Raw genomic sequence first — 72,089 nt, 5'->3', positions numbered from 1 at the left:
TTGTCATAGTTCCTTCACTGATGATTTTAAGCCTTCAGTGAAATAAAATGTAGCTTATGTCTAAGGCCACCCAGAGTGTTAGGGTATGTGCTAATGAGAATGAAGCCACAGATTTGATCTATTTTCAGCTCAGAGCCATAGCCTGCCATTCTAATCTCTGACTGGTCATCTCACAAATGTAAACTCTGGGTCCCAGTTAAGACTTGAAGAGAAATTGTGGAACGTGATCATCAACTAGTGATGAGATGACTTCCCTTTTTGAATGGAGCTTGTGGCTTCTGTGACCCTCAGCAACTGATGTGCCTTTTGCATCCTCGTTAATGGGACTAGCTATTTTGTCTTACTAAAATTCTTCCTTAAAAATTTTTAATAAAACCAAAATATCTGCACAATGCAGTGTTATTAATAATTTTGTAACTGGTCCCATGCCTGACATATGGTAATGTGTATTAAGTGCTTGTTCTATGTGGGGAGACATCTTGGTGTAATGTAAATTGCTAAGGCTTCAGAACCAGAAACATTGGTTACCATCTCTCATCTGTTTTTTATTTACTATGAGGTCTTAAGTTACTTTTCTGGAATTCATGTTTTTTATTTGAAAAGTAGAGATGATAACGCCAAATTTCTAGAGTTATTTTGAAGATTAAATAAAACGATATAGAAATATTATGTTCTTTCTCAAGCAACATAAAGAAGGAGTGTGCTGTGACTTAGCCATGAGGTAATTAATGAAGTATTGCAATGGGTATACAGAATTTCTCTGTAGCTTCCCAGATGCTTTATATATTTCAGAGATTTCTTACATTTTCCTGGTCCATTGTAAGTTTCCTTTCTTGTTGTCAAGCATCTTTTATACACTCATACTATGTTTATTTTAAAAGCATTTATTCTCTTGATTCGTAAGAGGAAATGTGTTCCAGCCCAGTGCTTGGAAATGTTTTTAACATTTTGGTTTTCTTCCTTTCACCTGAGTTGCCTCTCAAGGCTACTTGTAGCAGTGGTGGTAGGGCCGCGTGGTGCTGAGGAGTCATGGATACAGTCAAGTTTTATGTATACCTCGGGTAGAAGGAAAAACAGAACAATTATACATCAAAGTGGAATGAAAAGAGATTAGAAATAATAAAATAGTCTCCTCCAGATATTCAAGATTTGAAAGAAGCTTCAGGGGCTTCCAAAAAAGTAACACTAGAAAAATGAAGAGAAAGACATTGGCTTAAGATTCAAGGAATCTAAACTTTCCAGTTCTGCCATCCTTACTTTATAAATTGAGCCTTAGTTCCATCTTCTATAAAAATGGTGAAGAAGGAAGGCCATCACACTGTCTCATTCAAGCATTGAAACAATTAAGGTCAACACCTAATTCATTAAGTGTCTGGGTGAATTCATTGCCAGAGGTTTAAAAATAGTTCTGTGGAAAAAAACAAGTGATAAATCCATAATAGGAGGATTCCATTTTAGAAAGAGAGACTAAGATTGAAACTCTAGAAAATAAAGATGCCATAACATTTTTGTAAGAATATTAATATAGAAATATTAAACTGTGAAACTGTATGACCTAACCAAAGGAAAAGAGACCAGTCACACCAAGAAATTAAAAAAATACTCATATGGAAAGAGTGTCCATTTGTAACAGTGTCTGCCTACCTTATAACCTTGGTGGTAATAAAGTAGATATAAATAAATAAATTGCGTTTTTTTAAAAAATGAGTATAATTCACCAAATATTTTATATGTGCACACTCATGCACACAGCTACAGAAGCTCTAATTAGATATCAATAACCTAATATGGCTTGTTCATGCAGAGACTACGCTTAAGTGACTTATCAAACAATAGATCATACAAAAAAAATTGAAAGTAGAGTGTTTTTCGAGTGAAAGATTAGACATAAGCATACTGCCTTAGATCTTTGAATATCTTATATCTCTTTGTGTCTTTGAAGTTTTGTTTTTGTATTATAATATTAATGGAGAGAGTAGAACAGAAAGGGGAATATGACCCAACTTTATTCTTCCTTGTTCAGAGTGAGGAAATAGCAGCTTTCAAAAGGTAAAAGCCAAGGCATTTGGAAAGGGTGGAACATAAAAGACTGATGATTGAAATAAATGGAGATTTCATTAATGTTTTCACTCAGTGGATATTTATCAGGAGCCTATTATGAATCATATTCTAAAAGCTTCACAAAGAAAAAGTGAATGGGCAAAGAGAAATTTCATGTTTATAAAAGATGTATATAGTCTGATGTGCAATTATTTTACCAATATGTGAAATTTCCAAGGAGCAAGGGTAAGAATGTGGGGAGTAAGGGGTGAAGGTGAGGCTGTGTGGGAGGGTGAGACAGAGGGAAAAGGACAGCTCCAGAAACCACATAGGGAGAGAGTAAGAGTTACGGGAATGTCTTGAAGAAAAATGTCACGAGCATTAGCAAAATAACTAGAAGTAAAGATAAGATGCCTGAAAAGAATACAGTTAACATAAAAACATATTGACAGATGGAAGGAATTACTGTGATGACTGCACCTGGAATTAAGGCATCATGGAGGAGCTAACAGGGCTGATTTTAGAACTACAATTGGCATAATTTACATTGTCAAGAAGGATAAAGGATGAATTTATTCTCAGTAAGGAGAGAGCATAAAACTCTGCTATAAATGAGAGAACTCAAACCTAAAGAAGGTGAAGGGGAAAGGAATTCATTAAGGGCTTTTTTAGCCCTTATCATGTATAAGTTACTCGACATAGATTTTCTCATTAATCCTGACATTAATCCTAGGATATTGTACCCATTTTGTATAAAGAGAAAGGAAAGCTCAACAATTTTAAGAGATTTGCCAAAGTTACATAGCTGGTAAGCGATAGGGTTGGGATTTCAACCCAGGTCTAGCTGATTTGAAAACAAATAAGGTTTATCAGCCATGGTCCAGTCAGGAAGCTGAAATGACACCAATTAATTCGCAGAATTCAATATGAAAAGCTATATGAACTGAAAATGCAAAGAGTGAACATTAAGGTATTACAGAGGTAGCAACTGCAGGACGCAGTTACCCACCATTGGGTTAAGGGAACAAAAGAAAAAGAATGGAATTATCAAATTTAGAGACTTTGAAGGGCCCCCTTGGGCTGGAATCTGATTTTTGGGGGAGATGTGCTGCTGGCTGGTGCTGGTATCTCTGAGCGCGAGACGAAGTTGTTTGTGCCAGTGTTGGAGAAAATGCAGACTGCAATCAACTGCTTCTGCTGGGTGAAGAAGCACTACTGGGGTGAGGCTCACAGGAACTGCAAGCAAGACCTTTTCTCCTCCAGACCTCCAGTTTTATAGTGCCCCCTGCTGGCGGAGTCTAACAGCAGCTGGCAAAGGAGAAAGGTGGTCAAAGTTCCAGCTCCAGTGTCACAAGGTCCCTTGTCCAAGTTTGAGTCTGAAGCAGGATAACTAGCTTGATAGTTGGAACAGAGAAGAGAAGCTCAGAAACATAGTTCATCATTCTCGCCGCACACACCGGACCAGATCTTACGAATTTTATAACACGTTTTAATATTGGTTTTGTTACAAGGAGCTTGAACAGCCTCATTTCACTAATTTCTGCAAATTAATGTAAAATCTATAAACTACAGAATACTTATGGAAGAAAAATAGCTTTAGCATTTTCAAGTATATACAGAACTTCTTTAATTGGGCCTTATTAAATAAAAGTGCATATTAATTACCTTAGATGGTGAGGTAGGAAAAAGCTATTGTTTATCTACTGAAGATTCCCTGTTACTGGACAATTAGCTTTAAAAGCATTACTCAGAACATGCACTTTTTTCTTTTTTGCCCAATGTTTCTTGTTTCCAAAAGAGAAGAGAACAAACCAACCTTTTTCCACAAGAACTGCACTTGTGAAAAAGCAATGCTAAATAGGAATTAGGAAAGAGAAAACATCCCCCAAAGCCCATGGGGATGACAATTCCTGGTTAAGTGTAAAAAATGGAGAATGTAATTGAGACAGATGACCAGATTTAGGAAAAATAAACCTCACCATTAAAATCTAATTAAATATTTGCATTTCAGCAGTAAGTTTCTTCTCAAAAGTTTTGTGAGCAGCAGGGTGACAGTGAAGATTATTGACTATAATTTGTTGAAGTTTTTTAAACTAAATTAGTTTTGTGCAATGTATGGAAGGTTTACTCAGCTGCGCTTATCCAGTGGCTGCTTTATTATTCTTTTAAAGTGAATCATTTATAACTGTTCTCAGACATCTTTTATCAGCCACTTATCTCTTTCAACTGGACTTGTGACGCCAAGGGATAAAATGAATTGCTAGCTAATATTGTGAGAATTAATCAGACCACAACAGCGGGAGAGTAATGACTTACTTACACTTAGATATTTGCATTTGGCAGTAAAATCACAACAAAAATATAAGGATGTTTAATCTTTGGCTTCGACGTGAAACATCTCGGCAATACAAAAAAATGGAATATAAGAACCATGCATTTTCATTTTGGGCGATTAACTAATCTGAAGAATTTATTCTGGGAAGAAAGCTCTTATTTGATGCAAAGATTTTTTTTTTCATTTTGCAGTGTCTTTGAATCAAAATGGTCTGGTTTCCTAGTTCCCTTCCCACCCTGCATCAGACCTTTGGACTGAAAAAGGGAGTCCTTTGTCTCTCTTTTCACCTTACTCCAAAGTCTGGCAGTTCTGGTTTTTTTCTCGGTTTTATTTTTTTTCTGTCTTTTCTACTTTGACTTCCAGTTCCTCGACCCCACAATAACTCAGAAAAAATTGGTGGCAAAACCAAGGCAGAGGTGGTAAAAATATTTCTGCTGCCATTCTGCTGGAATGATTTTATATACCACCTACTTTCTTTCCTTAGAAACTGGCATCTTCAAATAGTAGGAGTGGGTTCGTGGTTGCTGTATAAGCACTGGCAAAGGTATACAATGAGAAATTTTATGTTTTGAGTCCATTGACTCAAATGCTTTGGAGAGTATTGCCTATGATCGGAAGTCACTTTCTTCAATTTATATGTCTGCAGTCAGTGTGTTAATGGCATGTTACTGTTTAATTCTGGTCATTCATAGAGATGCAGCTATCATCCCAGTAATTGTATGGTTTTTGGCCTTTGTGAAGTATATATATGCCCATGCATACACACACACACACACACACACGTGTACCTGTTCACATAAACTCATATACATATTTTTTTCTTTTTCAGAGGGGTTGTGGCATAGTGTAAAGCACATAGATTCAGAGATATCTAAGTTTATATCTCTTTTTCACCCCTGAAAGGCTATTTCCTGGTTACGTTATTTTAGCTCTCAGAACTTTAATTTCTTCTTGAGTAAAATAAGGATAATAATATTTACCTTGCAGAGTGGTCATGAGGATTACAGACTAAATAAAAAGTACTTGATATTTGCTCAATAAATGATAGCACTGAATATTTCTATAATCAGTAAAGAGTCAGCAGTTTTGAATTTCCTGCATTTCTGTAATTTTTTTTTATTTTCAAAGGAAAGTACTTTTTAATTTAAATATATTCAAAAGAAAGAACTTTTTAATTTAAATATAATTGACATATAACATTATATTAGTTTTAGGTATGTGACATAATAATTCTATATTTATATACATTGCAAAATAATTGCCACAATAAGTCTAGTTAATATCTATCACCATACATAGTCACAACATTTTTTCCTTGTGATAAAGGATTCCTTGCATTTCTTGCATTTCCTGGGTACAGCAAAGAACTCACTTGTTTATTTGGTGCAGCCCCTGCTTTGTAGCTCTGGGATATCTAAACTCTGAATCTACCTTTGGCTGGGTATAGCAGTACTAAGGAGAAGGAGCCCTCAGCAGAATCTTGTCCATCTTGTTTTTGGTCTTTCTGAAATCTGCTTTGCTAATTTCTACAGCAATTTGCTGTCTCTTCTTATAAACTCCTCAAGGGCAGAGGCCATGTCTTAGTTTTCTTTATAATGCCAGAGCTGGCACATAGTAGATGCTTAGTAGATGCTAAATAAAATATATGACTATTATCATTCTTTTTCTAAGATTCCCTTCACTTCTACTTTGCTATTTTTCCAACAAACTGCTCCTTCTGGCTTTGGTCAGAATAGGACTTTTGTTCTTGAATAGGACTTAGGGACAGCAAACAATTTTCATTTTGTGAACCAACTCTATAGAGTACAGATCCCTATTGTATTGTCATCCAGTCTCCAGTCTGAAAGAATGCCATGGTCAATTAGGGATGGCTGTCACAGACCTGGGAGAGGGGAGCAAATATGTTGTGCATTTGCTCCCTATGTTAGAGTTATCTCTTTTACCCATTAGAATATAAACACTTTTTGGTTATTCCTTTGCATTCCAAAAGCTGGCTGAAGTAGAGGGAGGTTAGAAGGTAATAACCAACTCCTGAATTTTATTCCTTCCTCTAGCATAACTTGAATGTCACTGTATTAGAGGATGACCCTCTTGATGCACAGAGGCCGGGCAAATGTCCTACCCATCAAATCAGTTTCTGGTGATGTTAGAATGGGGATCAAACTTCCTAAAGTTTCTTGCTAATAATGAGAAGGAAATGTCTAAGGTGATTGCTGACAATGATATCACGTTTACTTTTGGCAAACCTTGGGCTTAATTTGGAATTCTGATCCAAAATCCTGGGAATGGGAATGTTGGACTCATCACAAGCACATTGGGGGTAAAGAAGGAAATTTTGTTATGGTGTAATTTGAAGGAGATATTATTATTCATTATTATTACTATTGTTGAAAATAGCTTAATTTTTAAAATGAAAATCGATCATATTTCTCATAAAAAATTCCAACAATATAAAACACATGGAGACAAAATAAACTCAAATTACACTATCCAGAAATGACTAGGCATTGCATTCTAATGAACATCCTTTAGGAATCTCTCTTTAGGATAAATCATAAGATAACAACAAGTTTGGTGGCCTGTTTTATTCTCTTCAATAAGATGCTCACAGATAGTTTTCCATCTCAATAAATTTAAATCTACAAAGTATTTCTTTTTCACTTTTCATTAAGGAAAATTTTGAATATATAGAAAAGCATTCGGAATGTTGTATAACCTCCATGTACCACTATTATCTAATTTTGTCTTAGCTATACCTCCTCTGACTGTTCCCTATTCCCTCTTAACACTGGTTGATGTTAAAACAAATCCTAGACATATCTGTATTAGTTTCCTATGGCTGTCATAACAAATTATCACAAATGAAGTGACTTAAAATAATATAAATTTTTTTGTGTGTGTTCAAGAGACCAGAAGTCTCAAATCTAGGTGTGAACAAAGCTAGTTCCTCCTGGAGGTTTTGAGGGAGAGTCTATTCCAGGCCTCCTTTTTAGCATCTCATGATTGCTGGCAATCCTTGGAGTTCTTTGGCTTGGAACTGCATCACTCAAATTTCTACCTCTGCGGCCATGTGGTCTTCTTCTCTGTGTGTGTCTGTGAGTCTCTCACTGTCCTCTCCTTTTCTAAAAGAACATCAATCATTGGATCAAGAGACTACCCTAAACTCAGGAAGATTTCATCTTGAGACTTTTAATTACATCTGCATATACCTTATTTACAAATAAGGTCACATTGTGAGGTTTCAGTTAGACATGGATTTGTGGGGGACACCATTTCACCCAATGTAGTATCCTTTTATCTGTTCAATATCTCAGAACTAATATTCTATTGTCTAAATATTGCTGTTTTTACAACTGTTCTTTAATAATGACAGGACAAGTTGTATCTAGTTTTTCACTAAGCATACATCTTTTCAATTCTGTGTGAGATGGCTGGGTCAAAGGGATGCACACTTTCCACTTTGATACACAAGGTCAAACTATCTCCTGGAAGAAGTGTACTAATTTACATCCCCCAAACAGTGCCTGAGCATGCCCTCACTAATCCTGGATTTTGTCCTTTTCTACAATCTTTGTCAATTTGGTAGGTGGAAAATATTTTTTATTTACATTTTTTTTTTATTATAAGTAAGGATGACTTTTTTTTTTTTTTTAAAAAAAAGAACATTCAACAGTGGTGGAAATAAGGGAAGAATAGCTAGGAATGCTTAAATGCTGAGGTTCAAAAATGATTCTGATCAAACCGTTTCCACAAATACCACTTATATAGAAAAGTTCAGGGGAAAACGCTGGAGAAATGCTATAAATCTTCTATATGTAGGGTATATACATTACACTGTGGGATGCTTACAGTAGAAAATGAATGCCCTGAAGATCAAGGAAATAACCTCTTTAAGTTTCTTTGGACAATTTTAACAAAACGTTCAATCTAGAGGAATTATTGCCCATTGGAGGTCACTTCTTTAACCAAGAGGCAATACTTTTTCCAGTTACATATTTCACAGCCAGGTTGTATATTAAGCTTCTGTTCATTTTGGAAAAAAAAGAAAGACCATGTCAGGTATTTCCCTATTCCATTTACCACTGGTCAGATTTCTCTGGTGAGTTTACAGAGTTATAGGGCGCAGCCAATTCTTTGGCTAAAGGTCAAAAGAGGCCTTGGGGACTAGAATCATCGAAAAAGATACTTTAAGACTTTAACAAAGTCATGCATTATCCCATATTTTACTTTCCTTTCTGTTAATAATGTAGATTTAAAAATATAACAGTTTTTGTTTTTCATTACCAAAATAACATTTGTTCATTTATAATATGTAAATGATAAGGTACTGAATATAGTAGAAAGTGAAAGTCTCTATGTCACGCTAAAATAAGATAATTTTGAATACATTTTCCCAGGTTTTTAATCTATGGATATACAAACATTACTATCAATATTTTTTATAGATTTGGACTCATATCGTCCTACAATTTTCTTTTTTTCACTTATTCATACGTCTGACATATTTTTATCATGAAAGTATACATAGATCAATTTCATTTTAACAGCTGCAGTATATACCACTGGAGGGATGTATCCTAATTTACTTGGCCATTTCCCTATTGATTTGGGTTGTTGCTGATTTTTCACTTCTGCAAACAGTGTTTCATACTGTTCACAACGAGTTGCACATTTTTGCAGGTATTTTTATAGAATAAATTTTTGCATGACCAACTGCTGAATCAAAGGGTAATGCACACTTTACACATTGATAGATATTGTCAATTTACCCCATTCCCTCCCCTAGGAAAGCCTGTTCAGGGTTCTACTCCCACGAACCATAGATCTGAGCCCCTAACGTCTTCATTTGTTGCTTTTTTTGTGTGTAAATTATCCATTTGTTTTAATACATGAAACCAAGAGGTCACCAAAAACTTCAACTTTCGGTTTGGAAGATATTTTACAACCATGCCATTCTTCCTTGCCCAAGAGTCAAAGTAGTCTAGTAGATACCGCACAGGATAGATCCATGTGACCATCTGGAGGATTTGGGGACATTAATGTTACAGAAACTGCTCAGCATTAGATCAGAAGTGAACATCAGTAGGTTAAGCACAATCCTTAACTTTATACCCTTATGCTTCTATGAGCCACTCTTAGCACAAATATTCTTCACTTAACATGTTGTGTAATAATAATGACAGCAAATATTTATTGAATGTCTACAATATGTTGGCATTATTCATATTTTATCTAATTTTGTCCTTACAGCAATCCTAAAATATCAATATTATCCTAGCAATTTTGTAGATGGTGAATCTAAGTCTCAGAGGTAAAAAGACTTTCTCACAAAACTTCAAAATGAAAAATCCAGGATCTCCATCTAATTTTTGACCCCAAAGCCCATGTTCTTTTCATGATCCACAATACCTTTAGGTCTGGCTTTGATTAATTGATTCATAATGGGCTACTATGATTCAGTGGTATGGGCTTTGAATATATCACCAGCTTTTTGAAGTTAAGCATCATCTACTAGCCATTTCTCCCTCCCTCCCTTCCTTCTTTCCATTCATTCACTCATTGATTTATTCATCAAATGTATATTAAATAAATGCCATGTACCGAATAAAAGCAGTATGGTTCCTGCTCTTGAAGATCTCAGAGTTAAGTGAGGATGACAGATGTGTAACCCAAATGTTTACAGTAGTGAGATAACTAATTACTATAATGAAGAATGTACTCAAGATGTCCTGGTTGCCCAGAAAGGGATCATCTATTTCTGCCTCTAGTGGTCAGGGGAAATTTTGCAAATTAGGTGACATCTGAATAAAGAGAAACTCGTCCTGTCCCACAAAATATCCTTGATATCATTGTAAAAAGTTGGGCAGGATTGCATCAGGACTTTAATTTTTTAGGGGAAAAGAGTAGGGACTTAGCATTTCAAATGAAAAAATTGTATCCTTTTTATCTGATACTATAATTGTTTAACAATTGCAGTAATTCGAAGAGACTGGAACTATTAGTTTGTTTGCTGTGTATCTTCCATTATCTTTCAATACCTGTATACATGCAAACACACACACACACACACACACACACACCCCACACATGTACACATACACATGCATAATTCTAATTCTTCTATAATGTGCTTTTTACCTCAAAATGAATAGAGATTATGTATTATTATGTACCTTACCTTGAATTTTTAAAAGAGCAATATGCTATTTAAATATATAGATTTATCAAAATTAATTTTTCAGACTTAGTGGATACTTTGGTGGTTGCTAGCTTTTCATCTTGTAAATGACACTGCAATGATTCCTTTCGCGCATACTGCTTTGAAAACTTGTTCAATTGTTCTCACAGCTTAAATTTCTAAAACAGGGATTCCTGAATTGAGCCAGGGGATATATATTGCTAGATTGTCCTAAAAAGGGTTACATCAATGACACTGACTCCCATTTTTTTATGAGAGTTCCAGAAAAGACTTTGGAATCAGAAAGAACCAAGTGCAGTTCCTGGATTGGCCACTTTCTATCTTCAGTTGCTTACACCTGAATCTCAGCTTCCTCATTGCTAAAATACTTATCTCAAAAGGTTGTATAAATTAAGTAAAATTATATTGATATGTAAAGGATCTAGTAGAGTGCTTGGCACAAACCAAACACTTAATATGGGCTAGTGACTAGGTCTATAGAAAGCTACAGCTCTGGGAAAGCAAAAAGAATACTCTTTCATCCTCATGATAACGAAGCTGTTTCAGGCTTCTGGCATGATGAACTACCTAATGTTCTTTTCCACAAGATCTTAGAAATTGCCTTCCTATAAAGGGCTAAGGCCTGTCCACATATGCCTTTGTATTATATTTTCTTGCATAGAGGTTCCCTCAAACATTTTCCTCCTTCCATCTTATATATCAGATTTAATGTGTCCAGGACACCACCTTGTGTGCCTTAATGGTCAGGTTAAGAATGCTTTTTCTTTATATAACATAAGGCCTTTAAATGGTGTCGGCAATCTATAATCTGGAGCTGTTTCATGAAGTCCTAGATCACTTGCAGTGAGATAAATTGGACCCGTATAGTAACACATTAAAAACAAGGACATCTGCACAGCTTCCCCTAGTGCTTTATAACTGGTCTCTTCCTTTTAAATCCACATCTGTTATATAGCTCCCAAGTAAATGGCACACATTTTGCTTAAAGACAGGACAGACTGTAAGGACTAAATTTTATTTTTTCTGACCATTAGTGTCTGCCATCAAACAGATTGTGAAAATGCACACATTTTTAAGCCATAAGCAGGCATTTTGTATGCATCACCACCAGGGAAACAATTCATTCCTTTTAAAAATGTGTATGTAAGTGTGTGTATAAATTTATTTGTTAATATACATATTCATTTCTTGATTTGGGAAATATTATCAGATTTGCACTGGGGAATTCTGAATTTATACATTGTTATACGATGTATAAGAGTAGTTTTGTTAAAACTTTTTTTTCAAGAATGACAGAATCTTGTTAATTTGAAGCTGGTGATAGATACATGTGGGATCATTATACTACTCTCTCTGTGAATGCTGAAAATTTTGCTTAATAAAAATTAGATTGGAAAGATTACTTTTTTAGAGCCAAAATATATCTTGTTTCATTGTGTTCTGCCCACTGCAGAACATATAAAATTCCACATTAGACTGAAAACAGATCCTTAGAGCTTAGTGTAAAATCAAATGACTGAGAGCAGCCAGTGTTCTGTTGGCCTTTGATTAAAGTCAAGTGTTTTTGTAGTATTACAATCTGACTCTGCTATGGAGAATGAGGACACTTTACTTTGAATTGTTAGTGTCCAACATAAGAATTTTTCTATCCTATTCTGTGCTCTCATCTTTTGATTATTTGAGATTTCAGTTTAAGTCCCATTACTCACTTTTTTTCTCTTCCTGTTGTAAGGACTATTTAACTTTTCCAGACTCACCATGAGAATTAGCATTAGAAGAAGTGGCTCTAAATCTCAGTTCTGTGTAACTCTGAGAAAGATATTTAATTTCTCTGAAAATCCATTTTTTTCTCATGTAGAAAATGGTACAAAAATAATCTTAATGGGAGTGCTGTGCAGATTTAAAAAGGGAGTGAATAAAAACATGTTTTACAAACTGTGAGGCTCCTATAGCTGGAGGATATTGTGATTGTATCCTTTAGGGCTCTAGCATCTGGGAAGTAAAGAACTCTTGTGTACCCAGAGCACAAAATATACACAGGATAGGGTAATATCCTTCCACTTTCTGGAACAGTGCTGAGGGAAAGGATTTGATAATCTCATTCACACCAAGCAGTGTTTTTTAAATGTTAATGTGCCTCTGGGAACTTGTTAAGATTTAGATCCCAGACAAATTTCTAGGATACTGATTCAGAAGGTTTAGGGTGGAGGTAAGAATGCACAATTTTTTTTTAAGGTTCCCCAGTGATTCTAATGTAGATGGCCCAAAGATTATAATTTGGAGAACATAGTTCCTAAAGTAAAACAAATTATCCTTTTGAAAGATATTTCTAGTTTAAAAGAGGACTCTCAGAGAAGGAGGAATTTAACTCAGAGGAAATCAGTCACCAGAACTGAAATGCTGACAGCAGTGTAGGCGAGTTTAGAGTGGCGCCTTTCCAGGGTCCTTCAAACCATACCTCGCATGGGGAGGAGGGTGTGATGGATGGGGGAGAACGTGAGGAGTGGGGCTGAATTTCTAACTTTTAAATCACGTGTTCGGTTCCTCTGGCAGCCAGCCCCCAATGCTTAGGCAGCTTTCCCAAAGTCGCTTCAAACTTTGTGATAGGAAGGGCTCGTTCTGAATAACCACAAATACTCCCTTTCATCTTTATTGCTTATAACCTTTAGGGAATTGTTGCAAACCGGCCTCCATATACAAGGAGAGACTGAAGAAAGCAAAGTGATGGACCACTTCAGATTAGTAGGCAGCAGGTTTAAAAAGCAAGGGAAGTAACCTACCTTTGAGGCTTGTTTTGGGTGTGGCAATGTGGGTAGATCTCAGCATCTGCCCGCCAAACCTTAAAGTTTATGTAGAGGCCTTTAACAGGTTTTGGTCACCTACATAGTCCAGACTATCTCAACAACACATTGCTCCCAAAACCTTGTCCTTGAAAATGGTCCCCATTGTGTAAACAGTGGGCTGAACTTACATTCCAAGAATGGGGAGGGGGTGAGGAGCCTCCGGTTGTCTGGGTCCAGCTCTCGACTGTATGAAGAATGGGAGAAGCCCAAATATATATTTCTTCCCACAAATTGCAAGATCACAGGATGCCTTATATTGAAGTCCCTCTAGGTAATTTTGCTTTAATGTGTATCTATACTTAGGGGAGTGCTGTTCTGGAGACTTTATATTCTTTGAATTATTTGGAGTGTGATTATTGTTTTGTCAGAAAACTAAAATTTTACTTTAGATAATCGACTTTAGAGGATTTTGTTGCATTGTTAAATGTGAGTTTTATTTAGACTCAGGGCTAAAATATTTCCTGTGGGGAACATATCTTTGGTTTTGTAATATAAGTCAATGAAAAACTAGGTTTTGGTTAAAAGAAAATTGCTTTATAGTAATTTTTTAGACAAAATTTGGAATAATGGCATTAGAACAAGATTGCTCTCTATACCTACTCTTCAAATGTTATTTACTTTTTATGATACAGCTATTTTTTCCAGTGTTTCTTTATCCTCCTAGGTTTGCCTTCTCCATTTATACGACTAGGATTTGATTTCCTAATTATGCAATATTTACATTAAATACTATGAATGATGTAAAAGAATTTTGGAAGCTATAGTACTAAACTATGAACTATAGTACTCCTTCCTCTTCTGTATCTTCTGTGCCATGTCTAGATTCTCAAGAGGTTTGGCATGAAGGATATTCCAATTTTACACTATCCTCTGCCTAGATGGAATGGTACTTCTGACCCTGTAGCTTTAGGTGAGCAAATTAGAATGTAATGTTAAGTTTCCCTTTATCTGTCTTCTATAAATTCGGGACCAGGGGGTGAGCTGAATGTGGAGAGATAGATACATCTGGGGAAAAACATCTTGCCTGACTCTTTTCTTTAATGCTAGTTTGAAACAGACTACTGAACTGTTTTTTCTATATATAGACATATGTCAGAGATATTGCAGGTTCGGTTCCAGACCACCACAGTAAAGCGGAGAATCCTCATCTTTTTGTTGGTGTTGGGTCTTGTTTTCAATTTGGGAAAAGAGTAACATCTGTGTAGCACAATAAAGGGAAGCACGATAAAACAAGGTACACCTGCACTAGATTTTGGTGATAACCTCTTCTCAAGGTATTTAAAAGAGCAGCAGGAGATAGAATTCATCACTGATGGCTCAAATTAAGGAACCCAAATGGAGGGATTACTTTCAGGTGTTTAGGCAGGTTTAGAAAAGTGGGGGCACCTAGACACTAGCAACAATAGGGAATTGTTCCCACCCAAAGAACCAAAAGAACAAGGGAAGGAAATGGTGCCTCAGTAGTCTAGTCACAATGAGAGCCATGTAGTGAGGCTGACTGGATGGACAAAGCTGTGGTAGTGCAAGAACACAGAAGGAGACTGACGCTGTCAAGGCACAGGAAAAGAGACTTCAGCTTCCCTTTCCATTGTCTCCTATTGGCTGTATCCAAATAGAAGCCAGCTGGCAAGGAAGTCCAGATGATGCAGTCAGCAAGGTTCAACCTCCTGGGACACAGACAAAAAAAGATAGAGAATAGACTGAGGATAGTGAAAGACAAAGGACATTTAGTGTAATTGTTCTTTTGTATCAACCAAAGATTTTTATGCCCATTTTTAAAAATTTTTCATCTGCTTCTCACCAGATAATATCTTTTTTTTAGAATGCAACATTTTGACTTATTATCGATTCCTTAAGTCAAAATATTTTTTGGCTGTAAGGCATGAATATGGTGATTGAGAAATATTAGTTGGTCAAATCTTTTCTTCACATGACCAAACTCGAGTTAGGAAAATTCTAAATGACATGAGAATATTTTGTATGTGAGTTTGTATTCTCTGTCATCAGAAAAAGTAATTTGGATGCCATATTTTGCAGGAAAATGCATTATTGTTATCATAGTATTTAACATATTTTTATTGTCAATTGTCTACATGTGAATGAAAGTTTTTCAAACTGAGCATTTCAATGTAAGACTTCTGATTCCACAGATTTCTTGACATTGTGATTTTGATGTGGCTCCTTTGATTGAAGTATATTAAACTTTACACTTTTATTACAATATTATTAAATGTATAAACTCTCAGAAATGTATTGTAAAGTGAGGGTGAGGGATGGAATGAGCAATAGATGAGTTTCAAAAAACCAGTGGCTGTATAAAAAAATTATGACATTGAAATGGCAGTGGTGACCTGATAAAAAAAAATAAAAATATCCTGCTTCTTTGCACATTATTCTCTGTCCTAAATCATGAGCAGTTAAGCAGAAATTGACTTTGGGATTTCCATGTGAATATAAATTGATTAACTGCTAAATGACTAAGCTGTAACATTGCCACTTGTGCCAGTTAGACAACCTAGTTTAAAGGAAGGGGAAACTACAGGAGTCTAGCATTTTATATAACTAGAGGTCTGCGAAGAACTATGGTTGTGACTATGATAGTGCTGGGGGTGATGACAAGCCTGGAATGATGGAGTGCTAGAGCAGAGAATGATGAGGGGATGGTGGACATAGATGTGATGATTGGTGAATAATGTTGACAATGATGGCGAAGAAAACGTGAAGATGGATATGGGGATGATGGTGTTGGTGTTGGTGAACTTGGGCAACATAAATGGTTGAACTGGTATCATTGGTGGTAGAGTTGATGATGTTTGTAGTTATGAAAGTAGCAGTAGCGGTTGTAGCAATAGAAATGAAGATAATGAGTTGGGAGCAGAGCTAGTTTTGGAAGTGAGAATGGTAATGGGGATTGGGAAAGTGATAGTAACAATAGTCAACGATTCCAAAGTGATGGTAGGACTTAGAAGTTATGAATCTCAGTGAGGTGATGCCACATGACCATTAAATTTTTTTTTTTTATGTGTCTTTGGTTGGAAACAAATAACAAAACCCAGTAAATTTACTTACAGAAAAATTTGTCAAACTAAACGCTCACTTTGCAGATGCTCTTTAAGCTTTTTCTTAATTACAGATATTAGCATCATGCTGTGCCAAAAAGCACCACTCCTGTCAATTTCAACACAGTGCACAAGTTCTAATAAATATTATTCAACCCAAACTATTGGAAACTTTTAGAGTAAACTTGGCTTCTCCTATTCAATACAGTGCTCTTGAAAGTTGACTTTTATCTTGAAAGTGATGTTACTTAGTCAGGGATTATGTTTTATCTCTGTTTGCAAAACAGCTGGAAGTGTAGCTACTGAGATTTGATATTTGTCTTTCTGCACTTTACTGACAAGGAAAATCATTTAATTTGTAGATCAACAGAATGTACCTTCATAAATTAGCATAAATATATACCATTGTAATACTGAATCAACAAGCTTGACCTTCTAGTAAATATATAATTTTTTGATAGAATTTTCTTTGCCTTTCTGACTACATATTTGAAATTAAACAAAAATGCTCGGAGGGATTTTTTTCTTTTCATTGCTTAAGGTAAGCCTCCTTCCCTCTCTCTGGCAACAGGTGACTCATTCTTTCAGTAACGAGGCCACATGTGATTCTGCAGACCAGCACAAACTTTGCTCAACAAGTTTGTGCTGCTCGAACAATTGAAATATCTTTCTTTCTGAAATATTTAAGAATATCAGGTACAGAGAAAAATGCATTCGATTACCATAGTTTAGATTTATTGAATATTTGCTATGCAGTTGGCACTTTTCATGGATCATCTCATGGTATGTTCTAATTATCTCTGCCTTGCAGATAAGAAGAATGAGATTTAGAGTCACACCAGTACATGGCTTAGCCAGGATTTGGACTCAGCTGCCTGCTGGAACTCATACTCTTAACCATTATGATATGCTCCCTATCAGATTTCTGATAAGGTAAAATTTATCTCTGTAGTCAAGTCTCAATTGGTCCCTCTTCCTCTGATCTCCACCTTGAAAAGCCATTCTCCATACTTTTGCATTAATTTTTTTTCTAAAGTACAGCATTAACCATGTCTCTTGGCCTCAAAACATTCTCTATCTAACCATAATCTATAGAGTTAAGTAAAAGTTCTCATGCTGTTTTCAGGGTCCTTCTCCATCTGGTCTTAGCCTAGCCTTCTAGTTATATCCTTTACCATTCCCCTTTAAGTAACCTATATGCAGGTTAAACAGAAGTATTTGTTGTTCCTTTATTCCTTGCCTTCACGCCAAGCCTTGAATTGCTTCTTCATTACTTAAGTATCCTGTGTTTTGCTACAGAATGAATTATGTACCCCGTCTCCCTTGCCAACCTCTGGATTCATGTTGTAGCCCTAACCCCTAATATAACTGCATTTGGAGATAGGGCCTTTAAAAAGTAATTAAGGTTAAATGAGGTTCTAAAGGTGGGGCAATTATCTAAAAGGGCTGATGCCTTTGTGAGAAAAGGAAGAGAGCTCTCCTTCTCTCTCCCTGCCATGAGAGGCACAGCAAGAAGAAGGCTGTCTGCAAGCCAGAAAAAGAGCTCTTACCAGAACCTGACCCTGCTGGCACCCTGATCTTGGAGTTCCAGCCTCCAGTACTCTGAGAAAATCAATTCTTGTTTCATTCAGAGTCACCCAGTTAGTCTGTGGTATTTCGTTATGATAGCCTGTGTGGACTAAGGCAAGTGCCTACTATTAGGGTTGTTGGTTTGAAGAGAGCAAAAACCCCTCTATTTTTGATTCTGCGACTTGTGTTCCTGGAGAGCTTTTCTTCAGTCTCAGTGTCACCTGATCTTGGCTAATCTCTTTTTCACAGGGAAATTTCCAGTATGTTTCAGAGCAGGGCTCATTCAGAGTTTAGAGATTTATGGGAAATTTCTCTGAAAGTAAGATGTGAAGATTAGATGCCCTCTCCTTGTTGAAGGTATCTTTTTGGGTGGATAAGTTCAACTGGAAAAGGCCATTTTTTTTTTTTTAATGCTTGTTAATGAAATAATAATATGTGAAGTGATCATCAAAATAATTGGCATAGTTTCAACAAGAATATGAGTGAGGGGAACTGTTGAAAGAGAATAAAAGAAGGAATAACACATTATCTAATTATTTTGGGAAAAAATGGGGAAAATGAAGTAACTATAGTTGAACAGCTACTATTTTAAACAATTTTTTTATTTCAAAAAAATGATGTAGTTTTCACTTCACCCTAGCCTTATATTGCCATTTTATTCAACAGATCATTGATCCTCCTTCTCTGGAATCATGGTGGGAAATTAATCTAAATTCTTAATTGCAGTGTGTTAGTGTTAAGATGGGCAAATTGCCTTTGATGTGGTTGTTATTAAGACTGCCATTGTAGCTTTATACAATAAAGCCTCATTAATGACATCTTCATCCTTGGGAGATCAGCTGAATTGTTTCTCACGTCTCGGTGAATACATTCTATCCAGCTCATAGAAAATTATGAGACTGATTTGCACTTCCAGTTCATTTCCCCTCTGCTTCCTAGTCCTTTACAAACAAATGTATGGTAATATGAGAATGGAAACTTAGGAGATATCTGGAAAGGTCTGACAGAGAAGGTGGCACTGATGTAAAGTTTTAAATGTTCATCTGAAATTCTCTAGACATGTTAATAGTGTCCCATTGGAGTCCAGGGAACAGGTGTCCTCACTTTCTGGCCTAGCTATTAGATTTTGGTTTTATGTGAAATATACATGTTTAATAATAACTTACAATAGTCTTAAGCACTTTGTCATTATTTTTATATTACCATAAATAGTATACTACTATGTTCTAGGACCTTTTCTAATTCTTATAGCAATTCTTCCAGGTAAATATAAAGATGCTCATTTTACAGATGAGAAAATTGAGGGTTGGAGAAAGAGAATTTATCTTTAAAGAGAGAGGTTGCCAAAGGTCCCAGAGCTAGTAGTCTGCAAGGTCAGGATTTAGATTCAGGCTTTCATTCTGCCACATGGCTCCCATGACTAAAGTCTTATTTTTACTAAGTGATTTTTTTAATACAAGTTGGATCTTCATGTTGCTTTATAGCAGGAACTCAAGCAGCCAAACCCTCTAATGGACTATTTATCTTTGCAAATTAGGGCAATCTCTTACACAAGAGCCACTCATGGGTTTGATTAGCATGGTCCAGTCTCCAGGACACTAATCATCTCTTGGCATATTGACAATTGAGTTTGGTGGCTTAAAAAACAGATGACCAGACTCAGGAAAATGGAGACTGCTCTTCCTTACTGCCAACATTGGTGGAGCTGTCTGTATAACTAACTCCCTCCCTTTCCCTCAGTAATAGTGTATCTTGTGGTTTTGCCTGTCTAAGTGCACCAGAGCTGTATTCAGCAATGACAAGGCAGCTTTGGAATGATCTGTTCAACTGCTTCCTGATATACTCATCTGTACTGGACCCTGGATCCCATTCTGTTCTTATGTAGATGCATTCTGAGGAGCTTTTGTCCAAGATTCCATAGATTTTGAATCAGTACCACCCATTTGTTTTTTCCCACTTATTTTGTGTGAAAGAGTGTTTCACGGCCCAAATCCCACCCATCTTGGTATACATTCCACTTTGCAATTTGGATCAGCTGCTCTCCTCATTCAAAGTCTATTTCTTCACACCCTTAAACCTGGCTGGCTTTGTTATTTGCTTTCACCAGTAGAATGCAGTGAGAGTGATAGTGTGTAAGTTACAGAGTTTAGGCCACAGAGGCCTTGTAGCTTCCACCTTTCATCTTTGTGGGCCACTGCTCCCGGACCACCATATAAAGCTGCTGGAAGATGATCCACTGTAGGAGACCCAGACACCTGTGCCCACAACAACAATACTGGCTTATACATGTGTGTGAGGTCTTCTTAGACCTTTTAGTCCAGCTGACTCTATAGCTGCATGAGAGACCTAAGCAAAAATCATCGGTTAAACTGCACCGCCAACCCACACAAAAATAAAATATATTGTTGTTTTTAAGTCACATCATTTTGGGGTGGTTTGTTATAGAGTGAAGGCTCACTAATACACTATGTTCTTTAATTCTAATAATTCTGGAACTACATTTCCTCAGATGAAAATAATTTGGATTGGATCATCTGCAAGGATGTTTTCATTGCTACTAAGCTAGGCATTATTATGAATAGAGTGAGCAAAAGCATAGAGATGAGAACACAGAAGCTGTTTATGGAATATAATAAGGTATTTTAAGAAAAATTATCTGGATGGAGTAGAGACCTTAGTAATAAGATCTAGTTCTAGAAAGGTACATTAGAACAAGATTGAGAAAAAACTTGCATGTCAAGGTGGTGAATATTAATTTTAGCTGTTTACCTATGAAGGGACTGCAATGAAAAGAATACAAAAAATGAGAGAATGAGCTTTCATGGACATTGGTAAAAACCGGACATGGTTGCTGAGATCTGAGGGTAGGAGCTTGGATGTCTGTTGGAGCATATAGTGTTCTTGGTTTTGTGGTTTAGAATAGAGCTCAAATTACATCCTGGTAAACTCTAGGGTACACGAATTTGTGAAGCACAAAAACGTTCTCACCAAATCCCTCAAAGTGACGTTATGCCGAAAAATCATTAAGACCGACTGCTGCATCCCATGAGTATGCTAACTACCATGTAGACAACATGTTTATAAATAAGGTAGCACGCTAGTAAGGTTATTAAACTACATTATTGTTTTATATGTTGTCTGGATTTGGTTGTGATTATGATTTTTAACTTCTTCTTAGAACTATGAGAAATAAGTGCATGTAAATATAATAATCTGTAAGAGAAGACCCAAGCCATAGGTAAAAGTAATAAATATCAGTAATGAATAAAGCTTACATTTTTAAGTTTTAAGAATAGTGCAATATTGCCAGTCTTATAAAAAGAAAGTCTTAGATGGTCAAAGATTAGATACAGAGGGCTTCTGAGAAGGAAATTTTTTTATACTCCTCTCCCAGTGCCTACTCTGCATTTGCTTGTCTCTTCTTTTGGAAGAAGAGTTGCTGATTATATTGTTTCATTTCATAACATTGATTAGGCTAGTGGGTCTCTCTACATTAAAAAACCACATGCATAGGCGTAACTCTCTTCTGTTTTCATCTCCTAAGTGGCTGCAGGGTAAGATGCTTAGGCCATCTCCTGCTGGCCACCTCTTCTCTTCCACTGTGTGTACCTGGGAGCACTGAGCTGTTTTCTTCCAAAATGGAGGGCAGAGATGAAATTCAACTTTGGAGATTCCTCTTAGGCCCTTGTACCACAGCCAAAAGGTTTCCGTTGAGTTTCCCAAGGAATTTTATATTGAGAGTTAGGGCTCAAGCTTAATGAACAAAGGAATATAATTTTGTATTCTTTTGTCATTAATGCTTGAGCATACATAACCTCAGAACCTATTAAATAGGGGGCAAAGGGTTGGATATTCTTGTTTCTTGATTAAATGATATTTAATGGCAGCCAAATTTCATTCTTACCTCTAATAGGCATCAATTGCAGTGAAGTTTTGCTTCCATAATTACTGAATGAATTCAAACCCATGAGGGTGAGAAATCTTAGGGAGGAAGTTTTATCTTAAGAATTAAATAGTTCTAACACCACTGATGCATCACCTTTTTTTTCCTTTTTTTAAAGAGCAAAGGAGGAAAATGTATTACAGTTTTCTTATCCAATATATATTTTTTATGACCTAACATTCTTTTAATTTTTATTTTTTAAATTTATTAATTTTAATTAGTTTCAAGTATACAGTACTAAGTATACAGTACTATAGTTTGTAAAACGATCCCCTCAATTGCTCCCTCTCTCCCCTGAACCTCCACCTAGCAAACGTATTAATGCTAACTGCATTCCCTACGCCGTGCTTCCTATCTCTGGGACCATCCATCAGCTACTAATTTGTACTTCTTTAAACCTTTAAAGAAATTCTCTCACCCTCCCAAACCCCACTCTCCTTTGTCCATCATCAAATTGTCCACTATATTTGTGAATCTGTTTCTGATTAGTTTGTTCTTTTTATTCCTTAGATTCTGTATATATGTGAAATCATATAGTATTTATTTCTCTGTCTGACTTAAATAACTTCTAGGTCCATCAAAGCAATATATTTTTCCATCCCCTTCTTTTTAGTGTGTGTGTGTCTTTTAATCTGAAATGAGTCTCTTATAGGCAACATATAAGGGTCTTGTTTTCCTTTCCCTTCATCCATTCGATCTTTTAGTTGGAGCACTTAATTCTTTTCCATTTGAGGCACTTATTGATAAGAATGTAGTTGTTACCATTCTTTACTCCTGTTTTTGATACATGTTTTTTCTTCTTAAAGAAGTTCCTCGAACATTTCCTGTACTACTGGCTTGGTGGTGATAAATTCATTTAGCTTATTTTGGAAGCTCTTTATCTGTCCTTCAACTCTAAATGAAAGCTTTGCTGGATAAAGTATTCTTGGTTGTAGATCCTGGGTCTTCATCGCATTGAATATTTTTTGCTAAGCCCTTCTATCCTGCATAGTTTCTTTTGAGAAGTCAGCTGCCAGTCTTATGTGTTTTCCTTTAAAGTAACTATATGTTTTTCTCTCGATGATTTTAATATTCTTTTTTTTCTATTTAAACTTTGGCATTTTAATTATGATGTGTCTTGGTATGGGCCTCTTTGGATCCCCGATTTTTGTAATTTTCTGAGCTTCCTGGGGTTTTATGTCTATTTCTTTCACCAGGTGAGGAAAATTTTCCACCATTATTTCTTCAAACAGCTGTTCAACATCTTGATTTTCTTCAGTTACGTCGATCAGACAGATAGTTGGACCCTTAATAGTTTCCCATATGCTCCTTAAATTTTTATAGACTTAGTATCTCATCTCTTGCTATTCTGATTGTGTGTCCTTGGCTTTCCAGTTCTATAGATAGGGCATTTGATCCTTTTCTTTATTCATTTTGTTTATTCCTTTGTTTATGCCATTTAATATACATCTCATCTCAGATAATGTGTTCTTCATTTCAGACTGGTTCTCTTTTATAATTTCCATTTCCATTTTCATATTTTTATCTCTTTATTGAAGTTCTCACTGAATTTATCTACATTTCTCAAGAGTTCATTGAGCATCTTTATAATCAGTGTTTTGAACTCTGCATCTGTTAGATTATTTGACTCCATTATATCTAGATCTCTGTTGGTTCTCTCATATGGTTTCTGCTTCTTTGTCTTCCCATTTTGGCTGCCTTTCCATATCTTTTTCTATGTACTAAGCAAAGCTCCTAAGTCTCCCAGTCTTTAAATTAGTGTGGATTTATTTAGTAGGTATCCAGTGGCATAGTCCTGAGAGGGGTTCAGCTGTAGGCCAAATTTAGCCCAAGCCTCTGCCCTTCTGGAGCCACCTATTAAGATTCAGCAAGCAATCCACAGATGCTGTGCTTATCGTTGCCTCAAAAGGCTACACCAGAAACTGAGGCCAGCTGCCTTCAGTGTGAGTCTAGGCGCTGCTCAGCAAGGAGCACCTGACTCACTGAAGATATTACTGGATGTGGCCATGAGTTGGGGGAGGTGGGGTTTCGGAGAATCCTCTGGGTGGAGCAACCTCTGTTATCCAGTTTGATGACTTCATGGCTATGGCAGCGCTGTGTCTGCTCACTGGTAGCAGAGAAGGCTCAACAGGGAACGATGGATACCTCCAGCACTTCTGTACATGTGAGTCTCACCTAGACCCGCACTCCAATAATGTCTCCCTGTAAGTCCTTGGTGCCCCCTGCATGCAGCCCAATCAGCCCTGGTGCTTAGAGCGAGCAGGTATGTTACCAGAAAATCCACTTGTGGACCCAGCCCCTTAAAGTGGTTTCTGCAGCTGCTGCTGTTGCTGCAGCCTCCATCCCACTCAGCCACTCCAGACCCAGCAGCCCCACATCCTTGCCCCGTCCTACCTTCTGCCATTGCAGGGTGCTTTCTTGAATTTCTCTCTAGTTGTATGGCTTGTTTCTCTAGACCCCAGGCCATTTTTCCTTGCTGTTGCTGCTTGTTTCCATCACAACTTTGATTTGGTTGCCCGAGGGATGAACAGAGATTTTATCATCTAAATCCCTTTTTTTTCCTCTGATGTATCATCTTTTAAGGAGGTCAGCTGTAAGGATAGTACCTGTCTCCTGGGAATAGCTTGGAGTCATAGTTGGCCAGGACAGAAAAGGGGACTAAACCACGTATATTAAATGTTGCACAAAGATGACCAATTTACTCCCCATTCTATCATTTAGGATGCTTCTGCAAATAGTAGAGAATCCCAGCTCAGCTGAGCCATTTACAATCTCATAAAAAAAGAGTTTAGAATTAGGCAAGTTCCAGGGTTGGCTAATTCAGTGGTTCAATTATATCATCAAAGACCCAGATTCTTTCTATTTTTCTACTGCCATTCTTAGTGTATTGACTTTTGTTTTTAAGCTTGTCTTATAATGTGTGCCAGCTTTCTACAGCTTCAAGCACAGACTATTATTGAAAGACAGAAAAGAAAAGAGTCCTTCTTCATGGACCTTTTGAGGAATAAGAAATTTTTTCCAAAAAGATACCCTTTAGACTTTCTCTTCTGCCTCATGTCCAATATTGTGTTGTTTTTCCTCTTCTTAGTCACTTTCTGATAAGAGGAACAGAACTAACACAATCACCTAAGATTAATAGAGACATCCACTAAACCTTGGGAGTGGCCACCTCTCTGAAGCACCTGGCTGCCTGAGAGCCAACCTGGATCAAGTTTCTGTAAAGTGAGGGAGAAGGGAAGGAATAGCTGTTCAGTAAGTAATCAAGGTTGTCTGCCACAAATGATGATCCTGATATATGTATTAGTCACTCAGTTAAATTTGGCAGAGCTACCCCTAACACAGTTGTTAAGCAAGTCTCTAGTCTCTCTAAGTTGGAGGGATTCTGTATTGGTTTCCTATTCCTGCTATAACAAATTAACACATTTAGTGATTTAAAACAATACAAATTTATTATCTTATAGTTCTGGAAGTCAGAAAACTAAAATAAATTCACTGCCAAATCAAGGTGTCAGTAGGACTACATTCCTTCTGGAGGCTCTAGAGGAGAATTTCTTGCCTTTTCCAACTGCCATCTCTCTTGTTCTCTCTCTTCTGTCTTCCTTTTCTGCTAAGGACCCTTGCGATTACATTGGCCCTGATGGATGACCTAAGATAATCTCCCATCTCAAGGTCAACTGATTAGCAACCTTAATTCTACCTGTCACCTTAATTCTCCTTTGCTATGAATCCTAACATATTTACGGGTTCTGAAGATTAGGTATGTAGATATTTTTGAAAGGTCATTTTTCTGCCTCCCACAGATATCATTTTCATCCTGAAGATGCTGAAGGCTCTCATGGCTGTGTCTGTGGACTTGAATTTCAGCTCCTTTACTTTTATAGTATAGCTATGTGTACTTTGACAAGTTACATAACTTCTCTAAGATTTATTTTCTTCATGTATAAATGAAATTAATATTTATCTTAAAGGGTAGTTGTAAGAACTTAGTAAGGCCCTATATGAACAATGCCTAACAAATTGTCTAGGTCAGAATATATATTCAATAAGATGGAATCATCACCATTTCTTTCATCTCTGAAAGCCTATGAATATTGTATAATGATTGCTTCTATTACTAGAGGTATGGATTCCAATGCTAGACTTCCTAACCTTATAATCACTGGCTGGTTATTCAGTTTTTCTGAAGTTAAGATTTCTCATCTGTAAAATGGGAATAATAAAGCCCTCTTCATAGGAGAGATGAAGATGAAATGAAATAGCATATATTTATTGCCTATCACAATTCCTAATATGTCATCAATTTAATTTAGTTCCCTTCTTTCCTCAAAGTTTGTTCTCATGAGAGCTTCACGACTCATTCACACCACGGAAGTGGCTCTCAAAATTTACTGTACATCAGAATCACCTAGAAAGTTTGTTTAAAATACAATTTTTGGGGTCCTACTCCAGGCCTACTAAGTCAAGATTTTGGGATGGGGAGAAGGGCTGGGTAGTTTCCATGAAGACATAAATAACTGATCAAACTTTATCCTAGTATCTTTCACAGGAATACTTGAATTTTAACATTGAACAAACATCATGTTAAAGGTTTAACTAGGAAACTTCAGGTATTATTTAGAATGTAAAGGAGGTATTTTCAAGGGCTACTAGCCCTTGCCAATATTTTTGAATTGAAACATTTATAAGGCCAGAAAGAGTTTAGGTAAGGGAGAGAAAGAAAACTAATGATTAAAATGAGTTACTTAGATTTCTTGTATATTTTTCCATATTAACATTGTCCTCACTAATGTGGAAAGTGGAAAGTTGGTGGTAAAATATCTAGTGTTAAATTACAGAGATGACTTCTGTTGATGCTCCTTTGTTATGTGGTAAGTGTGTACATTCATATTATTTTCACTCCGACCAAATTAGTTATACTTTGGTGATACTTTATGTGACATCCCATCAGTAATGTTCCTGCACTAATGAACAGAATGAAAGAATGTAGAAAGATGCTGATTTCTATTATCCATTCTGCTCTGCTTGTCTCTTGCTGATAGGTAGCCTCTACTCAAATAGTAACTCTACTTTCAATATGTAAATATATAAGTAACAAGACATCAACTTTTTTTTGGTTATCAGGACTATTAAATGCAAAGGAACAAATTGCAATGTACCAGATAATATCTATTAGACATTTTCTTGGAAAAAAAAAATTTAAGCTACAATTACTGCTAAAGAGGAGAAATCTAATCCATACATGCTTTTGGCTTTTTTTTTTTTTTCTCTTTTCACCTAGATGGAATGGAAGGCAAAAGTGTAATCAGAGAAAGAGACACCAAAGCTGTACTGACTGAATTCCCAAGTTTGTAGAATCAGAAGGATTCTTGCTATTCAGTTATGCCTGACTGAAGACAGTGCATTTTCTTCTATGATGTATATGTCACTTTTCATTAATTCTAAGAGGCCTGTTCCTTTAGAAACCAGGGTAAACAGAGTAGTGTATGGGATTAGATCTCTACCGTGAATAAATTTATTTTCTAGCAAGTGTAAAAAATGAGCAAGGCCAAAACCCCCCAGAGCAGAAAATGTCACAGTGATTGCTAATGCATTACTGCACAGAGAAAGGCCTAATAAAACCCCTATTAGGATGTCATACCTGCTTACGACTGAATTCTCCAGAAAGTTTATTTGATATGTCTAAGCCAATTATCAAAGTCTTAGTGATAAGAAGCAGCTCGCTGGGCCTGAATATGTCAGAATAGAATGACTAAATTGTGGGAATTCATGGGCCTCTGCTTTGAATAATTAACTTGGCTCTTTGTAGAATGCATATACTTTGGAAACTAATTTTCTCTTTGCGCAAAGCATTTTGCCCTTGTGCTGCCTTTGAAAAGTAAACTGTTTAGCTATAAGGTTATTCCTTTTATTCATTATATTTGGCTGAGAGTCCTTCCTCATCTTTCAGCCCGCCTTTCTCTTTGCTCTTTGTCTTGCTGGTATCATTTGGACTAGAATGATGTAGCTTCCAACCGGAAATATGATATATGGTGATGACATTTCCTCTAAACAGAATTTAAGCATTTGCTCTGTAATGATATTAAAATACCTTGTCTGTTTTCTTTTCTTTTCTTTCTTTCTTTTTTTTTTTTTTTGTATTTTGCTATGATTAAAACTTAAGTTTATTTTTAAAGTATTTGAAGATTTATTTTTATTCCTTAGGAGAGAAGCAGAAGTATTGGTTGTAGAAATAATTCTGTAGATAAAAAGCAGAATTGATCTAAATGTATTTGGAATTACAAAAGTCAATGATTTGGCCCAGATTGGGTAGCCAGTTTGTGCAAACAACCAGGCAAATCAAAAGGCCTTTTTTTCCCAATGAGTTTTTCCCCTGTAAATGGGCCAAACAGATCTCTCGTTTTGACAATGGGTAGACAAGTGTTTGTTTCTCAATCTTTGGGTTGCAATATGCCAATCTGAGGGTTGGTGTGTGGATAAGCCTCTTGTATTCCTTCCATAGCTTTAAGGTAAATCTCACAGTTGGCTTTATCCATGTTGTACACTGACACCCTCTCCTTGAGACTTCACTTTCCTGATAAAGTTAGGCCTGGCCCTTTGGAGACCTATACGTCTACTGCTGAGAAAAGAAGAATCACTGGAAAGCATGGATAGAGACCTTCAGGGCAATGGGTGTTTTGCTTGTTTCATAATCTGGGACTTGATATTTCTTCTTTTGGCAACTTTGTTAGGTAACTGCAATTAACATCTGGTGGCTACACACCTGGCTAAAGGGTCATGAAGATCACTGGAAAGTTAAAATTCATTGGAAGAAATACAGCATAGTATGTAGTTTTGAGTTACATTTATGGGTGATTCATTTCTATGCAGTACAAAAGGTCCCTTCCAACTCTGATTCTAAGAAATCCATTTAAGATTATCTGCTTTCCCCAGAGGAACTGAGTTACTCTGCATCATGTCTTGCATTTCTGTTCATACAGAGAGCTGGTAATAAATTTTTATAGGAAGAACTAAACTTTACCTTAAAATAAATTACAAAACCAAAGGTTCTACATCTGGTGGCCTCTTTCACATTTACAAAAATAATCAAGTTCTATGAAAATGACTTAGCACAATGGAGTTTGTAATGAGGTGAATCACTGAAGTAACTTCTTTGGAGATTAATTTTAAGTGTTTATAACATTCACCTAAATGGAATGTTATACATGTATATGTGGGATGTGGAGAAAGCGTGTTAACATCTGTCCCCTCTTCTAGGTCTATTTCAAAATATCCTATCCAGACTTCGAAGGTTTCTTGTAGTAACAGCTCTCACTCCAGCTTTTCTTCCTTTTGTCTACACTTTTTGCTGTGGCCAGTGCTATTTTTAAATAGAAAAGAAAAAAGAGAGCAGAAGCCGCTGGATTCTTAACTACTGATAAATGCGTCAACTGGCATGATCTTCTAGGGTGATTCTCAAGGAGATTAAAAATAAAGCAAATGCTTGGGAACAAAATTATTCTCTCTCATTTAAAAATATGCTTTTGGGAGGAGGTTGGTGATGATCATAAAAGGCAAATAAATGATAAGATGTCACAACTCCAAAAATGATTTAGAAGCACTGCTCTGAGAACTTACATTCTAAAGAAAGCCTCCCACATCTGTACAAGTGTCTCTTATACATATGCTAATCAGTTTCACTGATAATTTTAGCTTTTGGTTTGTTTTCTTCCTGTCATTATTTTATGTTCTTATTTGCTAGACTTTATATGCACATCCGGGGGGAACACAATTGCTTATCATTCAAGTTTGGGGGATTATGTTGGGAATATGTAATAGTCCTTTGCACTAAATGTTTTCCTTCATGAAGCAGAATTTGGTGGGTGCTTTTGAATACTAAGCGTGGTTTTGGATGATTGGAAAAAATCAGAGAGTACAGTACAGATTTATATCTCCAGTCATATTAAAACATTTAGATATTTCTGGACATAATGACCTCCAATTCCTTCATCTCTTCTCTAAATAGATTGTATTAAAATAAAATACTTGAAGTGTGGTATTGCAGTGAATTCATGAATCATTTATTCTGACTCTCTTTGCACCTGGAAATAGAAAAAGAGAAACACTTCTCTTCAACTATGGACTATAACAAGGCTTCTTAAGCCATGTCTAAAGTAGCTCTCAGAGGCTGATAAAGACATTGCATTAAAATCAGAGACGCCTCAACCAAATTCCTTTGAGAATATAAGCATCAGATGTCATTCAGGCACACAAATCCATATGCAGAGCCCTCTCTCTCATGCAACAAGACCGAACAGTTCTTCCATCTGCCTAGGCCTTGCCTTCCCAGCAGACCTAAGCCCACCTCCTGATTTTCTCATCCTTTGTTTTATTGATTCCTTTAGGCTCTTAGCATCATTTTTAATTTCTCTATCTGATTTAGCGTCTCTATTTTTCTCAGTTTTTTTTCAACTTCCTGGTTTGATTCCTACTCACTTTTTAATTTCATATTTTTTCCCCCAACTTCCTATCTCTACTCTCTTTCTGTTCTTTATCTTCTAACCTTAATTTCTATTGACCTAATGCAGCTGGAAACCAGAGGGTAAGGGTGCCCATTGATATGGTCCATGTGGGGTAGCCACACAGGTCACTAAGCAGGCTGAAAAAGAATAAATAATGAACCTGGAGAGGCAAACAGAAGATGTCTAGCATATTAAACAAAATGGCTGGCATGCATAAACTATTCTTCTTTAGACCCTTCATTCACTCTTACTTTTTCATGTGCAAAATTCTAAGCACATTCCACAACCCCCTTTTTGGTTACTATTTGTCAAAAGTCCAGAGTGTTCAGCATGGTTATATATATTGATTATTATCTTAAGACATTCAAATATCTAGACCTTGACTGTACTCTAAAAATGAAAGTTTTATGCTTCCCCATACCTACTTAATGACTTCCCTTCCAGAGGGTCGGAGTTAGACTATCTTTCTAAAGTAGCTGTCTTAGTGAAAAATCACCTCAAGGTAGGTTGCTATTGCTGTATAAGACCCTCCTAGGGTTTGGTAAAGTAGAATTTACTTGGAAGAAGAGAATATTCTCAGCCATCTCGAGAGATGAGAGTTATCACTTCTGTTATGTGTACCACTCCTGCCTGAGAAATGTGGACTGAAATTCACTGAGTCTTTTAGTGTTAAGACTTTACAAATATATCTTGAGATAAATAGGCTTAGAATACTTGACTCTAAACTTCCATAAATTCTGTCTTTTTGTTTTTATTTATTATAAAATTTAACAACAACAACAAAAAAACCTCTGTCTTAATGCATACTTTTTGTTTTAATTTTAGTCTGAATTTATGAAATTGTCATTGAGTCAGAATTTTCCATGTAGTAGTTTATTTAATTAACTCCACTAAAAGTTTTTGGTTTTAGTTTGTTTTCTTGCAAACAAAATATTAAGACAACTGTAAATAGGAAAAGCTAAAGGCATGTTTGGTTTTGCAGGCACTGTATTTTAAACTTACCCAATCTCATTTTAATGGCATATTTTCAAGGATTGTGGGCACTTGGACTGACTAATGAGCTCCTTGTCCTTTGAAAAAAAATGATTTTAGAAATTTTGAATGAAGTTGTGATACCTACAAAGGAAGGAAAACTTTAGATTTAAGTTTAGGTGACATGGCCACACATGGCTAAATAATGAAAGTCATGTCCTCAGAAAAAAAGAATGGAAGAAAAGACTGAGAAAAATTTTACATGTAACATTTTTGTAAATTTGACTTTTATGCATTTAATTTAATAGCTCTAGTTTGTTGTATCGAAATGATTTGCTTTATTATAGTTTATTTCCACTTTGGAGATATAGTGCTTTGTGAAGTCTTAACCAAGCCCTGTGTTTTAAAAAATTCTATGTACATTGGTTAGGTATTACTTTACAAAAGATGACTTGAGGAACAAATACTTTTTATGATGGTCCTAAAATCATAACATAAGAAATTGGCTTGTGTTTGTGATAAATATTAATCACACTGCATATCATTCATATAATTCTATTTTGGAAGATATAAATTGGCTCACAGTCTAGTTGAATACATTTTGTAATGGATAGCACTGGTTTGGGTTGTTTTTATCTTAAGATGACTGAGCATTGAACTTGTGATGATAGGGACATTTTAAGTGACATGCCAGGAGAATTCTTTGAGCTTTTTTTTTTTTTTTTTTTAGCAGAATAGATAGAGTTTCAATGGCATGAGAAAAAATGCCAAGTATCACTGTATGGACTTGGCTAATTCCTAGGAAACACTGCACCAAAGATTCTGCCTTTAGTGTAGAAACCTGTATGTAGCATAGCTTTGGGTACTAACCTTACAGATTCATCTTATTTTCCTTTTTCTCTAGTCTCAACATTTATTTATTAAATTTTATATTCAGAGATGATTTGTGTGAGTAGTGAGTCTTGCCTAGCAATATAATCATGCAAAGCTTCTGGGTTCTATTTTGTGCCAGTCCTCAGAAAAATCAGACTTAGAGTCTAATCTTTTCACAGGACAGACAAATGATAGTGCATCAGAATAAAGCTGGTAAGTTCACAGTATGGATTTCATGCTGTGTTTCAATTAAACCTAAATCTTCTGTACTTATTAAAATTGAAGCTCTTTTCCCTTTTGGAATCAAACACAGTCTTAGCTACTCTCTTCTTAGGATCTTAAAAAGCGTATCACATTCTCAGCCCCTTTACCTCTTAAAGCATTTGAGTGTATGTTTTTAAAAAACAAATATGGTATTGTCATTCCATTCTTAAAAGTTGGATGCTGAAGGATTTTTAAAAATCATTTATCATAAGATATGTATATATCCATGTATCATTGATCTTTAATATTGAGCATTATCTGCTTTATGACAATTAGATGATCACTGTACTGACCTGTGTAAAGTCAGGTTTGCAACTTAAAGTCAGACTAAAGAATAAAAAATATAGAGAAGACCATAATGAGTAAGTAAGAGCTTTTATAGCTATAGTTCCATCTGATACAGTGGGAAAAAAAAATCGCAAAACAAAACAAGAAAAAAATCGCATCCTCTTAAGGGACGGTCCTTTAAACAAGTAGAAGCAGGAGGACAATCAAATCTAGGAGGCCCGTCTGGGCAGCAATGGTGAGGCTGGATCACCACCTCTCTTATTTTTTAATAATCTCTCCAGTATCAAGAAGCTTTTGTAAAGCCAGAATGCTGTTTGTTTATTTAAAGAAGCTCATTATATAAGGATTCTACACACATCCCTTAGCAAATCCGAGACAATCTTGCTTAGAGCCTTAGAGAATTTATTTTCCTTTTTAAATCTGCAAATAGACCTAGGGGATCAGATTTCCTGTTTCCTCCAGGACACCTATTTTCAGTTCTGATTGTCATACCACCTCCCTCTACTGCAGTTGGTTCTCTAAGCACTGAATTTCAATCAAGGGGCATAGCTCAGCTATCCTGCCAGCGTTTAGGGAGGGTCAGGTTCTCTCTCAGTTTTGCTTGTGCCCTGTGGTTACCGTGCCTGCCTGGTGTGAGTGGTGTGGGTTCACTCACTGGAACAGGTGGGAGTGAACAGAAATCCCCCAGTGCTCAGTGCTCAGTTTTGAACTGTTACCATGAAGGATGGCCAGATGGGCAATGTTTATTCAGGTTATGGCCCATAGTTATGTTGTTACCCTGGTAGCTTCTGACAAGTAGCAGGTGCTTGGCAAATCTTGGTTGCATATGTAATATACAAATAGCATTGAAGCCTTGTCAAAGTGTGACTAATTCTTTATAGGCTTTATTAATGTCATAATTTTACATCTATTTTGCATGATTATTTGATTGATGCCTAGTTCTCAACCTTGGCTACACTTTGGAATCTCTTGGGGACCTTTAACAATATGTGTGTATGGGCTTTGCCCCCAGAGATTTTGATTTAATTGGTCTGTGCACTGTCAAAGCTCCCTAGGGGATTCCAATATATAACTAAAGCTACAAATTGCTGTTATAGACTATAAGCTCCATTAGGTGGAGTATACCATATTATGTTCACTATAATATTCTAGCACCTAGTTCACTATCTGGCATCTAGTAAATGCTCAATAAATGATGATTTAATTAATAAAAGTTTGAAAACATAGGTCTTTTTGTTTTCAGTCTTGTGGACAGCACAATAAAAATTAAATGAATAGGGTTTTTTTCTGAAGATGGTTCCAATGTATTAACTGTGATCAAGCTCGGACCCCATCCTTGAAACACCCCCATGATCATCTCAGGGAGCATAGATCTCCCCACCTCTGGTTTAAGAGGCTGCTGCTCATACTGGCCTAGTTCAGGATGGATGGTCTGATGGTTGATCAGAGAAAACTCTTAGAAGAAAAAAAAATCAAAACTGAGTATCTCTTTCTTTAAACTTCTAATCAGAAAGAAAATGTTAAAACTTGGAGATTTTATATGAAAAGCTGCTTGACTGTTAATTAAGTGAGCATTAGGAGAAAAAAAAGAAAAAAAGAAAGTGGTATTCTCAGTAAATGAGGATAAAAATGCTTGCACAGTAGTAGATCAGCAGATAATTGAAAGAAGAGAAAAAATGAGCAGGGGAAAGTTCAGGACTCACATAAGTTTGACCAAGAAAAGCAATTTTTTTTTTTTTAATAAGAAAAAGCTGAGTTTTTATTTCTTACGATATCATTTGGAAATGTTTGAATTTAGGTGAAATAGAGTACATTTGGAAAGATACAGCTTAAGTGGCGAGATTAAGAGCTGAAATGTGGATTCTGATCCCCTGTAGTTAGTTCCCTGTTTTGCTGGGTGACCTTAGAGTTCTTTCCTCCCCATTGGTGGCTTCTGAAATGTTAAGTTGGGCACCATGCTTCAGTTCTTCAGCTGTCTCTGGAGAAGAGAGGGCAACACTGTGGAGACCTCTGGGAGCAGAGGCTGCTTCCAGGGGTTACCTACCATACCAATGTGAAAAGAATTTTAACAAAAAACAGCTGTGATATAGCTATGAGATACAGGTTGTCACTCAAAGAGTCCAGTCCTGAGCCAGCTCTCCCACTTTCCTCATCTCCCTCACAGATGTGACAGGAAGACTTGGCCAGACAGTGTTTCTACCATTTCTGATAATGTGACACCTTTGCTTGAAATTCTTCAGTGATTCTCCTTTGGGATAAAGTCCCATAATGTTAGCCAGGGTGATAGTGAACATTTTTAACAATCATAATGGCATCAAAATGGACACTGGTGTAGAACTGGGAAGGAGATTGGAGGCCCCAGTCCTAGGTATTACCCTTTAGTTGCTAGATTGTGAGGAGGTCTGAAAGTCCCTGTGCAGGAACAGTGGAGTGGAGGATAGTAACCAGTGAGTCCATTCTCACCATGTAGAAGTATTTTGATTTTGTAACAAGACGTTATAACTAGTTAGATATAAACCCAGTTTATTAGCTAACATAAAAGTGTCTCCATTATTTATCCCCAGCCTGTGTCTCTGGCTTATCTTCTGTTTTTCTTCTCTTATTCTTCAATCTCCAGCTTTGGCGTACTAATTGCAGTTTCCTAAATCTGCTCAATGATTTCCCATTTTTGTGCCTTTGCACATACTATTCTCTCTGCCTGAAATGTTCTTCTCCTCCTTGTATTTGTGAAAAAAAATTTTCTCCGTATTATCTCATGAAGGTTATATAACCTTGCATCTTTTATCTTTCTCCAAATAAATTTTTCTAGTCAATTTTACTACGCCTTTTTTGCCTTTATCTATTTTCCTCCCACTATTCAAAATATGTAATGCCCTGTTCTGGACATAGAACACATTTAAAGTATACATCAATGAATGAACATTGGAAGGCTTATTTTGGAGTCCTTGCAAGTCACACAGGGCATTCCACGATTATTTCCCTTTCTTTCCTAATGATAGTACTTCGTTGCTGACTCACACTCAATTTGTCTACTATGACTCTTGCTAGGATTATTTGTAACTTAGTCCTTGATTGTCTCTTCCCATCCTCATCCTGTATTTATTCATGTCTGATTTTGTTCCCAAATCCTCCAGCTTGATCTGGTCTGTTCTCCCCGCCCCCTGCTCCCCCCAACCCCCCACCCCTTCCCGCTCTAAGAAGGTGTCAAGCCTACCTTGGCTTTTGTTCTTGTCTTTCAGAGTCTCTATAAGCCTGACTCACTTGGTCACATCTTTGAATTTGAGGAATTTATTCTTTTTTTAACTATATGTTTAACTTTTCTTTTAAATTTTATTTTTCAATTAGAGTTGACATTCAATGTTATTTTTATATTAGTTTCAGGTGTACAGCATAGTGGTTAGGCACTTATATAATTTAAAAAGTGATTCCCCCAATTAGTCTAGTATCTATCTGGCACTATATATATAGTTACTACAATATTATCGACTCTATTCCCTATGCTATACTTCACTTCCCTATAACTATTTTGTAACTACCAATTTATGCTTCTTAATCTCTTCAACTTTTTCACTCAGCCTCCCATATGGCAATCACCAGTTTGTTCTCGGTATCATTGAGTCTGTTTTTGTTTTGTTTTTTAATTTATTTTGCTTTTTAGATTCCACATATAAGTGAAATAATATGATATTTGTCTTACTTTGTCTGATTTATTTCACTTAACATATTACCCTCTAGCTCCATGCATGTTGTTGCAATTGCTAAGATTTTGTTTTTTGTGGCTAAGTAATATTCTATTGTGCATATGCCCCACATCTTTATCCAATCATCTATTGATGAGGATTTAGGTGGCTTTCATATCTTGGTTATTGTAAATAGTGCTGCAGTGAATATAGGGGTACAAATATCCTCTCGAATCAGTGTGTGTGTGTGTGTGTGTGTGTGTGTGTGTGTTTCAGATAAATACCCAGAAGTGGAATTGCTGGGTCATGATCTAGTTCTATTTTTAATTTTTTGAGGAAACTCTGAACTGTTTTCCATAGTGGCTGCACCAATTTGCAATCCTACGAACAGTGCATGAGGATTCCCTTTTCTCCACATCTTGATTTGTTGTTGATAGCCATTTCGACAGGTGTGAGGTGATTATCATTAATAGGAGTCGTCTGTTTGTTGGCTGAATTGATTAGAACAGGAACTGTGGGCTTGGCCATCTCTACATATGTATTGAGTAGGGCGTTAGTTCCAGCAGGAGACGTGCATGGCAATGTCCACAGAGTGTGGTAGAGCCAGTAAAATATCACCTTCCTACCATTTTATGGCCAATGCAATGGAGCAAAAAAAATAAGTGATGATAGCAAGGGAGGTAGACAGTACAGTTAAAAGAGAGCAATTGTTAGCGCATTGCCATTCAAGCCAGTTTGCCTGGATTTAAATTAGCTCTGCTGCTTCTTAGCCGTGTGACCCTAGGCTGTTCATTTAACTTTTCTAAGCCTAAACATGTTTATCTGTTTAATCATGACAATAATAGGATCTGCCTCATGGAGAATTTGTGAAAATCAAATGTGTAATGCTTGTTCAAAAAGCACTTAGCACTATTTCTGGATGTAGCAAATGGTCAATAAAATTTAACAATTATCACTTACTTCCTTTAAAAGATGAATTTATTATTGATTTCCTAATAGGCATCTTTGTCTGGGTGTGGTTTCCCTTTCTTCCTTCCTCCCCAACACTATCTTTAGTTGGAAACCTTGAGTTAAGATCTGTATCTTTTAAATGAAGGCAGTGGCCTAGATCCATTATTTTCTAAATGATGCTTCACAGTAGAGATCTATGGATTCCCCAGAGACTCTGCCAGAGGGCCTGGGAACTGGTGTGGTGGGCACAGCTGGGGCCCTCTCCCTCCCATGGAGGAGAGCAAGCTTCCATTTATCTGTTTTACATATTGGACTTTTACCTGAGTGTTTGCTTAAAGAAAGAGTTTTTGAAGCTGATGGAAGTTAAAAATTCTCTCCCAGCTTGAAAATCAGTGATTTTGGATGTAGAACATAATGATAATTTGATTTCTACCATTATTTTGTGAATGCAGAATTAACGATTTGGGGGAATTGCATTACATGTTGCCTCATCCAATGATGTAATAATCAAATAAAATAGGTCCTAATCCTATTTAGTCAGCTTCCCTCTGTTGTTCTTAGCCTGCTTTGAGAGGACTGTCAAATTGAATTTGCTGTCCTCTGTGTTTGCCAAAGTTTATTATTTCAATTTACAGCAGCAGAGATGTTATAACCTGGTCTTTTATGTACTCTGTTGTGTTAGCTCTGATATTGTGCCAATCTGCACAAGAGAGTAATTATGGAATGATGGGCTTTCCTTTGCTTTCAGAAAAGCAATGGGCAGGTATTTCTGATGTCTGGTTTGTGTGTTAGAGGCAGAATTGAGACTGGGGAATTTAATTTCCTTTTCTTATTCATAAGACATTTAAAAAATCCCAACGAAACACCATTTAAATATTTTCACAAAGCCATCATAAATAGGCTAATATTAAGTAAAGCATGGGCTGTATTTGAGAAAAGGTGCTTTGAAAGAGAGGGATAAGATCAAGCTCTAAATGCATTTGATTCATTAGCCATGAAGCATGCAGAGCTGGGTTTGTAACGATATCAAAACATTCGGGAAAAGAGTCAGAATGAGATCTCAAAAATCCCATGCGGAGACTCATGTTAATGTCTACAATCTGTTCTGTAGCTGCCTTGGTCAGATTATCTGCTGTTTTTAAGCCAGGAAGGAGATTAGGTTCTGCTTTTCCATTTGTGGTCTGACATTGAACTCTAATGCTTGAGTTCACTAGTATGACAGGAAATTCAGTTAACAGCAAAATTACTTCTTAATTAACACTTAAAAATGATAATGGCAATATATGCTTGTAAAAATTCTAATAGTGCCCAAATTCCTGTTTTTCTCTCTTATTCCCTAAATCCCTTTTCTCAAGATAACCACTGATAATAGTTAAAGTGGGTCCATGCAGAGTTTTTCTTTGTACAGGAAAACACACACACAGTAACATACACTCACATGTATATATAAATATATAAAAATACACACATACATACACACATATATATATTTTAAAAATATAAATGTATTTTTTTTTTACTTTATATTTTTGATATCTTTTTCTGGTGGTATATATAGACTTACTTCATTTTTAAAGAATTAGAATTACATTTCAAGGGGACATTTCTTACTTTTAATAAAAACCCCGACAACTAGTAGTAGGGGAAGGCTTCTGCCAGCACCTGCTGTCACAGCCCTCTGCCTCTGACCCACCTGACCTTGGAAATGGTTCTGTTTTTAAAGGCAGCCTCAAGGCATGGTTAAGGAGCAGGTCTCCTTTTCAGGTCTCCTTTTCACGCAGATAGACCCCCATTGTGAAAGAAAATGGCAATTTGATCAAGTTGGTTTTCTGTCCAGCAAATTGCAACAACTTCACTATGGGAAATGAGGAAACCCTGTGTGACTGGAATTCACATCTGTCAGGCCTTGGTGGGGCGCAGGGGACCCTTGTTCCACAGAGGCAGCCTCGTCAGACTTTTCTCCTATTAACTCACAAAGCTGGGTTAAGTGAGCCGTCAAAGCAGCAGGCCTGACTGATTTGTTGATAGGCTGGACTAGAGTGAGAAGAAAGTTCTTAAGCTAATTCACTTAAGATAAGGGAATGGCTTCTCCTCAAAAGCAAAGCAAGAAAAGATCCTCCACTTCTCAGTAAGCCTGTCCAAATTGTCTGCCAACCACTCGAGGATGAAATTGAGTCTAACACTACAGCGTGTATTACTAAGAGTAGACTAGTCAGTAAATATTTAAAGGGTATAAGCTAAGCTTCTCCATCATTTACCTGCATTTTGTTTGGGTGACAAGAAATGGCAGAGTGCACTGCAAAGTGAGATTAGGTGCTTGAAATGTGGCTGCAGAGATTAAATGAGTATTTCCGGAGGCACCCTTCATTATGGTGAAAAGGTAGAGGACAAATTTCCTGAAGGGTTTTCTACTTGGCTGCACGATTAAGTGTTCAGGGAACTATGTAATTGATAATATACTTTTTTATATTCCTGTGTAAATAATTTCTTTATTTAAACTTCACAATGTATAATATTTAAACACTTGTCAAGCAATAACTCACCGGTGGCAGAAAATTATAGAAGTCTAACAGTGGGATTGAGGGCGTTATGGCTGGAGTTGATTGATTTCTATAGTTTTCTTGAAGAGGAGTCTTACCACAGAGGTATAATTTGTGAAACAGAACCATACAATCTCAGTAATTTGAGCAGTTATGTGGGGAACTCTGAATCCGTCTCAAATTGGTCTGCTTTTATTTTTTTTTAATAGCATATAAAGTATGTTTTTAAGTCCGTGTGCATGGATGAATATATGTATTACAGTCAGATTTTTTTAAGTAGAAGTCAAAAAAGGGAAATACATAGCTCTACCCTAGTCTGTGAGATCTGTCATGGTTTTAAGTATATTGCCCACATATCGGGACAATGTCAAAGTCATTTGTGTAAATAATAACAGGAAGGAGCACAACCCATTCATCATGCATGGGGATAGAGTGTGTTGAAGGAATTTACTAGGAAATCAGTATTTGTCATCACGTTTGTCATGGTTTATAAATCCTAGCCTAATTTACAAGGGTTTAAGGCCTTTCACCCAAATATAAAAAGTGACCCATTAAAGTTAACGAGCCTTCTTTATCTGGACTCATCTTTTAAATTTACCATGTGATTAAATGTAATGAAAGGGAGATGGTAGGGCATTTAAAGTGCAGCTAAGAGGGCCTTCGTACGAGATCAGGGCTCAAGGAGTTCTGAGACCAGGAAGGAAGAAGTGGATTTGTGAGTGGCAGAAATAAAAATTCCCAAGGAAGCCGACACTTAAAATAGTATGCTATTCATAAATTTGATGGAATGTTAGGGGGCAAACATTTCAAAGGATGAATATTAGTTATAGGTGCAGAGAGATTTCAGCAGAATGGATAAAACCATCAAGTCAGAATACACCACTGTAAAACAGATACATAGTTTATAACTGTATTTGGGGAAGGAAAATAAAATATCGTTATTGATTAAAAATTTGGTTGAACTCAAGTCTGAGATCCCATATCCAGTCTTATTATCAAACTGTTAGTTTGAGACAATCATGAAAAAGATAAAAAATGCATTCTTACAGAGATGAATAACCCAAAGGCAGACCATTGGCTGACTGAAGCAGGGAGCTGTTTGACTCACTAGACAATTTTGGAATTTGGACCGTACAGATGAGTGATCATATAGTTTACTTATCTGTATGGAAGAACAGTTACTCAAATCCCTATAATGAATATTTCAGGTATGAGTCGTAAAGAATTCCAACTCCCCTCCCCACAAAGACCATAAATTTCATAAAGGCAGTAGACCTTGTCTGCCTTATGAGGTACCTTATCTAGCCCTGAGAGCACTGACCAATGTGGCCTTAGCCTCCCCTCATCTTGACTAAACTTTAGACAGGCTTCTTCCTGATTACAGCTCCCAACCTTCCTTTGCTTAAGGCATGTATGTGCTTTAGAAAAGTTGCAATTTTAAGTTCTTTCTTTGCCACTTTGAGATCTAAATCTTCTATCCAGGGATATCTTTCTCAAAGACCTGGGAGTTGTCTCTTTAAAATATAATCCCCAAGAAAGGCAGAGCTCTTATCTCCCACTACCTGTGGGAGGGTAGGAACCCAACATTGATAATTGACAGTAAGCAAACACAGACGACCTCATCACACTGACCATTCCTCTACACTAACAACACTAACATCCTTTAGCACTTTTCCATGAACTCACCTCAGCTTTAAAAATCCCCTTCCCTTTTTAGAGGAGTTGAGTGCAATTTCTCCTATTGTAATAGTTAATTTAATTGTTGCAATTTTTCTTTTACAGCATTAAGTCAACATTTGTTGATTTGAAGAACTTAAACTTTTTATTCTCATGCATAGCATCAGTTTGGAAAAAATAAGTGTCTTTATGAAGAATACCAATATTGGAGGAAATGTTACAAAACAAAGCAAAGTGATTTGATAGCTGTCTCAAGGTATCCACACCAGAAAGGCAATCAAGCGTAGTTTGAAGAATGGGAGTGTTCTCTTTTAATATAAAGTTATATAGCTAAATTATCTTATTTGAATAATGTGAACTGAATTTCATTTTAGAAATGCCTAGCAAATTGTAGGTGCTCAGGAATGTTTTTAATTTTAATTTAATTTTATCACAAACTGCCAACAGCACTTAATTTTTTTTTTCAACATCCTGTTCTGATGCTTCCTTGGCCCTTTTTGCCCAGATGCCAAAGAGCTGGGCATTGGCACGGGCCATGGGAAGACTGGCAAATGCCTTGAAGTTCTTCTCTTCCTCCTCTATGATGACCCTGGCTTTCTCCTTCTTGTAGACTTTCCGTACAGGCATGACTGGTCCTGTCTGCTGGGCGGCCAATTTGAGTTCTTCAGCAGAGCTGTCTCCCTTCTTGGGGGCTGAGGGATTCCTGAGGAAGAGGATGAGCTTGGAGCGATACCCCTTCAGGCGCTGCACTTTAGCCTGCAGGAACTCTGTGGACTTGTTCCACCTTCTCCGATCCACTGAGATCCCAATAGTCTGGGCCACCTTCTTGTGAATGCCAGCCACCCTTAACTCCTCCAGGCTGAAGACCCTGCCGGCTTGCACTTGAGTATGGTACCTCACTGTGGGACACCTCGAAATAGGCCGGATGGGTCTTGACTCTGGGCGCAGGGTGATGCGGCACGCTTTAGTTTGCTGGGCCATGAGTCTGCAGATCTTCCGTGCTGGCTGGTTAAACCACAAGGCCACACGCCACTGCTAGGCCATGTGGAAGTGGGGCTTCAGAATCATTCCATTTCGGCTGGGCGCCACGGCTCCTCAGTACAGGCCTCCTCCATGTGAGAATGGCTCAGGAATGTTATTTAAGTGTCAAGGAGTAGAGTCTTTGCTAGTGGTGCTTATTTTCTTTATAATCGTCCCAATGAAACCGTGTCTATGAACTAGAACTTTGGGGCTGATCTATGTCCTCCATTTTATTGATCAGGAAACAGAAAACCAAAGAGGCTGCTTTGGCTATTTGGTGGAAGAGTAGATGGAAACAGGGATGCATTACATCTAGTCTTGTGTTCTTTTTATCTCTTCTAGGAATTTGAAGTCTAGTGTGGTGTTACATTTTAATTAAAAGGAGAAACTTAACTGATTAGACTTACACAGAAGAAAATTAACAGAATTATTTAGGTGTAGATATATAACTTGAAGAAAGAGGAGACTCTTGTTTACCGATTGTTGGTCAGTTGCAGCTACATAGTGTTTTACAGTTGTCATAGCTCTTTTACATGCATCATCTGATTTGATCTCTAAAACAAGCTCTACAAGGCAAGAAATGTGTGATTAAATAATTTACCAAAGGTCATCTGGCTGGTAAAAAATCTACTCTGTGTCTATTATGGCTAAGCAAAGGAGTAGAGATTCGAGACAGAGTGTGGAAAAAGAGTGAAATGGACAGCAAACATAAATATGTTTATGACAGTTTTGATAGGTGCAAATGCAAGAAAGGTGCAGATTGTGATGAGAATTAGGAAGAGGGTCATAACCTTGCTTGGAGATGGGGTTTGGATCAGGAAAGTCTGACCCATAGAAGTGACACTTATGTTCTGAGACCAGTGTTGGTTCCTAGTTGAACTAGGATTCAATGATAATGGGCTTTATACACTTGTCCTAGCATTATGTGAAGAAATGAGAAAAATAATGAGATGATGTCTTCATCAAGCAAAATGTACTTAATATAAAGGTCTGTCTTATTTTCTGAGATTGTCTTTCCTGATTTATGGTTTTAAGACACACTTTCTTTTATACAGTGGTTGTTATGGTAAATAATTTTTTTTTTCAGTGAATTATTTGGGCTATAAAAGTTTTTAATTTCTACATTATCTCTCCAGTTTTATTTAAAATATTTTTAGTCAGTGAAATCCTAAAGTCTGGGAACCAATGATCTATATCCTGCTGCAACCCCAAGTCTCACCCTTCCTTTTTATTTTATAAGTGGAGGAAAGATCTTTGCTTTGACTAATCTAGTAAGTCACAGGAATAAGATGGTATGCACCTTTGTACTTACATGGGAAATAGGATTGATATAATGAGACAAACTCAGAAGCATAATGATATTTCAGGAAATGAGAATAAACAGAAAATTTAAACATGTTATTTTGTGTTCTTGCTAGGACATTTCCTAGCAAGAGATCAAGTCAACCTTTATATAGATGAGGGTGAGAGACAGGGCAGAAGGAGAGCGAGTTGAAATTGAAGGCTGCTCTGACAGAGAAGGCAAAGGCTGGCTGGGGTGAGAAAAGGGAGAGGTTTCTTGATCCCTGTTGCTCTTTCTGCAGAGAATTTCTTTCTCTGTCTCTCCTCCTGGTGTTGCTTAGATCTATCAACAGATTCTGTTTATGCGGTAGCTTTGTTGAAGGCTGTCAGGCTGGCAGAATGCCCTCCTTCACTGGAATGTGTCACAGTGCAGAGGGTAAAAGCAATCGATGGCCCTTCCTGTCCCAAACCCCTCCTCCTGCCCTTATAAATACTTTTATTTGCATTCTGTCATTGTGGCTGTGGCTTATCCCTTTGCATTTGCCCTTTCTAGTTGAAAGTCATTAATCTGCAAATGCAACTAATTAGCTCTTCACTGTTCCGGGAGCAAAAAACACTGCTCGCTCATCGCCCTAGTTTATTGGATGCCAGAAAATGTACACTTAAGGATCAATGAATCTTGCCAATAGAAAGAGTGCCCTGTATAATTACACAATTGGCCTTGGTAAGCTATAAAATGAGAATTGCACAGAGGGCCTAAAACCTGCCCCAGAATGGTGCAGTGACTTAAACAACAGGCTTACATTTCTTATCTTCTCAAGTAACTTGCGCCCATTTTGTAAGGCAAGCCATCTCAATCCATCTTCTTGAAGACTGAAGCACAGAAAATTAGGTGAAATTGGGTGCATTTCAGCCCTGACATTTTTCTTTTTGGAGAAAGGTTGAACTCAGGACCTAAGGGTTGGTATAAGGTTAAAAATCACTTTATCTTATTTTTTTCAGTGGGAATAAAAAAAGAAACTCTTTGTCCCAAATAAATTAAAAACTAAAATGCTATACCTAACCTTTTTTTTTTTTAATTAAAAAAGAAAAAAATTCAATGGACTACACATCTCAAGAGAAAACTCTTGATTTCTTTAAAGGGAAATAATTTTTCTACAGAGGCAAATGTGTTAGAGAAAGTTAGAGGCATGGTACCTGTGGAATGCTTGACTGAGCAGCAGTTTAAGTCACAGATGAATATCCTCCCTATTCACAAATGGAGTGTCCAGTTGTGCTGTGGGTATGTGCATGTGTGGGTATGTGTGTCTTTGTGTGTGATTGCTAATGTGTATGCGTGTGTGTGTGTGTGTGTGTGTGTGTGTGTGTTGTACACAGAAATACTTTTTCACCAAAGAGAAATGCAAAATTGAAAAGGACCTGCAAAAAAGATGTGGAAGGTATCATTTATGTAGAAGTAAGTACAGGGAGGAAAAAAAGTGTTTACAATGACTTATACTAGGCAACCTTTGGGGAGAGTGAGTTGAGCAGTTGGGAAGAGGGCAGATGTTAAAGAAGATTGTTGTAATCACTGGCCACAGTTCACAGTCTATGCCATTTGCAGAGAACCGGCACAGGTCTATGTGACACAGCTGTCTACCAGTTACTGTGAGCCAGGTGACTTTTGGCTCTGTACTGAGAGAAGTGATTCAAGTGATCAGGGCAGGACTAGAGAGCTCCCCATTTTTATCTTTGCCTTGAGGTTAAACATGTCTTTGAGCAAATGGGGATGGACCTTGAAATGAACACGGAGAAATGTTTTCTTCTCTTTCTTAGAATATGCACAATATTTTAAGAATAGCTAATAAAGCTGGCTTTCTTGATTAGTATCTATTTTTCTTTGAAAAAATATTTTAACCTTTTCTTCTCTTTCTCTCTTTCTCTGCTCATCCTCACCTGTACTTTTAAATTCAGGGATACAAAGACAGTGGTAATAGACTTAAATTTATTCAGATCCACCATCTGTGCCTACATATTGTTTACTTAACCTTACTTATTTCCAGAGAGGCTTTATCATAACAAAATGATAGAGAATAGGCCTTCTCTGTTCTTGAATGCATAGTCTAATGCAGTGGTTCTTAACCTGTTTAGGGGGCACAAACCCCTTTAAGAATTGCTGTCACAATAAACCTTCTTCTCCCCATAAAAATCTTCATGCCATCTTTCTTTTGATTTTAGGGAATTCATAGACACTGTAGAACATTTGCTTTCTGGAGTTGATGATCCCATATTTAGAATCTATTGGTCAAATGCAGTGTGTGTGAAACATTGGAGAAATTAAAACATGCAGTAAGATCTATGAGCACATTATGTTACAGAATAATAAGAAGCTGCTGGTTTATGTTAGTGACTAAGATTTAGTCTCAAGTTAGGTAGACCTGAGTCTAAACAGGACTCTTTTAATTCCTAGCTGTGTGAGAAATTATTTAACTTATCTAAGTTCCAGCTTCCTCATTAAAAAGAGGGTAATAATATCTACTTCTTCAGTGGTTTGCTAAGATATGCACATGACTTGGGACACAATCAGCCCCCACTCGAAATATTAGTGATTGTCACTATTGTTAATAATGGGGAGTGTTATTCTGAATTAATCATGGTAGTGAATCCTTGCTTCCTCTGCTTGACTGTTTCCTTTGCCATCCTCAGGCAAACAAACTCTGTTGGGCATTCCTGAAAATCCACCCCCTCCACTTTAAAACTTCTTCTACTTAGCTACTAAGACTTATCACACTTGAGAAAATTTCGTTTTAAACTTTGTAAAGCAAAGAGGTCCATGTTTGTTAGTTTGTTTGTTTGTTTGTTTTAACAGTAATTTATTTCATGTTGATTTGAGGCGACTGCCAACTATAGAATTCAAAGAAGAAAATGCTTAGTCACCTGTGGCAGTGTTTACTTAGAACATTCCTCAGCAGTGGCCTCTTCCACTTCCTTTTTATACACCCTGATTTTCACTATGAACTTTTGATTTTCTTCATCTGTCCTCTTCTTTTTCAAAATTCCTTATCAGTGGCAATTCTCTGTTTGGTTCTAGTCAAATCACTTCATTAATAATAATTAAGCATCTTCTACCTCCCAACTGCTGAGCTAGATACTAGGGACATAGAATTAAATAAAATATGAGCCCTACACTTGGAAGTCCTTGGCACCTAATAGTCTATCGATTATAGTGTCATCATTATCATCATCATCACTGTTTTTTATTGAACAGGTACTCTGCGTCAAGCATTGTGCTAACCATGTTGCATACATTATCTTGTTTCCTCTCACTTCATAATAGAATCTCAGTATCTGCAGGACCTTCTCTTGGTTAACCACTAAGTGTATGGAGCCCTAGAGTTCTCCAAAACCTGGGTATAGCAGTGCTTTACACCTTATCTATACTTTGAAACTAAGAAATGATATGGCTTATGCTTCGACAAGTCAAAGACTGGCTAATTTTCAGTCTTGGATGACTCGAACTTGTTCCAGGCCTGACTTAGGAGATATAAATATGATCCATATAGTTAAGAATGACAGTCTTCTGGCTCCACCAAAGAGTTGAGGATTGACCCAAAAGCTGGAATTCTAACCAGAATGGTGGCGAATCTCTGCAGTTTATGAAATCACCAACTTTTGAAAATATAACATTAAAATCTAAGGTGACATTAGAAGACAGTGACTAAAAATTTTGAAAAGAACTATTTAAATGAACCTCATTATCTTCGATAGAATGTTTACAGTAAGCTGCATCTACACAATTGTATGATTTCTCCATATGATGCAAAGAGGTTGGCCATTTATTGATATGCTAGAGCTGCATAATTCCCAACATCTTCATGTATGCAACAAATAATGTTTGGCATAGAGTGGATTGGGGGTTCCCAAACTTTCTGGGGAAGGAGTTACTTTTTGCTTACTAGAAGCCTTGTGGCTGTTGGTCAGATAATAGCAAGTACCAGGTGCTGGCATTCAGTTTTAGATTCCATTGTGAAGAGGACAAAGGAGCTCTAGTGGGGAAGTGGGTGGAAGTAGGGGCTGTTACCTAGCATCACCCAGATATGAAGGAATTTCTGATATTCTACTGTTATCTTTTTATATGGGTCTATTGCTGAATCAGAGACCTCTGTAAGTATATCAAAAGCACAAGGGACATCTAAGATAAAAACCTTTTAAACAACAATAATTGGGACTATCTTTTGAATGCCTAACATGGGCCATGCACTTTAGTAGAGACTTTGCATTTATAATCAGTACCTCTTACATGCTATGGGGTTGACCCAGTTATTCATAATTAAGAGATAAATAGATTGAGGGCTAGAGACATAAGTAACTTGGTCAAGATCATATTGTTTGCAAAATGATCCACCTTGGGCTTTTCATGAGGTATTTTTATTTTTAGGATTGAATCTCTTTGGAAAGGAATAAGATTCTTATCAGTTTTTTAACTATTTGAAAAGAAAATCTTTTGTGTATGCAGGATCAGCTTTACTATTATGGTTCTACTTTCATCCTGCACAGGCTGTGGTTGGAAAATATTTTTAGATTAAAATACAGTCACTTCTGTTTGCAGAAATGGCCCAGATTAAAAATATGTGAATGTCGCTGAGTTGCAAAGACAGAATTGAAAAAAGTCATCCTTCTCATCCTGTCTTTAAGTGTAATGATTAATGTACCATTGCAAAATGATCTATGTGCCCATAGATTACTGCCTGAATCATTGTGTCTACTTTATGACTTATTGTTTGCCTGAAATCACTGAACATTTTATCTAAAGTTAAGTGAAGGATTAAAGCACTTCCCTTTCTTCTTGGCCAGAATTAAAAAAAAAAAAAAAAAGAAAGAAAGAAAGAAGGAAAGAGAGAAAGAAAGGAAGGAAGGAAGAAAAAAAGAAAGAAGAAATGACAAAAATTTGCTAGAAAAATAACTGTACTGTTGCTCAGTTAAAATTAAGCAACTGGAATCAAATCAATCACTTGTCAGTGAGACATATGAAAAGTTTAACAATTGCTTAATGATAACCAAACCTAAGAAATTGTGCTGTGATAGATGATATTATCAGACATCAAATTTGTTCTGTACATTATAGGACCATGGATATGAGTGTCTTAGCAACTTCTGTAATTTTACAACACTCACAAAACAACTGGAGAAAAAATAAAATTCATATATCCGAATTAGTGGGATTTAAAAAAATGCATATATTACTGATCCAGGTCTGTTTTTACAATATTCTCAGTTCACGTCTTTCTGCCGTTCTTTTTTTTCTACTGTGGCAGAAGATGGGAAAAGAAAGCTGGTCTTTTAAATTTATTGCATTACATTAGTTGCACTATAAGATTCTTTGAAGATGATTGTCTTGTGGATTCGAGTTCCAGATCAGTGGACATTTGGCTGGAAAGATTTATATTTTGTGCTCAGAGAATTAGGCCTTAAATCAGTGTTACTGTAGGCTGCAGAGGGTTTGGTTTTTACAACTACAATAACTAACTCACTGGGGAAGTGCATGTGTGACCCTTTCCTGATATTCCAAGGGAAGTGTGTGTTTGGTCATCATTGCTTTAAATTCTAAAAAGCAATACAACAGAAACATTAGCTTTCCTATTGCCATGTATTTCTTTCACTTGGTAAAAGACTCTACATAGAGGGGAAATTGTTGCACTGGTTTGTAATTTGTGAAAGAACTGAACTTTTGATTCCACTGAGACGAACACTTAGATTGAATTATATCAAGTTCAGAGGACATTTTAAGCAGAAAGCTACCTGAGTCCCCTCTAACATTTTTCTTCTTTTTCTGAAAAAAAAAAAAAGGCTTTTTCTAACAGAGATAGTAAAAATATCCTCTAAAAGGACAGACTATTATAGATTTATCTTTGTTTGTTTGTTTGTTTTGAATCCAACTATTTATTCTTTAAAAATTAAGCACTTACAGAAAGCAGGCTCTGCCTTTGGGGGTGCTCCTATTCTGGTGGGAGATAAGAGATTAGGAATGAAGATTTACCATTTCCTGTGAGAGAAGTACAATTTGCCTTGAGAACAAAGAGGAGGGAGTGAGAAACCACCCAGAAAGAGGGTACATCCTTAAAACGGGGAGAAAAGATGTTAGTGTTTGGTGTCCATGAACTCCAAAAATGCAGCCAGAGTTAGTAGATCTGCGTATTTTGAATGTCTGGCAGTGAGGATGTAATGTTAATGAGATGTAGCTTTGTATTGGAGGAGACCCTAGGGACCATCTGATCCATTCCTCTCAATACAAGAATCCCTTCTGCAGTCACCTTAACAATGGTCTTGACTTGCATTGCATATTTTTTTTTTTTTTTTTTAGTCTATTGGTTCTATTACAGCTCTCTGATATAAAACAGGGCAAACATACTCTAGCTAACTTGACAGCTTTTTAAATGTTCGTATTAAGCTTGTGGTCAACCAATCCCCTAGGCATTTTTTTCTTTTTTATTCATACAAAGGGTTGCAAACCTTTCCTGCTTTCCATTTGTGCAATTGATTGTTTTGAATCTAAAAGTAGGACTTTGCATTTATTCCTTTAAAATTTTATTGATCTAACTTTGCTTTATTGTTCCAGTTTAAAGATCATTTTAAACCTGTGTTCTGACAACTCTCATATTAGCTATTCTGTCCCAGTCTATGCTATCTATAAACTTGATTAATATGCTGTCTCTATCTTTATTCAGGTCCTCGATAAAAATGCTAAAAAGATAGTGGGAAGACAGAGCCCTAGGGAATTTTACAAATCATATCCTTTGGGGTATGATTGTTTAACTAGACACAAGTCAACTTAACCACCCAACCTCATTGCCTTGTTATCCAAAAGGTGTTATAGATGGGATGACCATCTGGACTGGTTTGCCCAGGAGTGTCCTGGTTTATCTGGTTAAATTCTGGTTTATGCTTGTTGTTTAACACTAATTAAATAGTGCATCCTTGCACTCTGAAAAGTATTTCGGTTTGAAGTGTTATGGTTCCACTAATTGTCGAGACTACACCAAACCACTTGAGGAACTCCAGAAATGTGATATTCACAGGGTACTTCAGACCCTCCAATTTACTAGCCTTATCATACAATGAAATGACATTTCTTTGCCAATTTTTTAAAAAAGTTTTCATTGTTTCTAGCATTCATATATTTTTTCTAAATGTTTTCAAATAATCTGTTTTATTTCTTTCCCTATTGGGAACTAAATTTAAATTTATCAGTCTATAATTATAATTTTTGTTTATTGTGTGCTTACTATATGCTAGGCATTTATCCAAGTGTTTTACAAGTTTTATTTCATTTAATTCTCATCATAATTCTTTGAGGTAGGGATTGACACTGTAATGCACAGGTAAAGACGGTAAGCTATCACAGGTTAAATAACTTTCCCAAGGTCTCAGAGCTCATAAAAGATAGAGACAGAATTCAAACCCAGGGAATCAGACTCCAGATTCTTTACTTTTTCCCACTAATTTCTAAAATTTAGTCTTTTCCCCATTCGAACTCTATGACCTCCTCTCCCCTAAAAAAGAAAGAAAAGAAATGAAAGAAGCTGAGTTCAAAAACACTCTCCTAGAAGATCATTTAAAGCTAGGCAATAAAGTGAAGGAAATATAAATTTTCTAGGGCACTAGCAGGAATTGATGGAATTACACAATTTAAAGGACGAAGCTAAGGGACACCTCGCAAACCTTCTGACAAATGGGCCATAAAAGTGCTCAAAGACCACTACAGCCCAGAGACATTCTTCCAGCCCTTGAATGTCTCTGACTCTTAGACTGGCTCACAACATTTGCTATCACTTTTCTGTGGCCCAGGGAGGGAGGGAGAAAAAGACCACAATGGGCCTCAAAGTCCTGGGGCATTTCTCTTAGGAGAGTGATCAGTTTCATATTGTGGAAGTATATGAATGTGCATTCATGTCATAGCAGAATATTTCAAAGTAAGAAAAACACTGTTCCTGATTCATTTCATTATTTTTATATTCTTATTTTGGCAATGCGTGGCACATAGCAGTGCTCAATAGCTGTTTGTTGAGTGAATGAATGCATCCTCACAATAATTCTCTGCAATTTTAGAGTTGGAAAGAAGAAAGGGTGTGGTGTAGTATCACATAAGCCCATTGTCTTTTTTGCATTTTGGTTCAAAATGCTTAGCTCTGCAGTTTTTTATACATGAAGATTTTCAAGGATGTCACTTACCAGGGAAGGGACACCCCTTCCTCACCCTCTCTAAGCACGTTTTTCATTTCAAGACACATAACTTATTTATTATGTTATGTTAATGAAGGTACAGCCTGTGGTTTAGAATGTGCCATGTTCTGTGAAAGGCAGAAGGAAAAAGACCCTATAACTACAAAGAATCTGAACCAGAGAACATTTTATTACAAGACTCGCTCCTTCTTAAAGACAGTAAACATGATGAATTTTTCTTTGCAACTGAATTTATGAAGACAGATGATTCTCTCTGTGGTTGTTTAAACTGGGTTTGCCTTGTTGTCTGATGCAGAGTTGCAAACCCACACAAAAACATTTATTGCCATCCCTAATACAATGTCTTCCATTTGACTGAGTGGGACTCAGAAAAGTGACATCGAGTTTTAACATAGGGAAGGAAAAGGATTCATCCAATTTACATGTTTCAGTGGGAAAGGCCTCAGGGTTTTCTCTAAGGGAAGCCCGGGACTGCCTTAAATCCTGCTTCTCTTACAACTTTTTGTAGTACTCTTTTCAGAGTCAGAATGAAAAAAAAAAAAATCTTTCGCTGAGACTTTTTTCAAATACCAGCTCAGGAACCGGTGGCAAAGCTTGTGTTTGATTCTCATACATTCAGTTCATACACTTTAGCTTTCTGCTGAACCTGCACAAAAGGGAGACGGAAAAGGAAGGAGGGAAGGCAAGCGAAATGGAAGATTTCTGGGCTCAGTGTTTAAGCATCTCGCTCGCAACTTCAACTCCGTTCAAGCCGAGTGCACATGCACCGCAGCACAAGGGAACTGGCTCCACTCTGCTAATGATGGTACTGCGCGTCATTGGCTATGCAGATCACAGAAGAAAGCCATTCTGCTTAGCTCTAATTCCATCAGGATCATTTACCTTTTGAGGGATAGAAAAGAATGAATTGAAGATCAAAATCATCAGCCTTATTTTGCTTCATCCAAGATTTATGGCAGCTGCTTTCAAGGGCAACTGAAAAAAAGAAGAAGAAAAAAAAACAACTGCGGAATTCACATCTGTACCATTTCTTGTCTTTCAATATTTTATAAACGTTACTAGCAAAGTCAACCTCTGGGGACATTAAAATTAAACGACCTCTATCCCTCTCCTGTATTGGAATGAGAGCATATATCAATAATCGCTATATTTAACTACTCTCATTTGTAACATACCTTTTAGGATTAGCTGTCTCAGAAGCCTACATTTAGTTTACTATTCATTTGCCAAGGTTATTATAATGTGGGATCTGTGTCTTTGTGATGTCAAAAGCATTAAACTTTGATTTAAATCGTTAATAATACAGTGCCCATTATTGCCAATTTTAGACTTGAATTCATTTTTTAAAAAGCAGACATTTAAGGGATATCAACCAACATTTGAAATGAAGATATATTGTTCTTAATTTAAGTGCCTTGATGTGTAACTCCCCCTCCCCCAAATCAACTTACATATTAAAAAAACTACCAGGATGACATTTGCTGTGATCTTTGAGGAAGTAAATAAGGTTGCTTTGGTTTCTTTAGATGTGTTGATTAGTTTTGACAGCAAGAAATATATCTTGCATCCATATGATAAAAGACTACAATATAAGTGAGGCTGATACAGAGGCTCACAAATTATCCTGCAGACCAAGCACAGTAGGCAAAAATTGATAAGGCAAATTAGTTTTCTATTTGCAAGATGCTCAAGAGCTTTAAACTTCTCTTTTCATAGTAAAACACTTATTTTTAAAGAAGTCCCCAGTGGATTAGCTCCTATGGATCTCCTTCATGATGTCTTTTATTATTTACAAAAAATGAATTTACCATCAGCCTCTGTCAGCTGGGTCTGCCAATGTCTTGGCTCTTAGCTGCTGTGCTTGTGGTTACAAGAAAGGTAAAATGTTGATTGTCAAAGGGAAAAAAACATGAACTAAATGAAATCTAACTCTGAAAAGTGCTTAATAGTAAATGAATAGCGGTTTCTGGAATGAATGGTAGAATCAGAGAGATCTAGGTTCAAATTCAAGTTCTACCTTATTTAGCTGGGTTGCTTTGGGCAAGTTACTTAACATCTCTGATGTTCAGTTTGATAGCTTTTCTTGCAAAATGGGAATAGTTCCCTCACGTAGCTGCTGTGAGAATAAAATAATTTAACATATCCGTTAAGTGTCTGGAACAGTGCCTGATGTGTAGAAAGAACTGGACAAATGTTGGTTCTTTTCCCTCATCTTTTCTCATTAGAATTTAATATGATATTCACAAAATCATTATAAGTATCTATTTACCGTTAGGAGTGCATTATTTATTAAAGAAACTTAGAAAGTTAATAGTATGATACTTACTGCTGGATATGGTCTTGTATTGTGGGTCTTGCTGTCACATTCATAGATATGCAAAATGTGGAGACTGAAAGAAAGAGGTAAAGAGAGGGAGAAAGGGAGGAAGGGAGAGCAAGTGAGCTAGCACTTTGTTCATCCTCTGAGTTATATGCCTAGGGGCATGTGATTTAACTGGGGTGCATCGGTGTTGGGATGAAGGCTTTAGCTTCAGCCCACCATTTCATTCTCTTTAACCTACTTTTCCAACCTTTCTGAACTTCATTCTCCCTTTGGCTTACTCAACTCCAGTCACATTACGTCTCCTAGTAGTTCTTGAGCATGTCTTCCATCCTTTCTGCTCTCAGGTCTTTGTACTTACTGTTTCTTATGCCTGGAACAAGTTTCCTCCTAATCGCAGCATAATTGACAGTTGACTTCTCATCTTAAATATTAACTGCTCAGAGAGACATTTTCTGGTAATTCTAGCTAAGATAACCCCCTTACCACCATTTTCTATACCATGGAAACATTTTCTTTTCTTTTCTCTCTTATCTAGAGCTATAACTATTGTTTCTGTTTGTTTATCATCTGTCTTCTGCTCTACCGTGGATAACTTAACACACAACACAGCATAAGTACTGAATAACAATAATAATGATATTAACAATAACAGAAGCTCTTTCTATTGCCCGCTACTCTTTATATATATGAGCTGTTCAATCTTCCTCAAAACCCTGTGAGGAGGGTATTGTCATTTCCCTACATAACAGACATAGAAATTGAGATGCAGAGTAATTAAGAGAATCGACTAACGTTAGACAACTAGTAAAATGAATATATAAATGAATATATGAATTTCAACCATCACAGCAAGCTTCTCTTCTGATTTGGTTTTCACTGAGCCTTTCTTGATCTTGTACCAATTAGAAAATTTTCCCTATTTGAATCTGCAAATGATGATAATTTCATCTTTATGGCCTTGCTCCTCTCCTCTACCCCTTGTCCTCCTGTCCCCTGCACACCCCCTCCCACTCTGCTGCATCATAAGCTGGCATTAAGTTTCATGTTTTCCCAGCTTGTAAGGAGAGATGGGGACAGAATTATATCTTACTTAGGTCACTTATATAAGAAAATATTGTGATGCTCTGAGGTTCGTTTTGGGGAATCACTTATAAGTCCTTAGTAGGAGGTGTGAAGACTTCTGAGAACAGAGGTATAAACACAAATAATTGGTCTTAACCTATGCTTGATGAAAAGCAGGTACTCACCAACACCTCATCTAGAGCAGCCATAGGGTGACATATATATTTTCTATTTTAGGGAAGTTTATTTACAGCTGAAACAGTTTTCATTTTCACTTTAGCAGACACAGACATTGCTGGGATCTCTGACCACATCCCTTTGTTTTATTATACACTAAGTGTCTCAGACATTATTGCCTTTATCGAAGATTCAGTGTCCTTCCTTGAACATCAGCCATTGCACTTTGTGGTGATAGGGTGTCTCCAGGGGATGCTGGAGGTGTGTTGGCCAGTGACCCTCACATTAAATGCCCTTGGACTGCTGTGCTGAAGAGCCAGCCTGCACTTTTACACTTTACTTCCTTCTGTTGTTGTCTACTGTCACTTCACCAGTTGTCAGGTGTCCCATCCACTGTCACCCCCCTGCCTTATTTTATGCCTGATTGTCAAAATAATGGCTCGAAGGCGACTCCACCTCTCCTCAGGATTCAAGTGCATGGACTTTATGACAGTCATTTTCCACAAAGAAGAAATAGTTTTCTTTTTTTACCTCTAAGTTCTAGATGGTTAGAATGACTAGAAGTGTGGCTTGTGAGTAATAAATAAGGTGTTAACTTTTTCATAATTCTAAATTTTATGTTATATTTGTATACTTTATGATGATCTAAATGTATGATTTTGTATTAATACTAATATGTTAATACATTTAATTCACAAGTATTTATTCCATGCTTACTAAGTGCTGCACATAGTGCTAAGGATTGGAGTTAAAATAATGCCGAACAAAAGCAGATGAATTATACCTTCACAGAGCTACGGAATGAAGAGGCAGTCAGACCACCTAAGAAATATCAAATTTTGACTCTAATAAAGCATGCAAAGGGGAAGGTATACTACGGGGATCCGATCTTGTCAAGAAGGTTAGGGTGGGCTTCCCTGAGGAAGTGACTTTGAGCTAAGCTATGAAAGATAAAGAGGAAGTAGCAAGGCTATAATTTATCAAGTGCTCTATCCTTTTTCAAAGAGGTTTTCTAACCATATTTCATTTTCACTTCCCAACAACCCAATGAGTCCTTTTACCAGATGATAGATGATGACTGAGGTGTCAAGAGAGCTTTTGTGACTTGCCCCAGGTCACACAACCAACAAAAGGTGGAAATGGGACAAGACATCTGTCTTTTCACTCTTAAGAAATGGGGGTTACAGATCTGGGCTCCAATCATATTCCTCTAATTATTATTTTGCCTTCAGCATTCTCATCTGTAAAATGGTGACTGTTAATACCTTCTTCACAGAGCCATTGAGTAAAAGAGAGGAGAAAGTAGAAAGCCTTAGCAAACATCCATTCTTGTCCCGTAGGTTCCTTCCATTGCTACCCTTTATCCACCATTCCACATGGTTCATGCGGTGCAGGAGGGAAGCATTCTGTGATAAGGGGGAGTTCTTGTAATTCACCCATATAGTCCATGTATATATTAGTTCCAACAACGTTACATGGATACCTACATGTAAATACATCACTCCTAATATATCAGGACAGGGCATTACAAATTTATTCTTAGGTATCTAAAAACGGAATCTGCCAGATATAGGAAGTTACCCTTCAATGTAGTGGTGTTCTGGCTCACCCATGAGACCAGGCCTGTACAAATGATTTTTTACTGTAGTTGCCTGCAGAAGCTCACAATTAAATTACTACTCAATTGCAGCAATTAATTCATCCTAGCTATTTGTGTCCATCTACTTCTTTTTTTTTTAATGTATTTTTGAATCATTAAATTGTATGGTTTGTATTTTTTATGACAGACTATTTTTGAGAAGCAGGCAGCTTATGAAAGAGAAAGCCTGGGTGGCAGAGTTGAAGAGTGCTAGTCTGAATCCATCCTACAACACTTAACAGATGGGTGGCCTTGATTATTTGAGTGATTTAATTTCTTTGTTCCATAGTTTTCTTGTCTAAATGTGTGATCAATAATGGCTTTTTTATAGATGCTGGTTCAATAAGAGAAACAAATAAGAGATAAATACATAAAAGCATTCTCTTCCCTAAAATGGAGATAATAATAGTTGTACTTATAGTGTGGTTGGAAGGGTGAAATAGAATCCTTTTTGTAAAATGTTAGCTCAGGATCTGATAGATAATAAATCTTGGTTATTATTATGATGGAGCAGATATTATGCTCAGGGCTAGAAGAGCTAGAAAGTGAGCAAAATGTGTGTTTGTGTGTGTGCGCGCGTGCGTGCGCACACATGTACTCATGAGTGTGTGCCCCGTGGGTGTGTATATAGCAGGGGGATGGCTGACATGCACTAAGAGGATAGCACAGAAGCCACAGTTCAAGTACAACCCTGAGCTCTGAGCCACTCTTGACTGTCTCTTGGATAAAGGGTGTCAACCTTGAGCTACCTTCCATCTAGAAAGTCACTGCACAAAGTCAAATGCTCTCTGGCAAGAATTCCTTACTTCTCCTGATTAGATTTCAGGACTGAGCCTGCAACCATTTTTCTTTCTTCTTTCATTTCACCTCAAATACCCTAAATGGCTAGGTTTTCTGTAAAACCAAAATGACTGCAAATAATTTCACAGAGCTGGGATGTGTGGATAGGCTTTTGATGAATGAAGGTGAGCAGGGCTCTCTGATCACTAGTGATGTTGCTGATGCAACCTCCGAAGTGGATGAAACCTGATGAGAGGAGATGAAGACTTGGCATTTATTATGTGCCCATGAGGAAAAATGACAGTCGAGACAAGGCAAGGGCCAGATGGTGGGGGCTGTGCATAAAGGATGGGAGGGTGCCAGTTAGGGGGAGAGTAAAGAGTCATATATGACAAGAAGAAGGGGGTGGAAGTAAGGACTGTTCTCTAAAACTGCCAAGGACAATGACTAGGTACTGTGCAGAAGGCGAGCAATTTTACTCTTGGGAGATGAAATTAGAAAGCTCACTTGATAGAAATAAAACATACTTATTTACTGGAGCAACAGAATGAAAGGAATTGTAGTTGTTTCTTACTTATTTACTTAAACAAAAATGATTGAATTCTGGTAATGATTCTGATATATCACACATTGAGACTGAAATCCATACATGCATGCATTCATCCGTCCGTCTGTCCATCCATCCATCCACCCATCCATCCATCCATCCATCCATCCATCCATCCATCCATCCAAGTATTTGTCATGCTAAATAATATATATATATATATTGCTCTGGAAGATAGTAATAGGAACAATACCTAAAAAATTAGACAGGCAGTTTTCAGTTGAGGGATTGAATGAATGGGTTGTCTTGGGAGAAAGTGAAATCCCCTTCTTCCCCTTTCTTACTCTCCTTCCTTACTCCCTTCCCCTCTCCTTCCTTCCTTCCTTCCTTCCTTCCTTCCTTCCTTCCTTCCTTCCTTCCTCCTTCCTTCCTTCCTTCCTTCCTTCCTTCCTTCCTTCCTTCCTTCTTCCCTTCCTTCTTTCCCTCTTTCCATAAAGATTTCTGTGTTTCCTCCTATGTGCCAGGTATTTTTCTGAGCACTTGAAATTTAGCAGTAGATAAAATGTGCCAAGTTCTACTCTTGTGGGAGTTTATGTTCTAGTGGGATAGAAATTAAACAAAAGAAGCAAATTGATTGAATGGTTGATAAGTGCTATAAATATAAAGTCAGGTAATGGGGTGCAGTGATGGGAGAAATGGGGGAGCTATTTTAAAAAGGGTGATCCTGAAGGTCTTTCTAAGGAGGCGACATCTGAGAAGTATCCTGAATGTGGTACAGGATAGGCCATGGAGAGGAGTGTTCAGGCACAAGGTGACAATTGGTATAACACTCTGAGAAAAAAGTGCAGTTGGGAGGTGGAAAGGGAAGGTGAGGAGTCTGGAGAAGAGTCCAGGGAAATACTTGTACAGATTTACATGTCTTCGGAAGGAGTTTGGATTTCACCCTCTGTGTCGTGGGAAGGAACTCTTGGGAACTTCTCAGCAGAGAGACAATAAGATCTAACTTATTGTTATAAAAGTCTATTTTCAAATTAAAGGTACATATTAAAGGAAGTGTAGCTGAGAGGTAGAGAGAAAAACAGATACCGAATGGCATTATTTAAGCACCCGGATCTCACCCTGCCTGAAGCCTATCTAGAATTTAAGTTGTGTGACTCAACCCATTTCTTTTTTCCCTGTTCTCAGGGTATTTGTGTTGTATTTTTACCATATGCAACCCAAATTCTTAAAGAGAGCTCTGTAAATGGTCTTAAATCATGACTAAAATTTTAGAAAAATTAGAAATCCCAGGAAAAAGTAAGTAAAATAATCATTCGAACCTGAAAATATTACCTCTTTTATATATTTTTCTCTTCACATCCACTGAATACAGAGGGCAGAGGTCGAGACATATATGTTCATTATAAGGACATGTTTTTGAATATGAATATTTATTATATATTAAACAAAGTCTCTGAGAATGGTTGAGAAAAAGGCATTGAAAATGGGATTTCCATTCTTATGTGTAGCCTGCTTTTTGTGGAACTGCTTGAAAACAAGTGACAGATGACTTCCTAAATCCCTCACAACCATCATTTCCTCAAAGCAGTACTGTTTGTGGCAGCACTTGACTTAAAAGGCCTCCCTGCACACCATCTATTTGTTGCACACAGTGAAGCTAATCCTGGGCTGGCCCCCAGGTTTCTTCCTGCTTCATCGGCTTTCTGTGACAGGTGAAAGATGGAGAAAAACAGCTGGGTGGGGGTGACAAAAGGGCTCTGCTCCATAGAGGAGCTCCCTCTAGCCATGAGCAGGTGGAATCTTTATGTCCCATGATTAAAGAGGCCGACTTAAAGGCATCTCACCACATGCAGCTCTGCTGGGAAGGAAAATGGGGTAGGCCGGGGTGTTATTCTTGAGTCTTGTTTTTGAAAGAAAGAGTGTTGGAGTTCTGAATAATACCTGGAGGCCCTGAGTGGGGAAGGGATTACTTTAGGGGGTGTTGAGGAATGAGGGCACAGCTGGACCTGGTATTGGTCGATCTCTCCACAAGGTGGCACCCCTACATTTTAGTCTTTGTTTTCTGGTTTCAGCATTGAGGAAGAACTTGTTCACATCATGGTAGAACAAATACAATCTTAACTTAAGTTTCATCATTTATGAAACTGACTTCATATCCTATCTCGAATCATGTGTTACTGTGTTTCAGACAGAGCTGTGTTTATTGCAGTAGCATTATTATTAACGTGGATGTGCCTCTTCCTCCCCCTTTTCTTCCAGGTCTGCTTCTGCCTCTGAGGCTGACCTCCCTCCCCTAAGCATCGGGGGCAGCCTGATGATTCTCAATGATTCTCAAACTAGTTGTGCTGCCTGCTGGATCAAGTTTGTTAAAATTTCCGGTCTGTCGTTGGCTGACAACATGATCCAACAATATAAAAATGAATAACTAGAAGAATAAAATAAAAAAGACATACAATGTACAAGCCAAATTTTATTACTTTTAGTTTCAACAGGCATAAAATTGCATTTTAATGAACATAATTAAAACAAAAAAAAATTAGAAAAAGGTTTACAAAAACCATATGGTTATTCTTGAAAAGTATAGGGAATAACTATAAAGAATCACTATTATATTTGTAAACTTTTGTTGTCTCTCAACCATAACTAAATAACAATTCTATAATATCAAGCTACCTATAAGCACATTTTGAATTAACTGTGTATGTAATATAAAATTTTTTGATATGAATACACTAGCTTACTTCTTGCTTAATTTATCAGACTGATGCAACATGACTTACAGAAGGTAATGTATATCCCAACTGCTTCTGTGTTTTATGTTTATAACATTCATAATAGAAAAATTGGAGTATAATAAAAGAAAAAGAATTGCTTTGGAATAATTAAGAGGAAAACTAACTATTTCTGATTTTTTTTCTCATACTCTGCTCCATGAAAAGTTTCCTTTCCCTGTTTCAGTTTGTCCTCGTGATTTTTATTTCCGAGTACAACACTCGTGAATTTTCAGTTTGTCTTTGCATTTTTATTTCCAAGTACAACACTTGTGAATTTTCTTGGTGGTTTGCTCTAGAGAGCAGGGAGTGCTTGGAAGGTTATGTCTCATTTCCCAGGATGGCTGAGGCCAATGATCAAAAATGTAGCTGTAGGAAATCTCCAACTTCCTTACTTCGAATGGGATGAGGACTGCTTGGAGGTGAATTAACCCTCCAGAGTTCTCTGCAAGCTACACTCCATGGGAAAAGCCTTGCTTGCCTCTCTCCCTTCTCCGTCCTGCTTCCTCTCTCCCTTACCAGTTCTTTCACCGGAAATGCTTCCTTAATAAACCACTTGCACATGAATCTTTGTCTCAGTGTCTGCGTCCAGAGAACCTAGCCTACGGCAGTATCAGATTTATGGTATTTTAGAAATAAGCATGACAGACAATAAAAATATCTTTATGTATTTCAAGTCTTTTGCTTTCAAAGATACTGAAGTCCCATTATTGGCAGCATAATCCAAATGACCACTTTGAAAAATAAATCAACCTAATTTAATTTCCTTGGCTTTTTAGAAACCAGATGAGCCAGAGATATTTAATGTGCCAATTTTCTTAACCACATGTTTGAAAACACTTTTCATAACTGTTTTACATATATCTATATTCTTTTTTTCCCTCCTAGATTTCAATTACTCTAAATCCAATTGTTTGCCTTAGAGAAATGTAAAAGCTTTCTCCCTCTAAGCGTTTGAGGTATGACTAAAAGAGGTTTTAGATATCCCCACCCCGGGATATTTTTAAAAGAGTTGCATTGACATTAATCTGTTTTAGATGACACTCTCCCCAAAACCATCCTAACATGGTCACTTGTCATCTGGCTTTACATTAGAACAATAGGACAAAACATAACAAATTCAAACTAATTTGGAGAAAAGCTGTTATGAATTAGCAAAAACGCTAGAGAATATTAAAATTGGAGAGCAGTTATATTACTGTAACAAATATATGCAGTCTTGTCATTGTTTACTGCAGATAACTATATTTGCATTATCTCATTTCATTCTCACAACAATCCTGAAAATGAGGCATTTTTCTTCCTATTTTTTTTTTAAGAAACAGATGAGGTTAAACAACTTTTTCAAGGCTCAAAATTAGTAAACAATAGAGCTGGTATTTGAATCCAGCTCAGTATTTCTACCAAGCCATGTTGCCTGTACAATGAAATTAGCTAACTAGATATTAGTGCACCTTGTCGTCTTTAAAGAAGGGTCAACAACTATGTGTAACTGACATATTCATTTGATATGCAAATGGTAATGTTAAAGCGCTTGTAACACTTTAAAGAAAAATAATAAAAATCTCCCTTGCCATCTTGTTAACAGTAGCTGCCATTTATTGTTTCAGGTACCTTGTACCCACATCTCATTTAGTCATCACCAGAATTCTAAGGTTGTTATTATACACCTTATTTTATAGGTAGGGCAGATGGAAAAATGAAGAAACTTTAAATAACTTGTGCACTGCCACCTGGATAATAAAATATGGGAATTGGACTCAAGAACCCATGAATTCAACCACTCTGCTTTTCACTACTAATGCTTAGCCAGAACTTCCTTAGGGGAAATTAAAGGTGACTGCCAGGTCAGCTGACTCAGTGGGTGGGAATACATAAGATATAAGTTATGACTTCTAAAAGAATTTCGTTTCTCATTGATGCCAAGTAGATCTAGAAAAGAAGAAAAGCCAGAGATATGACAGTAGCTTGGCTTGGTGTTAAGGGATGCTTCTGTTCTTATTCTATCATATCAGTTTTCTCACCAGCTTTGATTCCCTTCCTACTGTTCACCTGTAAACAAAACCACTGTTCACCTTTTTTGGACTTTGTTACAAAGAAATTCAGAGAGTTCATCATAGCCAGGTGTTTCTCTGCACCTGGTGTGTCTGATCTGCAGAGCAATGGGATTCATAGACAAACACAACAGGACTCATTGTAGATCACACAATTAATCATTTTAGGTTTCTGATTTGTTTCTTGAAACTTGCTATGTTCCTGTAATGGGAAAAAGACAGCTCCATTTATCACACTGCACCTCATGCTGTTCCTCGGCACCCTCCCCCAGGTCCCTCACCATCCTGAAACTTCTGAAGCATCTGCTGTGGGTACCATAGCAGGGGTTTCTTCACATTTGCTATTGCACTCACCTTCTTAGCCTCCTGATTTTAAGCTCTCTTATTGTGACTGAAGACTAAAAGGCTAATATCCTCTGTGGAGTTGAACAATTAACAAGTTCATTACTTATGGTGGTATTCATAGCTTTCTGTGTGCATGACATTTTGCTTGATGTTGTCAAAAGAACACTGGACTGAGAATCAGCTTTGCTGGATTTTTGTCCTGGCACTACCACTAATGATTTGGCTTGTGTGAGCTGCTTCACTTCTCTTGACTTTCTTTACCTCATTTAATGATAAATCTAGGACAGATCAGTGTTTCTCCACTTTGGGTGTACATTAGAATCATATGACATGCACAAAATATTGGTGCACAGGTCATACCCTGAAACCAACTAAATCAGAATCTCTGGAGGAGCAAGAGCCTTGGTATTGGTATTTTTATTAAAACTCCCCAGGGGATTCCAATGTTGACTCAGGTATGAGAACCACTATTCTAGATGCTCTCTAAGGATTCTTTAGTTTCCCCATATAAATTCTACTTACGAAGGGAGAAGTAAGATCACATTTGTATGTAAAGGGAAAAGATCCAGGAGGGAGGGGAGTTTGATGATATAGAAGAGGACAGGTGAATTGTTGGACCCACATCTTTGAGAAGGCAAAAGATCTAGTGGTCAAGTGGAGAGATTTACTTTAGACAGGTACATGGAGAGTATGTTCACAGGTAGAAAACCACACTATATGGGTGCAGATGTTGGTTGGCAGATAGATATTGTGGTAGAAATCCATGGAGTTTCTTTCTAGTTGGTTCAATTTTTTTTTAAATGAGAAAGAATCAAAGTTATCAGAATGGAAAGGAGGGGTTGGAGAGGTGTTAAAAGAGATGAGGTGTGAAAAAAGTCATCTTTGAGAGCGGAGAGTAAATGTACTAGAGAAATGTAATACGACTGCCAGGAATATTAGGGTGCATCCAAGGTTGGTCATGAATTTAAAGTAAAAGACAAATCAGTGTGGTTGTGTGCATTTTGCTGGCTGAGGTTCTGCCAAGTTTGGACAGTCTTTCTGATGACTGCCAGAATCCTGACTATTGGTTTCTTCCTGCATACCTGCTGTATGTTCTGTCTAATCTTGGGTCAGTGCTGCCTTTGCACCGTCTGAAATGGTCACTCCATTTACTTATTTTATCAGTTTTATTGAGATATAATTGAGATATAACATTATGTAAATTTAAGGTAAGCAATGTGTTGATTTTATACATTTATGTATTGCAATATGATCATCACCATAGTATTAACTAACATCTCCTTCATGTCACAGAATTGCATGTCTTTTTCGTGGTGAGAACATTTGAGATTTACTCTCTTAATAACTTTTAAGTATATAATACAGCATTTTTAACTGTATTCACAAAGCTGTCTATTAGATTCTCAGAACTTATTCTTTTTCAACTGGAAGTTTTTAACCTTTGATCAATATCTTCCCATTTTCTCCAATCCTTAGTCCCTGGTAACCACCATTCTACTCTTTGTTTCTATGAGTTCAGCTTTTTTAGACTTTACATATAAGTAATATGGTACATTAATCATTTTTATTTGTATTACTCATTTCACTTAGCATAATGCCCACAAGACCCATCCATGTTTTAGCAAATGGCAGGATTTCCTTCTTTCCATTTTATATATATATATACATCATGTCTTCTTTATCCATTTATATGTTGATGAGAACTTCAGTTGTTTCCATATTTGGACTATTATGAGTAATGTTGCAATAAACATTATTAACTATAATGCAGATATTTTTTCAATATCTTTTTTCATTTCTTTTGGAAATGTACCTAGAAGTGGGATTGCTGGATCACATAATAGTTGTATTTTTAATTTTTTGAGAAACCTCTATACTGTTTCCCACAGTGGCTGTACCAATTTGCATTCCCAACATCAGTGCACAAGGGTTCTCTTTTCTCCACGTCATCACTAACACTTGTTACTTCCTGAATTTCGATAATAGCCATTCTAATAGGTGTGAAGTGATATCTCATTTAGTTTTAATTTGCATTTCCATAATGAATAGTGATGTTGAACATTTTTTTTATGTGCCTGTTGGACATTTGCCTGTCTCTTTTGGAAAAATGTAAGTCTGTTTAGTTCCTCTGACCATTTTTTAAGTTAGATCGTTTTGTTGCTGTTGAGTTGTATGAGTTCTTTATACATTTAGGCTATTAACCCTTTATTAAATATAGTTTGCAAATATTTTTTCCCAGTTTTGTATCCTGCCTTTTCATTTTGTTGAGTGTTTCTTTTGTTGAGTAGAAGCTTTTTAGTTTGATGTAATCCCATTTGTTAATTTTTGCTTTTGTTGCTTGTGCTTTTAGTGTTATATATATATTTATAAAAACATTGCCAGGACTTATGTCAAGGAGCTTTTCCCCTGTTTTCTTTGAGCAGTTTTAACATTTTAGGTTTATGTTTAATTCTTTAATCCATTTTGAGTTAATTTTTGTGAGTGATATAAGACAGGGGTCCAATTTCATTTTTCTGTATGTGGTTATACAGTTTTCCAAATACCATTTAATAAAGAGACTATCCTTTTCTTATTCTGTATTTTTGACTCCTTTATCAAATATTGACTTGTCACTCCTTTGAATAATGCTTCATCTGCCTAGAGCTGCCTTTTGCAGCTGGCTTGGATCTCTTTGCCCCTATTTGGCCCAAGGGAGTGGTCATTGACCTGTCTTCTAGCTTACCTGAGTTTCTGAGAACTCATGGTACTTACCTCTAGAGATAATCAGAGCTGCAGGTGGTGAGCTACTGTGCTGCACAAATGAAGGAGTGGTAAAGGAATGCTTAATGAGCAAGAAGCTTGTACAAGAGAAGTTGCTTAGAAATTTCTACTCCTTGTTGGAATAACAACGTCATGAGACAACACCATGTTTTCCCCTCCCCTCTTCCTTAAGTGTCATGATGTGAACAAACAGTAAAGTCATGCTTCCAAGATTAGAAAATGTTTTATTGAGATTAGGGCAAGCAGGTTTTGATTTGAAAAGTCAAAAGTCAAAAGTGGTAAGTGGTAAACTAGGTCATCTAAATAGTAAAATTTCAGACTGTGCTGAAGCAAGTGACAAACTTCAGGAACACTCAGTCTCCATGATGACATTTTTCTGAGATAGCAAAGACTGAATAAATTGAAATTTTACCTTATTTTAGCTTCGATTCAAAGAGATCAGGAAACTAAGAGCCAGTAGGTGATCAAGTGGGAGTATTCAGAGGGGATAAAATGGACTTAGCACATTTCTTGTTGAATAGATTCTGCATAATATCTTTAGACTTTGGCATTGAAAAGTAGAAGGAAAAAGGCTCCACCATTAGTTTGGCAGATTTATCAAGCTGAGCTATGTCAATTGTATTATGTTGTTTCCAAGAAGACAGTAGGGCTTGTGAAATTTAACAGTGTCTGTCACCAGTTGACATATTGGCTAAAACAAAAGCAGATTGAGGAAATGACTCACAATAGTTAATTGTTTCAATAGTCAGTCTTTCCCATCTGCACAGTGTTTTGAATTTGATGACATCTGATGGGAATTTGTGGAAAATTAATGCACAAAATTGTTTCCAAGAAGCAAGCCCTCTCTTTGCTTTTTTAGTAATTACACGTCAGTATTTAAAATCTCCATTTTACCTCCTTCATAGTTTAGGTAAGACTACAGACGTTTTTGTCTTAGTGAATAGGAAAAGAAAAGCCTGTTTATTTATATATATAAAAAAAAACAGTGAATAATAATTCAAAATTAGTTTCTTCACTTAAAGAATAGATTAGCTATTTTGACTTTGAAAACTCAAAAGCAAAGGGAAAAATGTTCAATATTTCACAAAGAACCAAATTCAGAATGATATATGCAGAAAACGTTCATATTCTATTATCACACGAGTACACAGCACACATGGCTTCAGAATATATGATGCCACTCAATAAAATTTATCATTTTGATGTAAAAACCATTAATTTACAACAGTTGCATTGAATGTATAGCACCATAATAAAAGTTTACTTCTGATAGATTTAGGTCTTCTCACTGCACTGTATCCCACTTAGAAATGCAACTCATGATTGCTAACCTACTGACTTATTTGGCCTAAAGAAATGATGGCTTTATATTCTGAAGGTGTGGATGTCAAGTAAGGACAGGAAGTTTCCTTCTTGGAGATCTGCCAATGGGAATAAAACTTAACTCACTGAAAGTTGATTCTAGCATTTGCTTTCTTGTTGGACATCTACAAATGAACCTACATTTCAACTGCACTAGAAACCAGTTTTTATCATGGTGAAAGAATTAGAGGATATTCTATCCCCTATAGATACATTTACTTAGTGCTACTCAAGATATCAATGTCATATATATATGTATTTTTTTGTAGCTGTGCAGAGCTGTGCTGTTTTTTGAATAGATCAGTTATAAGGAATGAAAGTGTTTTGTTTACCAAATATCAAGATAACTCTAAGAAAGACTTCAGGACTTCGAAGAGTTGCGATGGGAAAGAAACACACTTCTCTACTACTTAACAGGGCAAAACCCAAACTGGTAGCCCAATCTTAAGCAGGCTATGACTGCCAATAACAAACAACACTTGAATTGAATATTCTAAGAAAATAGCTGTTCCAGGAGGAAATAAGCTCCCTATGCTTTCCATTGGAAATTCTACTGGATGTTCACATTTGGGAAATTTTTTCCATAGTTGAGGTAGCCTTTCATGGTCTAAGAATATGTATTCAAGCTCAAGAAAGATTACCATAAAATTAGAAATGTGTTAAATGTTCTTTCTTTTTCTTCTTTTATTAAAAGTTAGAACTGTAAAAGAAGCTAAGTAGAGGGAGGATAATGTTAGCATCGCTTTTGAATCCTCTGCCTCACTGGGTCCCATTTGTATTTCCTGAACTGAGAACTCAGAGATCTAAAGTAGAGTGACATGCAGCACTCATGAGAAAGAATTTGAACACTCCCTGCTTTCTTTGGAGAGATCTGTGATTACACTGGTTTCACCCAACTTAAGAGGGCCAGTATTTATGGACAAACTTGCATACTCAGTGGTATTTCACCTTTGGGGACACCGGTAACTCCATTGTCATTCCTCAGCCAGTATGAAGACCAAATTGCTCATTCTCTTCTGCTGCAAAGAGACCTTTTAGTTTTTGTGGTCTCTACCTAAAACTGTCACAAAGTAGAAACTGTGATTCTGAAAGAACATTAGTGAAATAATTTTGTTCATGTAGATACATGAGACTGGAACTTGTTTTTTTGCTGTACCTATGAATTTCAGTTCATATTTCTTCATATAAAAGCGACTTTTTCTTTTTTTTCTGGATTTACGTTAAGCTGAGCAAGCTTTTCTGGTGAAATTAAGTCCAAGTATAAACAACAGATTTGGACAGCTCAATTTTGGTACTGAACTCTGTTAGATTTTTCTCCCCTCTACTTTATTACAATTTCTGATTCTTTGCTTCTCATCACCTACTTTTATATTGAATATCACATTGTGCAAGGGTATGCCAAATTGGTATTGTTATATACTGATTGCCTTGCTTGGGAAAAGTGCTGAGTTCAAGTGTGAAATGTTTGCAATTGCCCAAAGTTTTGCAAAAAAAGGAAAAAGAAGAGAGTATTTTAAACTCAGAAACCATGATTGTGTTTCTTTACTGTTTCATGCAGTTTTTCTTGTAGGGGGTGAGCAACATCTTGAGTCTCAACCAGCATTTAGAATAGATTTATAATCCACATGGAATGTATCAATGAGATAAAGTTAGGGGAGACAGTTCATTCCAAGAGATTTCCAGATAGTTACAAGAAGCATTAATGACTTAACTCCTAAAGTCTGTAATCAGAAAATACGATATTTAATTAAGAACTTAATACGGGCAAAAGAGGGGTTAAGAGATGCCAAGAATTGTACTGATGTCTTTACAGGAACAATCTTATTGAATCTTCACAGTGGCACCACGAAGTACTCATTTTACAGATGAGAACATTGAGGTTCAGATAGGCTATTCAATTTGCCTACACTATAGAACTGTGATCTAAATCCAAATCTTTCAGATTCTCAAACTGTTTGCACTACTTCATGATCTGTGAAGAAAAGAGCTATTCTGAGTTCTGTGTGTGTTCTCTTCACAAAGAACTGTCAAGGAAGATTGAGCAAAAGACAATATTACCAATAAATGAATACAAAAACTGTCAGGTGGATGTTTAGGAAGGGGCAGTTTCCTCTGCAGAGTTGGGAAAGATCTTGAAGCCAGGGAGTTGTAATTGGGCAAGGAATAAAGAATCTTGGAGGTTCTGATAAAAAAAAAATCAGAGCCCAAAAACACTGTAAATGTTTGGAGTAATATTTAAGATAGTTTTTTTCCTCAGGGACAAAAAAAATAATAATAACATCAGTCATGGGATTTTGAATCATCTGGGTAGGAGTAAAACTAAACAGAGATGTTTAGAGGATATGAGCTGCCACTGTAAAGATGCAAAAGTGAATTGGGCATAGAGGGGCATGGTATCAGGGACTCGAGGGAAGATATGAATAGTTTTAGAGAAGGTTAGTGTATATATATACAAGTGCTGTTAATTATATAATGCCTTTAATTAGTATAACTCAATATTTATTCCATCTATACAATATTTCTGTTTTAGAGCCTAAGTGAAACACAGGGGAAAAGATGGATTTTTCTAGGTGAAAATCAGAATATAATTAGAGTTTACAGCTTTCAGGCAAGAACCTTTGCAAACTCTTACTCCCGATAACCATTTTCCCATTGCCAACACATTTATCCTTACTTCATTTTATTTTTAGAAATCATAAACTTAATTGTCCAATATGACATGATTTCCTTCCAAAATCCCTAATGAGTTTAGCTATTTTCAAAGAAAGACTGTGGCAAAGCAAGCCTAGATATGTGGAGGACTGTTGGTAAAAGCCAGAGAACATTTACAGGAGTATAAACTTTGCTTACTCTGTGTTTCAGGGAAGAGCTGGTCCATGAGGAACAAAGAAGCACATTTAAAATAATGCCTTTAATATATTATGAACAAGGGACTTTTCCTTAGTGTATCTCTTATTGTTCCATTTCTTTTTCTTGCTCAATAAATGCAAAGCAAAAAAAGTATTGCTTTTAAGTTTTAATTTCCCAGCAGCACTCTGTATTGGAGACAGTAATTAATGAAAATTATAGGCTAAATATTTTAAAATTTGCATTAAGTGCCTTATCCATGTTTTACAAAAGAATCTCACTACTTAGAGATATGTGAGTGTGTAAGAATGTGCCTGTTAGAGAGACACATGAGCTAGCTCTCTCTCTTGAAGTTGTCCCCAACCAAATCCACATGGTAACATGTAAAATATGGGGCCCTTTATGAAAAATATTGTTTTCCAAGTTCTGTAACATGACTTTAAATGTAATATTCACCTTCTAAAATACCTTAGCTATCAGACCTATTTACATTTCAAAAAAGAAATAATCTAGACTATATGATCTACTAAAAAATTAAATATTGTCAAGTTAATTTTTAAAAATCTTGAAAACATGATTGGAAGAACATGATACACAATATTTTATAACCTGGCTCATGCCTATGTTATATAATAAAATTGGGTTTTCTTCCAATTTTTCCACTTTATAATTGAGCATAGCAACAAAGAATATTGAATTTGACTAGTTGACCTAAGAAAATGAAATTCTTATCCTCATTTAGAAGTGAATATATATTTTTTAAAGAGGAGAGAATATTCTGCCTATAAAAGTTAAATGGTAATTACAGACCAAATAAATAGTGATTTCTCAAACTTTTCACAGACTACTTAAAATCTTGGAGTCTTAGGTTGGAACAACTTAGAGACCTCATGATGACTGTCCTGTAAAATAAAATATAATGTTATTTGCTCAAAGTTATTAAAGCAATGGAAAAGATTTGTGAATTAAGAAAAAATGAGAGTAGAGGCAGTGGGGGAAGAGTGGGTCATAAAATATACTATTATAATTATATAGCTGTACTTTGTAGTAGGTACTCTAATTTAAAAATATACTGATCAATTTAATGCAGCAAAAAGTTTGGGGCATCTGCTGGCAATGGAGGTTATAGAGCAAGATGAATAAGGCAGAATGTTCTCTGAGGGAAATTGT

At 36.6% G+C, this 72,089-nt stretch overlaps 1 protein-coding gene across 1 annotated transcript; it reads right to left on the bottom strand.

Annotated features, from left to right (window-relative positions):
• Window positions 1–41,940: 41,940 nt before the first annotated feature.
• On the bottom strand, window positions 41,941–43,362 carry LOC107516481 (60S ribosomal protein L13-like). The gene is given in 2 exon segments (XM_036239521.1): window positions 41,941–42,822; window positions 43,353–43,362. Coding segments are annotated over 2 exon segments (651 nt in total). The 3' UTR covers window positions 41,941–42,181.
• Window positions 43,363–72,089: the final 28,727 nt, after the last annotated feature.

Source organism: Rousettus aegyptiacus, unplaced genomic scaffold, assembly GCF_014176215.1.
Source record: "Rousettus aegyptiacus isolate mRouAeg1 unplaced genomic scaffold, mRouAeg1.p scaffold_m13_p_3, whole genome shotgun sequence".
Classification (NCBI taxonomy): domain Eukaryota; kingdom Metazoa; phylum Chordata; class Mammalia; order Chiroptera; family Pteropodidae; genus Rousettus; species Rousettus aegyptiacus.
This window is presented reverse-complemented; position numbering and strand designations above follow the sequence as displayed.